This window comes from Drosophila bipectinata, unplaced genomic scaffold, assembly GCF_030179905.1.
Source record: "Drosophila bipectinata strain 14024-0381.07 unplaced genomic scaffold, DbipHiC1v2 scaffold_302, whole genome shotgun sequence".
Classification (NCBI taxonomy): Eukaryota; Metazoa; Arthropoda; class Insecta; order Diptera; family Drosophilidae; genus Drosophila; species Drosophila bipectinata.
Window position 1 is genome coordinate 467 of NW_027222956.1, and position 72,089 is coordinate 72,555.

Sequence of the window (72,089 nt, forward strand, 5' to 3'; positions counted from 1 at the left end):
AACATGGCTTGGGTGGGGCGGTGGCAGCTGCTTCTGCCTTTCAGAAAGGTGTTAAGTGGCAAAATCAGACGCTGGAGGGGCGCAAGGAGCTCACTGCCACAGCAGCTGAAATGATGATGAAGCGAATCTCACATATCAGCATAAATAAATTTAAGTGCCGAGCCAAAAAGAAGCACAAAGAAATCTGCGTAAATTTCTCTACCAGTCCAACCGATGTGGCATAAATATAAATTACCCGCAAGGACCGGCATTTTTTAATGATAAAAAATATAATAAACGTATACGCATGTATATCTGTAAGCCAGAAGAACAGACATCATATTTATGGAGAATATTCGGCGCGTGTCCGCTTCAACGCGCCAGCTTCTTCATTTTTAATGGCTAATTAAATTTGGCCGAAAGCCCGAAGTCAACACGGCGAAATGCACATGTCCAGGGAGTTTGCTGTTTTCCACTCCACGAAAGCAATTGAAAAACTTGCTGCCAGCGGGATTGGTCGGGTCAGCGGGATTGGAAATTCAATTGAAGCGCCAAAGCAACCAGAACAACAAGGGCGAACAAATAGTGAGGGCCGAGTGTAGAGTGCCGAGAGCCAAGAGCCTCACACAAAAACACACATACGCACCGTTGGCCAGGGGGAACACTTGGCCTCGCAAACATTTACCCAGAGTTGACTGCGGTTTAGATTTTCGCTGTGATATAGTTTAGAAAAGGTAGAGGACTACTAGCTACTACAAAATACTCTTTAAAGTAAAAAAAGATTTTATATTTAATATCAAATCATTGAAGATAGCTCCACTGTCGCACATCTATGGCTCATCATAACTCGTTCCACTACTGACCCATTTTCAGTTTTTGCCATTTTGGTTTTTGCGTAACATGGAACGCACCTTACTGCCTGGCTGTTTACCAGAGACCCACTTGGCCATCTCTAATAGGAAATGCATTTGGCGATGTTCAAGTAAATTACGTCAGCGGCTTGCCACAGAAGCAGAGGTGGCCGAAAAGAGACAGGGCTAGACAAAGTGGAATAAGTGCCTCCATGGGCTGCTTAAAAGTTGCACGAAACCTACACAGAAAACAAAAGGGTTTTAGAAAATCAAAATTGAGTTGAAATATCTCTTAAAAGGTTGGTCTAAAATTCCTATGAATCTTTAAGATAATAATAGGAATATTTATTACTAAAATAATAAGCTTATTTTCCCTCAGTGTAATATCTTCCTGTCTGTCTTCATGCGTTTGTGTGCTCCATATAAGGTAGCTATCGTTTGTGTTGCTGCTGCGATTCAATCAAAATCCGTTGAAAGAGTTGAGCTCCAACTTGGCTATGGGAACGCAAGCGTTTTACGAATTGGGTCAGATGGCACATTTTTGGGCCCAGCCATGGCTGGAGTGGAGACAGAGGCACTGCTAACGGTTAATGTTATTGCGACTTTGCCATTTATCGCAGACCATTGTTTGCACCCAGCTGAGATTTCCTCCAGCCAGAGCTTCCAGCCAGCAAAGTTTTATTTTCTTTCGGCCTCTTGCTGCGAGGCTTACAACGAAAGAAAGAATTTCCGGCCTCAGAAGTCAAGTGGCTGGCATTTGACTTGGCTTTTGACGGGGGAGAATTACATTTATGAACCAGACAGTGGGCAGAAGGCGACTCTGGGGAGATACTACTTGTACTATATATTGGCAAATGTAAATGCAAATGTAAGCAAATCGTTTCTAATTGCTCAACAGTTTGAAAAAGGCTTTGCTTTCAATTAACTGACAACTGGAGAAATACTCGAAAAAGAACATTTTATTTTGCCGACACAAGCATCAACAATAAACGATAAATAAAGTAAATTTGTTCAACTGGAAGATCAAATAAATCAGAGAGTACATTACAGCAATGATAGTTACCATGGAATACCACATCCATGATGATGTTGAATTGTAAGGCTAAGGATAACCGCATAATCAAGTTTTAATTATGCATAAATGGTTGGCACACACTTTTATCAGGCACTTGCATAATTATATAAAGTTTCCTTCGACAAATCCCACTTGATATTAAAAATCTACCCAAGACAAAGAAACATCGGAGCCAAACTCAAACTCAAGCTCAAAGTGAGTAAAAACTTGAACAGTTTTTCGAGAAAAGTTTAAGAAATGAAAATGACAAGGACAACTTCCTACTCCATGTCCTTTCCTATCCCCTGTCTTGGGTTGTCTTCTTCCAGACATTGTCTTGTTGAGAAATTGCGCATATTTCCGTTTCCGTTTTTCGGCACATGAGTATGTCTGGGTATTTTGTCTGAGTTTTTTGTCAACTTCTTAGCTGCGGAAGGCAACCTGAGATGCAGTTCTTGTCTGCCTTTCAGCGCATAAATTAAAGTTACATTTTATATGAAATTCTACTTATGGCAAATATTTTTCCCCCCCAACTCGTTCATAACTTTTTGCAATTTATTGGGTTTTTCAACATCATAAAGCTTATAATCTAATGAAAACGGAAACCAAATGCTTTCTTCATATTTTTTCAGAATTTGATATTGATGAAATTTAGCTTGCCATCGGTGAAAAAATGTTTGCTTTTGATGGCCACACACAGTTTAATAAACACAATTGACATTGGATGAAAAAAACATTTCAAACGCATCTTGCTGATGGCAAAGGATTTTCGCAAAATATACAAATACCCTGGCAGGGATACTGTTTAGTCGAAAATGGAATATTAAAATTATAGAAATATATTTTTTTGAAAAGAATATTCTGTCTAAAATGGCAGTCAAAATAGAAGAGTATCATAAATCAAAGTAGTTATTACTTGTTTTATGGAATATTTCAAAAGGTATTTAATAGTCCAAGTATCTTGTTATTCTATCCCTTTACAGGTCTCCTCTTTTTTGTGTGTCAACTTTACTATCAGTGCGAATTTTTACCAATATGTGGCATCCTGTTGACTGACTGGCTGCCGACTGATTGCGTTTACGCGATGTGACAGTTTGCTGAAAAATATGTTGCGTATACGCCCCATACGTCTATCGGAGGATTTTATTTTTTTATATTCGCCCTTTTCTGGGAATAGTTGAAACGTAACTGGAATGTGTCGGAACGCTGCATGTCTGACTGAATCAAACCGTATGTGATTTTTAATTCTACAATTTTTGACATTTGCGTTTGCATTTAAATTAGATTTTACGGGGCCACAAACATTGACTACCTCTCGATTGCTGAGTCGAGTCATGACAAATGGGATTTCCACTCCTAGCTTATCCTTCCTTTTTTTTATTTTTATTTTTTCTCCGCCTCACCCAGCTGAGGCTGTATTTACGTGCTCTGCGATAGGTGGCTTAAATTTTCACCCAGAAGCCAGAATCTCACGTTAGAGCCATAAATCTGGCTACCGGCAAAATTCAGGTTCTCCTTCGACCTTCTTACCACTAATTGAAACATTAATTCTAGTCGAAATGTCTCAATAGAATTGGAAGTTAAGTCTTGCTTCTGTGGGGCATGATTGCATCATCTTTCCAAGCATTTTGCATCTCAGAGCAGCTAACCACACACAGTGGCCACATAAAAATGAAACTTAACCGCTCTGATGATGTTCATTAAACGAACGCAATCATAATAACTGCCAGGGCAACAAATATTAAACACAAAATGGTGTAAAAATTAATTAAGCCCTAATAGCTGTGAAGCGCTTTCGCAGAAAAACAGAAACGGAGCTTTAGGAAAGCGCAACCCACACGTTGTCTGAGCATAATTATGTATAATCGAGTCGGCGGAACATAAACAAGATTGCGTTGCCCAATTTAAGCGACCATAACTAATAACATTATTTTTTATCGGTTGGTATTTAAGTAATTGTGGTTTAATTTTTTGTTAAGCTGGCAGTTTAATCTAGACATTAGTAATTCTAGTGTCAAACTTTTGGGAGACTCTCAAAACAAAAGGTCCCCTGAATTTTCCATCAAATTTTTCCAACAAATTTGTTCTACACCCTTGCATCATTCAGTTCAGTTAAACATTTTTATTTCTCATATTTTGGTATTTGTATCGCATTCGAAAGGAAAAATTTCTTGGCTCGCTTCTGAGAGAATTGCCACAAAATTCGAGCACTTCCCCAAAACAGCAATGACTTTCACATACAAAGAACTCATTGACGTGGCCATTGGCTCACCCGAGTCGGGCCATGTTAACTTTTATGCTTTGCATGTTCTACTAACGTGTTTTGCCCAGCGATTGGACGTCTTGGATGAAGTTGTCGAGCAGGAGGACTACATGGTGGCCAATGTACGGATGCAGAGCAGCTTCTGTGAGTATTGGGAGGTCTTATCTTTCATACCTATATTTAAATCCTACCCTCACAGTGACCTTGGGCAAACCCTCTAAGTTTCGTCTGTTTGCCGGTGCCGATGCCGAGGGGGAGGCCCCAGCCGAAGGTGAGGCAGCACCAGCTGAGGAGGCGCCCGCCGAGGAGGCAGCACCACCACCGCCGGCAGAGGAGGCACCAGCGGCACCGGAGGCTGCCGAGACAGCACCCACACCCGCACCCGAACCAGAACCAGAGCCACAGCCACCGGCAGAAACTCCCGCACCCGAACCAGAGCCAGAACCAGTAGAAACTGGCGCCCCCACTCCGGCGCCAGAACAGGAGGCTCAAGATGCTGATACCAAGGGAGGCGATGATAAGTCGCTGGAAGGGGTGCCCCTGGCTTCGCGGGTGTCCTCGCGCTCCTCGACCCGCGATAAGTCTCACACCCGGCTCGATGGATCAATCGGAAATGTTAGCCGGTTAGAGCGACGCGTGTCCAAGATGGAGTTGCAGAAGGAACAGGCCTCTATGGAGATGCAACAGTTCGTGACCAGTCTGACCGGGCAGCTCAAGCTGACCATGGAGCAGGTGAACAATGTGACCCACTTGCTGATCGATCGCAAGCCGAACCCGCAGAGGATCAAGGTTCTGCGCAACATTGCCAAGCAGTTGAGAGTTCTTATGATGACAGGAGATGAAGTGTCGGTAAGCTGGAGCAGTGGCGAGATTCACGGGGTCGAGGAGGAGGAGATGATGGAGGAGGAGGTACCGGAGAGCTCGACGCCCACGGAACTGGAAAAGCCCGAGGAGGAGCAGGAGCTGGGACTGGAGCCGACTCTGTGCTATTCCCCCGACAAAATGCTCAACGAGCTGCTGGACCTCAAGTCGCAGTTCTGTGCTCTGACCAACAAGGTCAACGAGCTGGCGGCGGCCCTTCTTAAGCAGGACTCCCAGCGTCTGATGGAGATGATGAGGGAGCTGCAAGACACTGTGCGGGATATCAAGCTCTATGTGGCCGGGAATAAGGAGTCCAGTTCCACCATGATGAGTCGCCTCAATGATGCCACCACGCAGATCGTAATCCTTAAGAAGTCCGTGGCCCACTTGGACGAAGTGAAGATCGACAAGAACGAGGTGGAATTGCTGCTGGCCGAGAAGGTGGACTTCCAGCAACTGGCCACAAAGGTGTCCCTGGAGCAGCTGGAGGAGTACAAGGCCAGGCTGGAGAAGATGTTCTGCGAGGTGCGGCACATCATCAGCCTCAACGAGAAAAACGTTCTGCAGATCATCGACAATCTGCGCATGACCCTGGGCATCGATGCTTTGGAGCTGAGTCTCAAGGACTTCCGCGAGATGATCGAGAAGCGAGTCCACATGATCGCCGAGGCCCTGCAGAAGTACATGGAGATGACCAACGACGACTGTGCCGCCGCCGCCGGCAGGGTAAAGGTCATGCAGGAGCTGGCCTGCTTGTCCTGCGCTACCACCTGTGGGATGCGCACCGTGGAGCTGTCCACGGTCACGTCCCTGCCCACGGCCAAGGCTCCACCGGCCTGGGACCGTTTGTCACCTGCGAACTGGGCAACATCCGGAAGTCGGGCATCATGGGCTACTACCGCAAGGACGAGTTTCCGCACGCCACCAGTGCCTGGACCAAGGGTGTGCCCATGGTGAAGTGCACTCCCCGACACGCCGGCGGCAGCCACACCACCCACACCCACGAGGACCACATGCAGAAGGTGGTGCTCTCCAAGAGGAACACTGGCTGGAAATAGGAAGCACAATTATTGATTTCATCTACCCCCCTCAAAAACACAGAATTGTAACAGATTTGTTTTATCAAAATACTCCAACAAAATTAAAAAGATGTGAAGTTGTACAAAAAACTAAAATTAAACAAAACATTGTGAAGAGGTATCATTAAGTGGAGGATCGAAAATTCAATTAACTTGAAGAGGTATTGTATTTTTTTATATTTAATATTCATATCATCTCGGCATAATCATCCATTTCCCAATCAAATATGTTGGCCGTAAACGATTTATGTTAATGGACTTTCTGGTCAAGAGCATTAATTTTTTAAGTTTTCATGGCTGTGCCCGACACTTTGAAATTATCATTAATTGCACTTTTTACTTAACGTTTTTAATTGATGTTGTTATCTACATACATATACATACATACGTATGTAATTAAAAAAATATATAAGGAAACATATGAATTTATTTCCACTTTGGTTTCCATTTAAATTTTTGAAAAACGCATTCGTGCAAACGATGCGTGCCTGTGGCTGGGATTGATAAACATTTTTTCTGATTCTGACCGACAAAGAGTTTATTTCTGTTCCTGATTCCCGGCATAAAACGAACGACCTCAATGGGCTGTCAGGACTCATTTTAATAGGCCAACGATTAAACGCATAAATTTCCCATAAATTTAAACAAATAAACAGGACCCTAGCATGACAGAAATAAATACGTATAAATTCCAGTTTATGTTTTTTCTACAAAGAACAGACCAGAAAATGACTACAAAGTTATGGCAAAAATGTCATTTAACCTTATTTAAATGTTAACTGAAAGGTTGAGGTTTTTTAAACCAAATACTTGACATAACTAAATAGGTAAAAATTGTTTCTGTAACAGAATCGCAGCCATTTATTAGTTAAGAACCGGTTTCAAGTTAGTGGTTCTTAAGATTATGGTAAAAGCAAGTGTATGCCAGTAAAGTCTTGTAAATGACCTTTAAATTAATTAGAGAGTGGAATAAAGACAAAAACAAAAGTGCAATGAAAACAGGTCAGTGCATAAATAGCAAGTAAATCGTTCGAAGCCGGAAGGCGAAAAAAAAGCCGAATAGTAAACAGAAATGGACCGAGTTGCCAAACAGCAGTAGCAATATAATAGCACAGAATCGACAGGCACAGAAAAATAAAGCTATTAAAATAATATTCGAATTATAAAGCTTTTAATAATGTAATTCCATTTTTTGTTATTTATTCAAGGCAAGGATATTTATAAGAAAGATTATTGAAAACCGTAAGAGGAATTAATACCTGCCTATAAAGAAGCTTTAAAAACAAACTCTAGTAAGTTCTATACCCTTTTTAATATATAACTTTAAGCTTCTCAAAATGCATTTTTTTATAAAAAAAAAATAGTAAATTTTCTCTGTGTAATTTTTTAAAAAACAAGCACCACCCATGAGAGGGGGGAGGCTAGGACAAAAGCGGCAATAACGTCAACTGCAACTTCATGAATTGTGCAATGGACACCACAGAAGGGAAAAAATAACAAAAACTAAAGAGAAAAGAAGCAAACAGAAAGGAAAACAAAGACATCGGGCAAATAAATTAAAATGCAAATTTAAACGAAAATGAGTGTAAACAGTAAACACTCGAGATGGGGATCGGTGGGGGGCCTGAGTGCAAGGCAAGGCCAAGGCGGAAGTCTCTCGAGATCGCGACATCGTGGAAAGCAAAAGCCAAAACCAAATCACGGAAATGACCCAAAACAAATATAAGGCAAGATGCTGGGGAAGAAGACAAGCCAGTGTTGTCGCTCTTTGAAGGTCACATTTGGAGTGGGCGGCCAAAAGGAGGCGTTGTTGGCTTCCAGGGGGAGTCGAGGGCAAAGAAAGTGTTGAGCTTGAGCCAAATTGTTGAGCCAATTTCCACGTCTCACTTACCCACATCGAGGCGGCAACTTCGATTGCGGCACTCAGATTTCAGACGAAGTCCAATTACCAATATTTTAACGCTTTAAAAAGTTTGCAGACATACCTGAAAAGAAAACCAGAGATAAAACTTGATTAATATTGATAGAGGGTAGAGAAGCTCTGTGAAAACTTTTTATTTTTCATACGAGAAAAAAAACAAATACCGTGAAACTTTAGTTGTGCATGAAAATTATTTATAGCATGTGGGTGTTTCGGCCACAGAACTATCTATGTACATATAGAGGGGAGCCTTTTCCGCCCGCATTTCCATTCTGCGGCTTTGTTGTCCAGCACGGAAAAGTTGGATGGCCGGAAATTCCACAATTCCTACAGAAAAGTTTTTTTTTTTGCTTCCTAATTGTTAAGCCACGGAAAGGACTAATCAAATATTTTAAATGTATTTAAAAAATACTGCTTATTTTGGTTAAAGCTAGAAAGATACACCAAAGCTAGAGTATAACATGTTTTAAACTTTAGCAAAAAATCAATTTGCAGAAGCCCCAATCTCAGATTATCCATAAATACTAAATAGATTTAATTTTTCTTTTCGAATTTCTTGTTAATACTTTTGTATCATCTCAGAACACAAAATATTTGCATTGCAAACAAAATTGAGCTGAAAATAAATAGAATTTTTTTGGTAAAAACTTTTAAATGGTTTTGCACATTAAGTGCAGCAAGCAAAAAAAAAACTTCCAAATAGGCAAATAACGATTGGTAAGAGAAATTGGCAAAAAATAAATCAAACCAAACTAATGAACACAAATTCAAAATTGTTGTTTGGCCAAAAGGAAAAAAAATAAATAAAATGCAATCAATATGGCTAGAACCCCTCTGTGGCGGAGAAATACAAACATACATGTATATGCGAGAAATCGTTTCAATTTGAAAATAGCCAAATGATGTTTAAACTTGAATTCAATTTGAAGGCGATAGGACGGGGAGGAGAAAGGTTTTCCGTCAGAAGGGAGGTCAAAATGAATTATTGCTTTTGGCCCGAACTCATTTTGGCTTTTATATGTTAAGGTTTAAGTCTGTGTATGTGTTAAATAAACATAAGAGGACGAAAAAGTAGCTCCAGCAGTCGTAGGAAAGGCATTTCTGGCATTATCTTGGCTGATGTTTTAAACTTTTTCTCTGTGACTTGGGGCCAAGTCCAAATAGCCTTGAACTGCAAAGTCTGACCCAGCTGGACAACAAAAAAATACAAAATTGTTTTGTCTACTTGCCAATATATACAGTTTTTTTTTCTTTTTGGCCAAAAATACGTATAGGTTACTTGATAGAAAGGCTGTAATATGATTTATTACTAGAATGCGGATGCTGGCTTTAATTAAATCTACAAAGCAAATTTAATTTGCCTCTGGCACTCAGGAATTAAATCCATTTCCACTAACAGCTCTCCATTGAGGTTTTAAAAAGTTTATTTTTACATCCTCCCAGCATGCAAAATATTTTGTTCGGCAATTGCAGTTAAGCTTCTTAGATTTCATTGTTGGACATAAGATTAAAGGGAGTACTCTCGAGTCATCCTGTGTTTTCATCATTTATAGCTTTTTGTTGTATGGGAGTATATGGCAATTTACTTTTTGCCGCCTGGCATTTACTCTCTTCTACTTGGTAAACATTAAATCTTTATTTATTTTTATATATTTTTAACACAACGATATACAGACCAGAGGCATCTTTTGTGGCTGTTGCTTTTGCTGTTACGACTTGTTTGGGTCTTGGTTTTCGACTTGGTCTGATCTGGTCTTGTCTGTGGGACATTTGCATAAACCGCAAAATCTGCTTGTTTTGAATTAGCATTTTTTTGTTGTTGATGCTCAAGTAAATTTTTTTTTTGTATTTTGTGTTCAGGTCCGGCCAATAATTTCCTTGCTGTCGGGTCTTACTTGGCCTTTGGGCGGTTTTTGAAAAAAATATATGTATATATTTTTCAACGAGCTAACTGGAATGTGTTTTTTCTTTATATATGAGCTGAGGCAAATGTGATATATTCGTGGGGGATTTGTTATTTTTTTACAGGCCCAAATCTGCTGCCGGGCAAGTGCAGAGATATTAGGATGAGACTACCAACTGGCATCTTGTATATTTATCTTTATTAAGCATTCACTCATGCGTGCCAGCTTTTGGCCTCCAAACTTTTGGCCAGCTTGCAGAAAAGAAAGAGAGATGGCAGAGCCACACCCACACCCACAATACACGCAGAAAGACAATGGACAACTTAATAAGTTATCAATCAAATTTCGTCAATCGTTTCGGGTCAAAGCAATCAATTTGCGTGATAAAGTCAAATGCCTGGACAGGATCCGGTGAGGGATATCTTTCGAATGACCCCCCCTTCACACACACACACATCCTTTTTGGCCCTCTCTCAATCCGATTTTGGCCATCAGTTTTTGGCATTGTTTGTCTGACAGTTGTAAAGTGATTTGCTACGTGAATTGGGCGATGCTTTTGGGATTGTGGGTTGTGAAGGATTCGAAAGGATGTCGAAGGATTCAAAGTATGCACTGAAACTGGAAAATATGATTTGTATACATTAAGAGTTTGGCTGTCAGTTGTTGGACAACCAAAGATGATTTATATTGATATACACCACCAACTGACACAGTACACACGATTTCTGGGTGTTTTCAGAAACAGAATAAATGAATAAATTCATGTCCCAATTAGGTCCCAAGGGTCTAACGCTAATGTGGCTAAAGTTTGCATAGAAACAATAGAATCAATAGAAAACAAGCGAGAGTTAGACTTCGATGTGACCTGATTCAAATATGACCCAAATTTTCATTTGTAGTCCATCAAAAAAGTAAAAGTTTAAATAAAATTTCCCTATGTTAGCCCGTAATCAAACAGCCCCGTAAACACTCACCAAAAGCCATAAAAAACAGACGAGAATAACGCACAAATTTTCATGGATATTAGCCCATAGATATCGAATGGACCATCTTAGTATTTTTATGGCCTTTAGACATTCAGGTCCAATGATTGCTGATGCCCAAGTTCCGTCATTTAACCAGTTTCGTGCCAAATCATGCATAATACAATCATAATCATCTGTCTATAAATAAATCGAGTATCAAGTCCACAGACCTCGCCAGAATATTACAATACAAATGTTGTCGCTACCAATCTCAGCCATTGATAAATAATCATAACATACTGGATTGTTGCTGTATTGCTATATTGTGTTTACCAGCAATCCAAACGGCATTTTGGCATTCGATTTCCTGTTTATGCAACACAACGGACTAAGTTTTTCTTCCCCCCAATCGGAAATCATAGAATTCTCATATAAAAGTCGATAGATATTGCGAAAAACTTGCCAGGCAATCGCACAAAACTTTTAATGCCCAAGAGTTGAGCCAGTCAGCCAGTCCGGTGGCAAGTAAACAAAAAAATATGCTAATGGAAAAACATTCACAATGAAGCGTAAAAAACGTATCCAAAATATGTGAGAGACTATCGAAAAAAAAAATACACACAATTAAGCCACAAAAAAACCGATTAAAAAGTTGACCAAATGCCAGAGGTCCAAAAACAGAAAATAAATAAAGGTATAAAATGGCAAGTGTTTCGGTCGGTGATGTTAATACGTTGGGAAGGTATTGATGATGCTGGTCAGATCCGATGACGAATCCAAATGATGTGGACAAAAAAAAAAACACCAAAAATTCATTAATTTACAGTGGGGCTTATGAGTGTAAGGTGTTAATATTTATTAGGGAAAGATTAAAAAATATTAATTTTTCGCAAAAAGAGGATTTGTTTTAATTTAATTCTCGAAATATTCTTAAAAGGCGTAAAGATATGATATATGTATATTGTTAAGCCCTTTATGAGTCTCATATCTTTGCCTCACACTGTACCCAAAAATATTTTTGAGGAAGTGCTGGCTTGGCTTGGAGTGGACTTCGGTCGTGAGCTCTAACATTTTTTATCGATTGGCTCAGCCCGACATCAAGGTCAACTATCCAGCATGAAGCATCAATGACAAATAATCAATATGAAGCATCGTAGAGGCATCAATAAGCAGACAAATAAATTATGCTGCTCCCTTTCTGACTTGCCATCTTAAAAGTGAAACTCAAGCATCGTCATGAGGAACTGGGATCAAGTTGGTCTACAAAATGGATAGACATAGAAGAGTGTGGCCAGCCAAGTGAGTTGTAAACAAATGGGAATACCTTGAGCTTGGGATAAGTAGCTCCGTTTGGATTGATGTTACCCAATGGGTTATGTTCCAATTCCAGCTTATTTTTTTGGCACCAATCTATCCTTTTTTTTTAACTCTTTCCCTCACTTTTGGTTGGAGGTTTGGTCGGTGCTGTGTCCCCAAGCAAATAAACTTAAGTGCATTGGCTCGTAAGCTTCAGCTCCACTTGAGTGCTTGTTAAATGTTAAGTATACGTAATACGTATACGCAATGTATGCTACTAGGTATCGTCATGAGTATTTTAGAGTTCGGAACGGAGTTTCTGCCTGGCAGTCTTCAAATTGATTCTGAAGAGTGCCCAAGAGTGTGTATCGATGTAAGTGTCATTGATGAAACATAAAATGGCAAGTTGGGAATTGCTACACAACGTAATTATGTGGAACAACAAAAAAATTATGGAAAACTTAATTTGGAGTGGAAAGAAAAAAAGAGAAAAGTGGTGCATCATTTGGTGCAAATATTTTGTATCATTAGTGCCAAGTATTTCTTTTATCTGGCGATCAAAGAAATTAACTAATTTGCTGGCATTTGTGCGGCACAGCAAAGTGAGATCGCCATTGCCATTGACATTGAAAGTCGTGCCAAATGTTAATTAAGTTCATCAGCAACATAAAAATAATAAGCACTAGGATAGGAGAAAAAAAAAACCAGATACACAATGAAGCCATCAAAAACATTACAGAAATGTAACAAGAAAATAAAATGAAGATGCGAAGGCAGTGAAATACTTGAAATAAAATAATAACAAAAAAGCAAAGCAGATAGACAGACTCGCACTTTACTTTTGCTTTGCTTTTAAGCGCATTTTTTTGTTACCAATTCTGCTTTTGTTTTTAGAGACGCCTCGCCGTGCTGCCACGCCGCCTTGCCTCAAAGATGAAAGCAAAATTTCACTGAATGGCAGTGAAATGAACCGGAGTTAACTGAGAGTGAACTGTAGTGATACCAACGATGAACTGTGGTGAACTATAAAAATGAACTGCACTCGGCAATTACTCTGAATAACTGTGTATTTTCATATTTATGATCACATTTTGCTTTATTTTCGTTGTTGTTGCTGTAATGACAGTGCAATTTATGATAATTTCTGGCCAAGGCCATCGTGCAATAAACATAAATTTCTGTTAAGAGCCAATATTTAAAAAAAAAAATAAAAAGCAAGCAAACGCACAGAAAACAATGGCAAGACACGAAGAGGTCAAAAGCGTTGATAAATGTCCATGGCTTTGGGGCGAGATACTTATGGTACTGGTAGGTAGGGTAGGTAAAAAAAACCAAAATGTAAATGTACAAATTTTCTTGTTGTCAAATTATATTGAAACTAATAAATTTGACAGGCCATAACGAGCATTAAGCTGGGTGGAGCTGGAAAGAGCGATGGAGAACCCAAAACCCATACAAAAATTGACTTGTCAATGGTTCAGTTTTGCTTTTATTCCACTTGTTTCATTTTTCTTGTTGTGGTTTCCAGTTTATTGTGCGAAACAAGTGAAAGTGTCAACGCCATGAAAAATGATAAATGACTGAAAGAATATGCTGCGAAATGGTGGCATCGGAGGGAGAGACGAGGAGATAGTGCCGCCAGGAGGGCAGAGAAAGATGAACAGGCTGTCCAATGCGGCGTATACGTTATTTATGTCCTGTGCCAGACTGCAGATGAAAATTGCGTTATGCAAGGCTTTTCATAAACGCACCAGAGCCGGGTGAAGCTTTCATTTTTAACAAAGCACTGTTCGTGTATCATATTTTTTTTTTTTAAGCGATGTCAGCGATTAATTAGTCAAGCTGCCTGATACTAAAACCGTCTCTTTAAAATACACCCTATGAGTTCTATAGAAACACTATCACCTCACTATTTCCATTTTTATAAAAGTCTTTAAGCTCGTGAAAGAATCCTATGGCATCCTTCTCGCTGGGGTCACACATTGTAATAAAGTAAATACGCGAAAAAGGACATGGCTGAAAGAGGGTCCTTATCTAGGACTAAAGCACGGAGCCCAGATAACCGAGCCACAAACTCATGGCGAAAGCGTGCCCGGCATAATGAATAGGATTTCGAGGGTATGTTTAGAGGGTTAAGCGGTTGGGGGTTGGGTAGGATTCCAGCATGAGGTGGGTTAACTGTTGGATAGTTGACACTCTCGAGAGGGTGTCTTGACTCCCACTGGCATATGAAAGTAACACACATAAATGCATAATAAAATTCTTTAACGCAAACATTTAACCTTGGCTTCGCTTACTTTACATGTCTAAACAAATTTATAATTATGGCACGCACTTTCCTCTCAAGTGGGGCGGTTTGGAATTCCGCAAGTTCTGCGTTTTTATTTGAGATTGTTGAGTGCTAATTATTGTTGGCCATTCACAGAGCCAAAGGCTTGTCTTTTCAGTTCGGCATCTTTGAGAAAGTTTCACAAAAATCCGTCAAAAGCAAATCGTTGTGAAGGTGCTAAACATTCGCCTACGAATGTTTGCCCAGAAATGAAATCTATTCAGTGCTAATGAGCTCTACGCACTATAGGAGAGGGACAGATCTGAAAAGATCTTTGGTTGTCAACTGGAAGACTGGCATTTCTTCAAAGTGGTTTCACTAATTTGATTCGCAAATGAAGGCTATTGGTTCGAGGAAAGTGCTTGAAAATGCTAATAAATGGGTTTCAGGGAGTGGCCATAATAAAAACTTTTGTTTTTCAAATACTCACCCAAATAATTCGCGAAATTTAAACAAACATGGGAACCAACTGGTTGTGGTTAAAAGCTCCAGCATAGGGCTAAAGTTTAGGCCCTAAACTCGAGTCTTTGACCCAATCTATGGCGCCTCCAACTAACTATCCAACCCCCTCGGCGAGTCGGCAATCAAAAGCATCGTTTGTTTTGGACTCATAGACTCTTTAACTAAGCGCGATGGTACAATGAACTTTGCTAGACTGAGCCGAGTGGGTGGTGGTGGGTGGAGAGGAGGAGTTGAAGGGCCTATACGAGGGGTAAGGCTTGTCGACTTGTGTAATGCAAGGAAAGCAGAAACATCACAGAAAGAAAATGTTGGGCGGGAAAATGGTGAAAAACGCGGGTGGAGAAAGGAATTAGCATGATATTCATCCTTTGATATTTGTCTTAGGATCAATTAAAGAAAGAAAATATTAAAATAGTGATAATCTTTAAGCTATATTAATTTTTAAGGCATTGTTAAAGTATATTTTAAATTAATTTAAGGTACTTTTAAAAAAGACTAAAAAAGCTCTTAGCTTGAGAATATCTTGAGTTAAAATTGATTTTATAAAAAATATTTAATAAAATTTTGTATCTCCGTGTATAACTGCCTCTTCTTATTGCTGCGTCGACTGCGGCTGTTTGCATTTAAATTTTTCACATTCAATTCATTTGAGGCTCGGCTGTGCACACAAAAAAAAGAGTGTGTGTATAAAAAAAGGAGAAAAAAAAGCAGTAGCATCGGCAGCAGAAGAAAACAGCAAACAAAGTTACAAAGGCAAAAGGGTAACGAGCGAGCCAAAGGGGGCGCCCGGCTGAGTAAGACTGGGTAAGGCTAGGGGCGTGCCAAAGCCAAGTTAAATGCTGCAAAAATGAAGCTAATACTTATGTTGCAACTAGGGCTACTCCCAACCTCCTGCTTCAGTCCCGTCTTAACCCTCACCTCACCTGGCCGCACAATGACTTGCGGGCTTCATCATCAACATCATCCACATCATACTTTTTTCATCATACGGCTGCTACTACCTTTTGTTAACGCCCTCGGGTGTATTGTGTGGGCGTGGCAAACACATGAGAATTGAGCCCAGTTTGCGAATGTGTTGTTGGTGCGTGTTCCCATTTTATTCATTTCGCCAACTTGCTCTTTTGTGTGAGAAACCCTTGCGGTCTTTACAAGAAAAAAAAGGCTCCGAAAGGTTATGATTTGGGTTTCAGGCTTAATAGCTTAATAGTCAAAGATGAGTCAGGACAATTATTAAGGAGAGTTTTTAAGGAGTTTTCTAAATAAAATTAATACAAGTTTCATAAACTTCATAATACAAGTGTTCACCACCACAATTAATAAAATTATTAAAACGAATTCCCTTCCATAAATATTAAATGTTAACCATTTTTCATCAGTAGTTAAGCCATTACACTAAATCTCTGGGTTCTCACTGGAAATTGAAACATTTCTCCATCCCGGCAAGTTTTAGGTTGTCCCCTTTTTTTGTGGAAGATTTCTTTTCAGCACCTGAGCGAGAGCCAGGGTACCGTACTATGCTCCGCAACTAACGTGGCTAACAAGCCAACTATGTGTAGCCAACGTTCAAATGGGCACACAGTACAATAACAACAAGAACAACAACTGTGCAGCAACGTCAGCAGAATCAGGATGAAGAGGATGAAGCCAGACCCCCATTTTGACTTTTTGTTGTTTTTTTTTTGTACTAGAGCTGCAGAATGGCCATGTGTGTATAGGAGGCCACAACGGTAAATCATCATACTCAGACATACTCAAACATACACAAACACACACACACTCAAAGATACTCGCCAAAGCATACACAAAGATACAGATGCAGCTGCAGATACAGATACAGATGCAAGAAAGCCTCGCGGCTTGTTGACGTCTAAGCTAGGCTATCTACGCTTTGGCTCCAGTTTATCTCAAGTCCCAAAAAGGTGGGCTTAAATGGGTTAATACTCTATATTCTAAAGGTTTTTTTTAAGGTTAAGTTGCTAATATTTTAGGAGAATTTAGAGATCTCTTTCCTAGAATATATTTATGAAAATACCCTAAAAATGTTAAAAACTTAGTTGATAAAGCTATCTTGCCCTGGGCGCCCCTTGAAATCCTCCTTGGGCCCACTTGAACCCATAGAGCCAGAGCTCTCCATCAAAATCATAATACTCCGGCCACTCAAGGCCATCACAAGGAGGAGGTGGAAGGGGCGACATTGAGGGGGCCGTGGAGATGGTTGAGGGGAAGGTAGAAAAGAAAACAGTTCGATTGAATGTCTTTGGATATGTGGGTCAGCAATGCAGTTGACGTCGACCGAGGCAGCAGCAGCAGCACCAGCAGCAGAGCAAACAAGTGAACCCGCTTGGGTGGACAAGTGCCCTGGTCCCGGTTTCTTTGATCCCGGAAGGGGGGGCAACAACGGCAGTGGCATGAGAGTGAGGGGAAGGGGGATGTGCCGGGGCAACTGAGAGGAAACTCGTTTTTAATCGTTGTCAATGGCCAAAACGTTAAGTGTCCCGTTCGCTTGGTGGCGGCTGTGTTGGAGGTTCAGGAAGAAAAGGCACAGAGAGAAAAATGTTACAAGTTTCTTTAGCCTTCCAGAGTATCATCATTTAACTCCTAATATTTTTCTTTAGTGTATTTAAAAACGGGGCCAATCTGACGACTGAGGGGTATCCAGGAATTCTTTGGCCATCGGCGGGCCAATTTTCAGGCTACTACCAGTTGGGGGGGACTTGTTTTTCGCTCCGCGTCTCAAACAGGTTGCGCTGTTAGTTGCACTGATTTAGTTCCCTGGCAGATCGCTGCAAATCAAATAGTGTCCTCACTGCCTCACCCCTCTCCTATCACATGTCAAATGGAATAATTACACAAGTGGCACACATTTTTTTTTTTTACCCCATTTTGCGAGTGAAAGATACTGGTATCGATGGCTCTAATATAGCTGTAGTTAGTAACATGAATCACTAAATGAAACCGTTTAAGCTTAGTTATATGAACATTTATATATACAAATAGACATTAAATCGTGACAGCCAACAGTTGTGAGTGTGTTTTTTTTTTCGATTTTTGGTCTATATATGTATGCATTTTTCTCTTTTTTTTTTGATAGAGCCTGGCTGACTTTTGGATTTCCAAATGATTGCCTGCAATTTAGTTCGTGCGCGTCGATTTGCATTTTTTTTCCAACGTTTTTCACGGCATTTAATACGCATGACTTCAGCCTAAATTGTTGTATCGTTGGGATTGTTATTTATCTACAAATATGTTGTAATTTCCAACACATTGATGTTAGGAGTTTGATGGGCTTTTATCGTTTTATATTACATTTAGACATGTCTTTTATAAGTAATTTGTATGCTTAATTAAAATCTTTAAATACAATTATCTCTTGGGTTAAATTACCTTGGGACCTAGTGCCCCAAACTTTTAGTTCCCAACTTTCCCCACTCAACCCTCATCTTTCGCCTATAAACTATAATGTTTATATATGCGAATCGCATTTCCAAAAGCAAACTGTTCGTACTGGAAACCAATTGAAATTGGAATTCAATTCGGGCCTCGAAATCGGAATCAAGCCAAGTTGAAAAACGGCCTCAAATAGGCATATAAACATCGGCAAATTGCCAATGGAGCAAGCAGCGGCACGGAATCCACATCGGTATATCTCAGTTACCGCATCATCAAACATCATTATTATGTCTTGGGCCAAGAAGACAGTCCGAGTCCCAAATCCCAAGTCCGAGGAGAAATACCAAAAACAACAACAACAGAAAAAACGAGTCAATCGAGTTGGCTGAATAGCTTCGAGCAGTGACCAGTTAAGAAACAAGTTGGCTTGGAAATTCGTTGGCTTTGGGAAGCGTAACTAAATGCCCGAAAATCAAAAAGCGTGGCAACTGGCAAGCATTGGTAGAAGTGGCAGAAGAAACACATCGGTGGCATCCAGCTCTCGTGGCCATTAACGGTTAATCTGGGCTCTTCACCAATTTACGCGCCATACGCCGGCCCCGGTCGAAGCTGCCTATCCGTGTCACATACCAAACAATATTACTTATGTGCCAGCCTCTCTACACTTGGCCGAAAAAAGCGTTAACAGAATTGGTAGGAATAGTGGTAAACCTATGGCCTATTGGTGTCTTGAAAATCGAAAGCATTTGAAATCCATTCGTTTTGGGGCTGAAATTAGGGGTGTCAGTTCTGGCCATTTTTAGCTTATTTCACGACTTTCCAAAATTCGTTTCTTAAATTGGTAATAATATATAAGTTTTAGACACCAAATTAAAAATTGTTATCACATAAAGTAGACTTTTATAAGCCATTTCCACTGCTATAATTCTAGCTTTAATGGAGTTACAATGTCTGGAGATATCTTCCACAATGTTGGCACCTCTTTCTATAATTTCTCTCGAGTTTATGGCTCTATAATTTCCCTAATAATTTATTATGGACCATATAACCTTTCTTTATTTGTGATTTTTTGTGAGTGTAATGCCCACAGGAGGCGAATCGGTATCAGAATCCCCCAAGTGCCATTCCGCTGTGACATGACCTGACCTTCTGGCGGCATTCCTCTGGCAATTAGCCGTGTTTATGGCTCTGTTTTGTTGCCAGCTGCTGCTGTTGTTGCCACTGCTGCTGATTATGTTGTTGTTGCTTGTGTTATTTTTGTTGTTTTGCAGTTAAATGTTGCATGCCACATTTGGCACACATGACAAGCGACATGTGTTTCTGATATGCCAATAGCCAATGGACATTTACGATCGCCCCACCGCTCCACGGCCCGAGCCACGCCCGCCGCCTCCTCAATCATTTTGGCCTCCTGCAGAGGGCCAAAACCATTATGGCTAATTAATGAAATTCGCACTGGATTTTCCGGGGCCGAAATTTCGCCGGGGAGACGTCGTCGCCGTCTTAATTGGTTATTTATTTTGTTTTATGTGCAATTTTAGTGTTTCATTTGTGTCTTTCTCAAATATTTCTAATTTTAATTTGGTTTCTCTCTTGTTTTTATATTTCTCTGTTTGGTCTTAGCGGGGTCATTGGGCTGGAAGTTAATGGCCCGGCTTAATGGGTCATTTGAGAGAAGTCCGTAAAAGTGTCCAACACACACACACATGCAGAGACCAACACACACACTCTGGCATTCACGTAATTAGTTGAAATCTCAGCGGGGTTCGCAGTGGGTCAAAGTTTAGGTCAATGGGAGATTGTGTCTAAATTTTTGGTTCAAATTTAATGAAGGTGTTTAAAGGGTTTACCTGTTTCTGTATTTATTAAGAGTATTTCTACACACCTGCAATAGAAGAAGAGAAAATATTTAATAAATAAAACAAATATGAAATTTTAAATTAAAATGTAAGATAATATAGCTATGATATACAATGTATACCAATAAATAAAATAAAAACAATATTTAGTGACAACGAAAACGATACTAAACTGAAAGCATATGGTGGAAAATGGTAATAAATTTTTCCTGCAATATGCATATTAAATTCAATAAATTTTCTATACAAAAGCAGGAATGGGCGGGAAAACACAAGGACTCGGGGGAGTAGAAGGTAGCAAGCAGGGCAGACAAGCTGCCGACAGTGAGCTAAAGGATATGCACAAGGATAGCAGCTCAAATTGATAGACATCTATATATACACATATATAACAGAGAGTATATGTAAGAAAAGCGGGAAAACGATAGATTTTTTAAGTGAGTGAAGGTCCGGAATTTCCTTTACCAGCAGAGAAAAATAAACCAACTAAAATTTTGTCTTAAAACAAGGCATATAAGAATTATTAAAACAAGAGATTTGGTACAGCTACTTCTTATATATTTCATATATATAATTTTATTGATATATTTTGAAGAATTTTCTCTCACTGTAAGCTTGTCAAACACTTTTGCTCTTTTGCCAAAGCGACAAAGTTTATTTAGCCCTTGACTTGGGAATTTTTGCGAATTTTTTCTCGCCACCGACGATGACGCCTTAGCGTCCTTGATAGGATACCCAGGAAAAAATCCATTCCTTTCAAAAAGGTGAGAGATGATGGCAATGGCAGTCTCCTGGAACGAATTTTGACGAAGGCCACTAAAAATAGTTGCAGAGCAAATGCATGATTGCCATCGAACCAATAATCATTTAACAATTCCCAAATGGATGGGTCTGGCTAATAATAGAGCCTCCTACCATCAATAGCCATGCCACAACGCCTCCTTCCAGCGTTTTTGGCTCTTCACTAACATATCACGTTCTGTCTGGGGGATATTCGTACTCTTTCTCAAAAAAGAATCCGCGCAACATTTAATTAAATAGCAGACAGACTGAAATCTGGATGCTGGCATTTTCCTCCCGTCAGTATTCCAACCCATCCACTCTAACCATCGCTTTGTGCCTGTTTTCGATTGCTTTGGGTGCTGGATGCTACTGTTGCTACTGCTGCTATACAGAAATAGTTCCGATCCGAAAATTGCAAAATTCAAAATAACAAATTGCATCGCCTGCCAGTGTCCTTCCCCTGTTATTTTGTTTCCTTTATTGCCGTTCAATGGCAGAGCTGCGGTCGTCAACTTTTGGCCGATTGGCAGGCGGCAACCGCAATTGCTTCTGCCTCTGGAACTGCGACTGGACGATAGTCGCAGTCCCGGGTCTGAAACCGAAAAAACGAAACAAAACAACTCCCCCTAGTGTCAGGGGCGTCGTTAGCGAATATTTATAACGTAGAAAGGGCAAGGCAGCCAAAGGATTCGATGGAAAGGAAAATACCAATCAATGCTAAATGTTAAATGCACAGGAAATTGTGGGGATTTGATAAAAGCAAGTATTCAATTTTCTATGGGAAGTTTGTACAAAGGAATACTGATCAGTAGTAACCAATATTCTGATGAAATTCAATCCCAAATTTAAGCTATTAGTAATAGTTTCCTACCTAAAGTAACCCTTTTTCTAAACCTTTATAATTTTTTGACAAAATTCATTGCCTTTCCTCATCCGATTCTGTAGGGTTTCTACTATTCATAAGCCTGCCACTTCCACCGTCGGGGCCACTTCATTCGAAGCTTAACTAAATACAGTGGCATGGTGATGCCCTCGTGTGAGGATAGTAGTCTCCCTATCTTTCTATTGCGCAATCATAAATCAAAGCTCCCAGCACCGCCCACTTTTGATGTCCGTTGTAATCCGGGTCTTAACATTCTCCACATTGTGCTCGAAGTTGCAACAGACCATGCCATATACACGGGTGGGGGGCTTGTCACGCCCTCGAAGCTGAACTGAAGTGCCTAGGCCAGCCCCCCCAAAAACAGGACAACGGCTTAGTCTCCTCTGGCTCCTCTCGTCCTGCCCGGTTGTCGGTCTCCTTTGGTCTGAACCGCGAATGCAATTAAATAGAATATATCGTCGGCTGGCAGGCTCCAAGGTCGACGGCTCTCTGTCGCCCAGTAGTTCGTATCGCCCAGTGTGGCTGCACATCCTCACATCCTCCCTCTGATCCTGTCCTGAAAACTGAAAAGCCCAGCCGACTGGTAATAACTTAGGGAGTTGCCGTTGGCTGTGGTTTTCCACGATATGCTTTTTTTTTTTTTTATTTTAAGCTATATATTTTTCGGCCGCTTGTTAAGTAATTTTGTTAATAGCTGCACCAGCAGCAACGGCTTCAATAAATCTTTTTGTGCGGCTGCCACAATTCGTTGCACATTTCATGCTCTCTTTGCCGGGGCAGGCAGTGCTGGCAGTGCCTCTTGGGCTATAACTATTAAATGGAAACTAGTTCACTCCACTCTAGAAGGCTCAATCGAGTGCCAGCACACACCTCCCACAAGGCAGAAAGCACAAACCATCGACAACCTGCAAAAATTCGACTAAAAAATAAAAACAAAATCGTTGCACGCACACGAGTCGGCAGTTGGGCTGACTTTCACCGATATTTGCCAGCCAGCCATGATTGTTAAGAAAAATAATAATTCCACAAATTATAACTTTGTCTTGCCATCTCAGAATAAACATTAGAGTTATGAGAAATGTTACAAGTGGGTGTATATTTATTTAAGATTGCCAAATAGAATAAATATTTGTTTAAAGAAAATCAAATTGCTTTCTCTCCTTTCACTAATTGTATTTCATAACTCTGCTTCAGTTTTTAGTTTGCAATAGTTTTCCGAGTTTTCTGACCCTCGACTGACAGGTTGGCCAAAAGGCTTTGTGTGTGTGTGTGTGTTGTTGCCACTGCCGCTAACAAAATTTACTAATTTTCAGTAGCGGAAACGGATTTTTAGTTGTTGGCTTTGTGCTTTTGTTTTGGCATTTGTTGTTGTCCGAGTTGATTGCAGCGATTACAGCTGTCACCCCTCTGCTCTCCACATGCTCACCCTTATTTCTTTGAAATCTTTTTGTGCCCACCGCTGTCGTAATTTACACCTGTTGCACCTGCTGCAAATGAAATGCACACAAAGTTTACACAAATTTTATAGCGCTGTGGCAACCGAGCCATAGGCCAGCTCTCAAACACCACAGAGTCTTGGCTAAATGGAATTTAATTAAAAAATAATTACACGCTCATTTGTTGCTTTTGCTTTAATTGTTTGACGTTTGCTTAATTTTCCTCATTAGAAACTATGCTGCTGATGTTTATTTTTTATCAAAATTTTCGCATAAAGTTTCCTGTCTATTTTTTGGTCCAAATGGCGGACTTTGGCTAATGAATTTCCACCTGCAAATAGTTTGGTTTATTTGCTAACTTTTTGGTATTTGTAACAAATTGAAAAATGGGCCTTTTTTTTCTACATTTTTTTGTGGTCTTTTGTGAGCAAGGTGAGCCAGGAAATAAATTAAAGACCGAATAGCCACACTGAATTGCCGACTTAATTGTTACTCATACGCAGTGTTGCACAATGCACCGGCCCGGTGTTGCACTGCCACCAAAGCCGCTTTAGCCTTTGTTTGCCGGGCTTTAGTCGATTCGATTGGAATTGGTTTAGTGTGCAGGTTGAGCAGAGCTTTGTTCTGGAAAACGGCTTAAATGCCGTCGTGGTTCAGTTTATGAATAGTACATGCGGATTGCGGGTCTTGCCGGATTCCGACAAGTTGGCGATACAATTATTTACTTCTGTTGATTAGGTTACTCTGGCTTGATTGTAATTCTAAATATTTAGATTTCAGCTCTCTTTCTTCTTCCTCTAAATAAATTAGATCTACCCATCTCCGGTTAATTTATATTTATTTTCTGATTTCATTAATTTGAGCCAGATTATTGGCAGTGAAGCCATGACTTCACTCCCCTTTTTCGTTTATCTGCTAATTAACTAATTGGCACGGCCAAAATCTAATTGCAATCGGGAGGAGAAACGAAGGAGAAATTTTCGTGGCCGTCCGGCTGGATGGCCAACTAATTGTGGCTTCCAAGTGAATTTTGGAAGCGAAGTCGTAACGGGATTGGGCCCGTTTCAATACGCTGATTGATTGTGAATAATCAATGCCTCGGTTATGAATCACAGGCTACGTATATAGCATATAGTGAGTTGGAGCCATTGGATGCATAACTAAATTAGGCAATGCCACGGACGTGAGGGGCATGCCAGAAATCGGTGAGGAACTCCGAGTGAATCTAATCCGAGTTATGTAATAAAAGAACCAGTCAACAGTAACAGTAAGTAGAGTCGGTGGCCAGTTGCCCAAAGAGTGGAATCTCTGTGAAATATTAAGCAGTCAGCAGTCGACGTTTTAGTCTGGGTGCATCCAATCTGGCAAAGGAAAAATCGGACACAATGAAATGAAATATGAGAGGGGGGTGCAATTGAAAGGGGGCGGAGCATATCCTCCTACCATTTCTCACTAACTTGGCCAAGCGAATTGTCAGCGAAAAATGTTTTTGGAGATGAAATGGTGCGCGAAGAACGGAGACAAAACGGAAGGAAGCGGAAATGGCCACCTTAATGATAATATACACTGGACAGTTCTGGCCAAAAGTGTTCGCATGCCTTACAGACGGGGGAAGGTGTGAATTAACTTAGTTTAGTCAGTGTAAGCGAAGCAGATAAAGCGATGAACATAAGATAAGTGAGCATAACAAAAGCAGTTAGTTGCGTTGATGCGACAAGCTACATTTATTTTAATACACGACTTTAATTTATTAAATTTTACAGTTGTTTCAGGTAGTTTACTTTTAAATTTTTAAGATTTAAGAAGAATTTTAAGGATAATCTTGAAAAACTGAAAAACTATAATTGAAAAACTATCAAAAGTTTCGTACCTTTTATTTTAAAATTCTTTTTTGAACTACAACTTTATAGACTTTTTGTGTGGAAATGTGATTAAAATTACTGTTCTAAGTATGGTATTTACCAAGAGCTTTGCCAAATGCGCCTAATTGAAATTGCAATTAGTCAAAACGAATTTCGGGCCCTACGGAGTATTGGCTTTTCTACTTTTCCCTTTGGCAAGCGCCACCCACTCACTATTCTCTGTGCCGTACATGTGGCTCTCTAATTAACACGCTTTTTTAATTATTAATTGCTGCACTTAATTTATAGGCAGGACTAGACCCCAATGTACCATACATCCCACCACGACACCAGCAGGGAAACCATTTAACCCTCGCTATCTGTTGGCAAAGGCACAAATTGCAATTTGTTTCAAGTGTCCTGGCAGCAGGACAAACTTTCTTATGCCTTTGTGTCCTGAAGAGAGCAGGGACGGACCAGGGAAGGTGAGATTCGGGGGCTTGGGGGTAAAACTATCTGCTAACTGTGATTTTTGTGCCTCGAAAAGTTGCAATTTGTCTTTTACCTTTGCTCTATCGCAGCCTTTGTTTTTTTTTTGTATTTTATCTTGCTCTACTTTCAGTTTTTCTTGTTTTTATGTTGAAAAATAAATTGAATTGTAAGTTGAAAGTTCTGCCATATTGATTGCTCTGCCCCGTCGCAACTTTTGTGGGTTTTCCTCCTTTTTTCTATTTCATTTGGAAATTAATTAAGTGCAGGCAGTCAGCATAACGGCTGTTCTACGAAAACCGTAACAATTTTCACTTCAACATTTTCATTTTCATTCTGATTTATCGATACAGAACATCAATTTTAAGTTCTCTTCAAGTTTCTTTTCCATTTTCTTTTTGGGTAATGAAATAAATTAAAATAATGCAAATGAGCTGGTCTAGAAACCGGAAAAACCAGTAGGGTGATAGAACTCGAAGATACAAAGTTTTCCATTTTAGTTTTTACATATTTTTGTAGCCCTTTCTTCGCCCTGATGATGGCCAATGCCTTTCGGTGCAGTTGAATAAATGTATCTCAAAGATACAGTTGAAGATTATCATTTTAATGAGTGCAGAAGTTGCTTAAATTATGGGGAAAAGGGCTTAAAATAATTGGATAAATTTAGTGGAAAAAGAATTCTAAATTTTTGGTTTATCTTCTGACTTATGGCTTAAATATTTTAATTTCGTGAGAAACTGCAGAAGTACCTTTATGGTCGATATGTTCTAAGGAGTTCTAAGGCTCTAAGGATAGAATCTTTTTAGTTGTGGCTGCAAAAGCAAGAATATAACCTATTTAGTTTTATATTTCATCAGCCCAATTCATCCACAATAGCCACGTTTAAAATTTAAATTAAAATACGATATACGCTTTATAGTTGCTATAAAAATTGAAGTTTCAACAGCATCCAAAAAAAGCACAAAAATTAAACGAATATTGTCATTTATTTTGGGTTTATAGGTGCAGGAACATAAAAACGTAATTTTCTTCAGCTCAGTGCCCATATAAAAGATATAGTTGGAATTTCTGTTTATTTCTCTGCTAGATTAAACCAAAATGAAAATAAAATTTAAAGCCAACCAAAAACACGGATCGCTTAAAAAACAATGTCTAAAAAAAAAAACTCCGAGAACGAGAGAAGTAGATGCGAAAATGCCAACAGTTTTTAGCCCATGAATGCAGGAAAATTCCATGGAAACTGCAAATGCATTTTTCTGTCGCATTTCCTGACCCAGCGTGGAGCATAAAATAACAGCAAAGCAACATAAACACGTGCCAGCCGGTCTAATGTCGGCCATTTCCTGTTGGCCAAAAACCGTAGGCCAAAAAAAAATAATACAACAACAAAACGGAAGGAAAAACGGGCATGCATTAAAGCAGGCGTGTCACCAGCAGCTCGACAGTCAAAAGAAGCTTGGGGATAGTGAGAACTTTGGACATGGGGAGAGTGCCCTGGACCCCAAGTTGGTTTCTTTTCCAGACAGCTTCTATTTCCCTTGCTAGTTTTTTTTTTTGAGGTCGCTCGTGGGCGCACCAAAGGAAATGAGGACGCAAAATGGCCGCAAAAAAGGGCAACAAAATGCAACTGACAAGCGTAATCGTCAAGGGAATACTATACCCTTCAAAATGTATTTATATTTAATACAAATAGTAACCAAACAAATACCAAAGTTCATTGAAATCAATTAAATTATTTATGATGGCACAAAGACAAAAGCTTTTCAGTATTATTTGATTCTTAAGCGTTATTTAATCTAAACTAGATAGTGCCTCTCTAACAACTAACTAAATAACTAAAGTCGCAACCACACTTGGTGGTAACAAACAAAAATAAAAACCAGGTAGTCAGAAAGGGAAAGAAAAAATATGTTAATAAAGTGCCTAAGGTGGGGGGTGTTGGGGGTTCGGCATAGCTAAACGTGATAAACGCCGGAGGAATGACCTCTACGTCTAGTGTTGGGTCTATCTGCCTCGTTTCCACCACCCTCTCTTTCACACTGCCAACTGCATTTAAGTAAAAAAAAATATATAAAGCAGATGCATCTTCAAGTTGGACACTTGAAAAAATGGTTTTTAGTAGTTTTAAAAGTAATTTTTATTTTTAAAACACTAAAATTTGATAATCTTTTGATTGGCCTCTTTTATAATATAATTTGATATCCATAAATATAGTTTATATATTCGATATTTTCCAAACTTTATGTCAAGTGCATTTCTGGCTTTATTTTGCAGCTGCAAAGATGAAAACTTTGTGCCACTGGCCATCTCTCTAATAGGCCAACAAAAATCTTAGCCGGATAATAATGATGCCCCAACAACTGCAACTGCAGGCTGCGTTATCTGGCCATCTCTTTCGTCTTTGTTATAGCCATCTCTTGCTTTGGCAGCAGCACTTTAGATATGCATTCTGGTGCGGACGCTGGTTCTACCACTTCGTTGTTTGTCTGCATTTGTTTGCCAGCATTTCTTCTTTCGAGTTCATTGCCGCGGCTCTGTTTTATTTCTTTTCTCTTTCCAACGAATTTTAAATTCTCCTCCGAGTGGCAGCAACATCAACATCATTATCACATTGGGGCTCTTCTACCTCATAATGATGTGGCTTGTCGTCTTGACTCACTCGACTACCCTTCAGAGTGTGTTCATTAGCTTTGTAAGCTCCCCAGACCCGCTCTTGACACACTCCCTGATCATAATTGAATTACCAGAAAGGGGGGTATACCAGACAGTGCACTATGGGGTTTTTGACCACTTTATGTGGCATTTAATCATTTTTGGAAAGTTCTCTGATTTAAAAAAAATTAATCGGAATGTATTAAGAAAACATCAAACTATTATGCCTCATACTCAAAATATTGATTATTAGCACCATATGCTAGCATAACAGCTGCAAAGTCAGCTGTTGCATTCGAAAGCACGTGCGCTAAGTTTGCAATTTTCAAATAGTGATTTGAGAAATTAGATTATTTGTTTAAAACTCCATTTAAAAAGAAAAATAGTAATGGACACTGATTTCACAGGTTTGTACTACATGTTAAATGTATTAACTGTTTAAATTGTGCGTGTCTATACTAAAATTTTGTCATTTTATAGATGCACCTTAAGCTGAATTTTGGGAAACAAATTTCAATTTTGGGAAGAGTTTTGAAATAGAAGGAATAAAAAGTTTTCAATGCGTCCAAGTGTATGTTGTAGCGTTGTCAATACTGAGCAAAGGCTGTTAGTCTTATTGTGCACTTTTCTCCACTATTGGCGCAATTTGAATTTTTCTTAGATAACCTCACTTGCTCCAAAAGCCGACTTGGTCGCTGCTTGGAACAGGGAAAGGGGTCGGGCTGAGCATCAAATGGCTGTACAATGTTTTTTTTAACGCCATGCAAATAACAATGTGGATAATGCCGTTTTGAAAAAAAGCCACCAGTTTTTAATGGAAGTAATGGAAAATACGGTGCTTCCAGTCGGCTATTTTGGAGAAGAAGCGTCTGAGTCCTGAAACAAGCTGTATAAATCAGACAGGCGTCACCATTTAAGAAAACACTACCGATTACATTCCATCGCTGATGTGTTCAACAGAGCTATGGATACATAAGATCCAATTATTTCGTCCTTAATTTATCGAGATGCATAAAAAACTAAAGAGTCTTTTACTTCCAATTGAGGTATTTCGTATTGACGAATACGAAAATAATGTTTGTCTCGAAGATGACGAATTTAACGATTCCAGCTTTTTTTAGATAATATTGACATATTATAGAAAATGAAAAAAAAAGAATAATAAGATTAATACTACTGTATGAAGGAATTTTTCTTTTTCAACTTTTATATGCATTTGTATGGAAGAACACTGAAATCCGGTATTTTAAACTGACAGTTCCCAGGGAAAGCGTTGTCCGATTTGGTTTAAAATTACTATATCGTATTAAAATAGCAACAAATATCAGCTCCTTAAATTTCATTAATTTATCTTTACTTTTACCAAAACGTTCCTATGGGAGCTATAGGATATAGTTTCCTGATCCGAACGATTTTCATACTATATGTGCCTAGGATCAAATAATAACGATTGGTAAAGTTTCATGTCGATATCTCCAAAACTGACCGAGTTATTAATTAATGCCACAAAAACAGGTCAAAAACCCCATAGTGCAGTGGTAACAATCTTAGGAAGTGGTTGTGGCCAGTGGCGAGTTGGCCGAAAGGAAACAGTTGGCATTTAACAGAGGAAACACTTTGCCTTTCAATTTTATGGGCTTGGTTGGGCTATGATTTGGTTTCCAAAGATGATAAATGGTTAGGAATCTTAACTATTTTTTTTTTTTTAATCTTCTCTATCACTTTCAACCACCTTGAAAGGTAATAATAGTCTAAAAACACACCATTAATTGCTAAAATAACCACTGTATCTGCGGATTATGATCGAGCAGGTGGTAGGCACCCAGTTTCCTAGAAACCATAATTTGCACGCTTTCTTCTCAAAACCCAGACACGAGTCTCCCCTCTCCAAAGCCCCACCACTGATTCTTGGCCATGGCTTTAACACATTTTCTAAATATTTTCGAGTTCACGATCAAGATCAACGAAAGAGAATATATAGAGGCAGTGGATTCAACTCAATTGCCGCTAATGAAGCCGGCGAGAAGATGCTGTGAGAAGTAAGATGGTAAAAATTAGACGGGGGTTCCACAGAGAAGAGGGTCTTCCATTTTACCACCTTTTTTCCCCCTTCAAAAACACGCACAGACACACACACATTTTAACTTTCATTTCTTCATACAGTTAGACACTTTTATTGTGTTTTATTATGTTTCACATTACTTTGGTTTTTTCCTAGCCCCTTCCCTTGGACCATTTTGTTTGCCATACGTTGCTGTTTCTGTTTGTGTTTTTGTTTATACGGACTTTTCTTGAATTTCTATTTCCAGCATAGATAACAATTTCTATAAGCAAAGTGCGATATTTCACAAGAGTCTCGCCGGAATCGAGTCTTGACTACAACAATACGTAGCGCATTATTTGTGCCCTTTTGTGGCATTGTTTTTCTTTTTCGAAATTCGTTTTTCTTTCAACGTTTTTCGTTCTTGTTCTACCATTTTTGGCATTCCTTCCGACGGTTTTGCAACTTTTCCTGGTTAACTTGGCTTGCTATTTGCAGCAAGGCCATGGGCTTACTGAAAAGGGATACCGCCATTTTAAACGCCATCTTGAGCGGGAAATGAATTTAAAAATGGCGGCAGGTCAAAAAAATTGTAGACTACTTATTTAATTAAATAAAATTTAAATAGATTTTGAAACTACGCTCATGTCCGGAATAATAGTTCTGTGTGTGTTCTGAATGAATTTGGTTAGTACTCTGTAGCAACAAAAGCAAATATAAATTGCCAAAGATTAAAGTTGCAGTCGTGACTGGGGCGAAAAAAATGGCGAAACAAGCAAGGAAAATGGTAGTCACTGGCTGGCAAGAAGGGAATCGAATTTGGTCTCAAATTACTCAAAGGGAAATTTCAATTGAGATAATAGAACCTGATTTTCGTTGAAATTAATGATAATGCTCTACCATTTCCATGATTCATTTCCATTCGCAGAACACATTTTTTTTGTGTTCTAATTGGGAGAAAACGTTGCCATCAGTTTATTAAATTACACAAATAAGGACTCAATATCAATAGAATTTACAATTTTATTTTAAATTAAATTCAAGTGTTTCCTGTTTTTTTTTTCTTTTCATTAATTTGACTGATTTTTTCTGGTCTTTAATTTTGTTTGAGAAAAAAAAAACAAACCAAACTCAATTTTCATCAAGTTGAAAAACCTTTTTCAAACTAAATTAAGCTCTTAACACTGCGGGGTAAACCGAAACAATGTGCCACGCTGGGCATGGTTTTTCATTCTTTTCTTTTCAGTTTTTTTTTGTATTTTCCCACACAGCAAGTCAGTGGAAAACCCGCGCCCATTTCCACTCAAAGATTTTGGGAGGAACTCTCTCGGCAGACACTTGTGCATATTAATTGCTTATTGAGCAGGCTTCCCCTGTTTCTGTTTCGCAGTGGGGAAGTCGAATCGGATGGGATACCAAGTATAAAAAAAAAAAACCAGCCAACATCCAACAGCCAAAAAGAATTGTTTGGGAAAATCCTCGCGCAGAGGGAAAGCCTTTTTTTTATTATTCTTTATCAGTTTCAATCACTTCATCGCGCCCAGGGCAAGTGGTACAGTAGGCATTCCAATAGAGTCTTGGCAGGGGAAACACTAGAAATCGTGTTTTTTTTAGAAGATTCCCAACAGGTTCTAGATAACCACTGAGAGAGTCTATTTATTTATTTGATTTATTTATTTATTTATTTATTTATTTATTTTCAAACTATCATTTTATGGATTTCTTATACTATATAATCACTGTACTTTGCCACATTTCACTGTTCTGGGTCTCATTCATTCATTCCGACACAGACCCACACACACCCTCACCCTCCACCTCGCATTCATTCATGCAGGTCCCCCTTTCTCACCTGTTTGTTTTGTTGTTGGTGCTGTTGTTTCTTGTCACTAGCCTGGCCTGGCTGCTTCTTCTTCTTCTCACCCGTCACTTTCGCTCGCGTATCGAAACAAGCGTTTTCCGGCCAGGGAGATTTTCGTTTTTTTTCGGTTGTAGGGTCAGAGGTCGCTGGTTTGGTCGGTGGTTTGGGAGCAGCCTTTTGTTGCAGCCACTTGTGCACCACTCTTCCCTGTTTTTTTTATTATTTTTTTTTTGTTTCGTTTCTCGCTTGGCCCTTTACTGGTTGACAAAATGCCAAACGCTTAAAATTTTTTTATATCCGTTTTATTTTATTTATCCGGAGTCGATTTTTTTTTATTTCAGTTAGCGCGTGGTTTTTAAATTTTGGTTTATTTGGCTTTGTCTGATAAAAAGCAAAAAAATAAAAGAGGTAATGTTGTTAACAATTTTTGTTGCCTTTTTTTGTTGCTGTTGCTGTTCTCGTTAACCTTTTCCGTTGCCGTGCACGTGTTTGATTTGGCAACGTTGTTGTTTTTGTTGGTGGGGGGGTTTATGGCAACCTGTTTGCCACCGGAATGTTTTCATGTGGTTTTCCCAAAAGAACGGATACTGAATGAAAATTCAAATGGAATGCCAACAGTAATAATTATGAATGATTGCATTCAAAAAATATATGTATGAATGTATATTTTTTTTGTGGCATTTAGATTTGGAAATACATAATAAGATTATTTTTGCAAAGCGCTAATTCTATTTAAATTGAAAAGATAAATTTTAGAGATTTTGTGGTTAAATTATTATTATCATAGCAACTGTGAAAATATGATAAAAGCCAAAAAATTATCTGAATTTTATTCAAAAAAGTTTCTTGTTCCTTCCAACAAATTAAATGTATTTTCAGTTTCTGAACAGATCTCTATTGTCATCGATAATTGTATGCAAATAAATGACAAAACTTTTGCAGATTCTTTCTTGTTTTTTTTGGTACTTTTTTATTAACATTTCCGGCTGAAGTATTTATCCAATTTTCCGCAACAATTTAAACAACAAACAAACAAATCAATTAACGGTTATCAGCATTTATTTTCTGGTTATTTTTTTTAGGTTTCGCTACAAGAAGTCGGTCAATCTGTAGAGTCTGGCTTTAAGGCGCATTTTTCGAGCCAGAGTGTGCTTTAAATTTGATTAAGTCTTCTAAGCGGGTTCTCTCTTTACTGGCTTTCAACTGCCAAAGATGGAGAGACTGGTGGGGTCTGGTCTCCAGCCACCGCCAAAGTGGCTTTCTAAACACAGATGCACGCTCTGCTGGAGCTGCCCACTTGAGGTAAGCAACAACAACAAGAAGAACAGCTCGGAATCGAGACAACATTGGACCGCCGCCTAACGGTAAACCAAATAAAAAACTTCTATCAATAGACAAATTCACAGCACCGGCAATGGCAATGGCGACGTCACGGCGCGCGTTTTAAATTCTAACTAGAAACCGTTGCTTTTCGCATTCAATCCAAATCCAAATCAAATCAAATCAAATAAAATCAAAACCAAAAATCTAAAATGAAACAGGTTCTTAAACAGGATTGGTTTGAATTCTTTTGTTGTTTGTTGCAAGTGCAAATGATAAGCGGAAAGCATGCAAAAATTAACACCAAAATCACAGGCAAACACACACAAACACTCAAAACACACACACGTACAATGCGGCGAAAGAACTCTCTCTGCGAATTTCCCTCGCTTTTCCGGATTTTTTCCGGAGTATCCACCGACGACGTCCGTAGCGCTTGAACAGTCACAGGTGACTGAAACTGAAACCAGAAAACAGCAGGCTGAAAGCCAAGAACCGAAGCTGGCTTAAAGGCCGCTGTTAACTCAATAACAGAGCAGCACACGAAGCCAAGTCACTGTGGGCCAAACGAACCGATTTGTTGGCCAAAACTCAACATTGCAATGTTCCAATGCATTGGAAGGGGTTACTCGAGACTGTTAGTTCTTAGGCACAGGTGCTTCAATGCTTAGGCTTATGAGATATAAAATAAAGGTAATTTTTTTAATTATAAGAAGAACTATTTAAAAACAGTAATTGAGAAACAAAGACTTCTATTTAATAATAATCCCGCTTATTAATCCGACTTCCCACTTCTTGGCGCCCTCAAAAGTAGGCAATGAAAATTTATAAGCAAACAGGTTTTCCTCTAGAAATCATAGAAGAATACAGTTAATTAAGAATATCTAAGGAAGGAGTTAGGAGTTAGTCAAATATACGATTAAAATATGTGCGATCATTACGTAGAATTAGATAATAACTATTATTTTATTAGGAAATTTAAAATTTCAGTCGAACCAAGTTGGAACGACTTCTTCAAACATCATACAGGTTCGAGAGAGGCTGCTGTTAAACTAACAGTCTGTTAACCTGCATTTGTTGCATGTAGAAAATTAAATGTTTGTTAAGGTTCGTGTTTGCATTTGTTTGTGGGATTATTAACCCCAAAATTAAGAGACTTTTCGCCTAAACTAAGCTTACAGACAGACATGCAACATCTTGCCAATAGCTAACTAAATTATTTAAGTGTAAATATTGAATTCAAAGGAAGTTACATTACAAAATTAAAGCCAATTATATTATTATTAGAGGTAACAAACAATTAAAATAGTTATAGATACTATTAAAAATAACAAGCTATAACTAAAACGATATTTCACTATTGCCGCAACATTTCACTGTAAGCAGTTTTGGCCAACTGCAACCGTAACAGAGACCACGCACTTTATGGCCAAAAGGGAGTAAACGAAGCCTGAGCCGCCCTTCTGACCTACATGGCTAACATCCTCACAAGGAATACCCCACCCATTCCTCCACAAAAAAAAAAACAAAAATGGTAGCATAAACCAAACTTTAAGAGCAACTAATTATGTGGGGGAAATATACGAGCATGTTTGGAGCTTTAAATAGTTGAGTGTTAAGTCGAGACTCTGAAATACCTGAAATAATTCCACAGTTCCCATTCAGGTTCGAGGCGAGGCATCAAAGATTCTCCGAAAGTTGAGGGAATTTGCAAGTTATGTGAATGCGTTTTTCCATAAGCTTAAACTTGCCACCACCCACTCTCCTTTCACAGTTTGGAACGATAAAAGTTTTCAAATATGTTACCCGTAAATCGTAGTTTGTATGCGTGAAATTTTGCTACAGTAATTACAGAAAAGTTCTAACCTTAAAACTCACCCTGAAACAGTCCCACAACTACAGGCTAAAAACGCAACCTACTTGAATTAATTAATAAATAAAGCTTTATTTTTATTCAGGCTTTACTGTACTTCCTTCCGTATTTTGCCTGCTGTTATTGTTTCGGTTATCTTCGTTTGGGCCGAGTGAGTTGCGGCTGCTTGTGAGTCGAGTGGAAGGAAGGCCTTCAGGCTGCACTTGCCATCTTTTTATTGTTTTCGTTTTTTTGTTTTGCCTTCGATTTGCTTTACTCGCTTTTTGGCCTCATCTCTGCTTTCCGCTTTCGCAGGTGACGTGGCCTATTAGCAGCGATAAAAGTCAAAGACGCTCAACAACAAAAGGATATCCGGCTGACGGAGCACCGCCAGCAGGAAAATGCTACCAGCAGCACGTGGGGCATGCAACGTGTGTCGTATGTGTATGCTTCTCTTTTTTTTATCTCCTCCTGTCTTTTTCACGCTCTGGCAGATTACGAGCGCGGGAAAATATATTTTTGAAAAATTAGCACATTAAAAATGTATATGACTAAGGCGATATCTTAATATGGCATACGTGACGCCGGCTCTCTGCCACCCAATACGAAAATGTGTCTACAAAAATTTCCCTAATGTGTCGACATTAAGCTGATTTCTTATTTACATTTCATATTTAATTGCGTAAATTGTTTGCTCCGAAAATTTTGGAGAGACACAAACTCTGTCTGATTTGCATTATCTATTCAATTTTGCTATTGTCGGGTACATTTTCAATATGTTAATTAGGCAGTAGATTATTTATTTATCATCTAATCCCAGGCGTAGGTGAAATGTTTATTTAATTTAAGCGTAAAATCTATTTATTTAGTCTGCAATTTGTCGGTTTAAGTTTGCATAATATTGTTAATTGATAATCAGTTATTTGAGGGGCTTAAAAATTTAAGCATATATATTTAGAATTATCTTTAAATGAGAGGGAAACGGATTGGAAGTTTGGTCTGTGTTTGGTTGAGCCCATAAAAGTATGCTATGAAATATTGCATTTCCGTATTTGCTGAAAGTTTTATGATTTTTAAGTCCTTCTTACTTTTAGAAAACTCTTGTTTAGTTTTTTTTTCAAAGAAATTGTTACTCAGTACCTATCTATGTCTTTTTGACGTACAATTGTTTTTTTTTAGCTTGTGTTCCTTTTCTCTTCTTTTCAATTTTGACTTATTGTTGTCGGAACACAGACTCTGAGGCATTTTTCTATTTTTTGCTCTGCCATCCGTCTTTCTAATTGGCATTTAACAAGCCTCCTTTGTGTCGTCCTTTATCCCTTGGCCCATTCGCTTCACTTGTCCGGTCTTTAGCTCCTTCTTCTCACCTTCGGCTCATTGCATCTGACTTTGTTACACTTGATCTCTCGTCTCTGAGTCCGAATGCCACGCCCATTAACGTAAACTCATTAGACGCCGCTAACCATAATCCCCTGCCACCGATATCTCAGAGGACAACCGGCAGAACCCACAAATAAGAGAGGGAAAATAAAACCGGGTCTGAAAACCAAAACTCATTCCAAGTCTGTGGACACGTAGCATCGCATAATTACAACTTAATCGCTTGACAAACAAAGCAGACGCCCCCACATAAACAGCTATTACAACAAAAGTCACGGGGGTGGTGGTGTAGGAAGGAGGGGGGAGGAGAAAGTCAGAAGGGATAATGCTTGTCCTAAGTTTTAAATGGCGACCCAAAGTCACTTTAAAGACTCCTCGGCTATTTGGCTATGGACATGCTGTCTCTCCTTTATTGTCACGCCTTAAATAGTTAATAGGGAGAAATGCCAGTAAGAGGGGAGATTTAAAAGTTCTAAGGGTGTTGGTGACAATTCCATTAAGGTATTTATATTAATTGTGGCTTAGCAGGATTCTGAAAAAATTATAAAAAAGCTGTTCGTATCTGCCCTTATATATTCACTTACCTTTATTAAAGTTTTTTTATATACTATTTTATTTAACATTTAAATAAATGTATCAGATTGTTTTAATCTACCCATTTTCATGTAAGCAAGGGTTGACATTGCATTCAAAAACTATTTTCATGTTAGGACATCGTCCTGCAACTCCCCGCAAATGAATATTTCATGACAATTAAAATGTTAACTCTGTCAAGCAGCACGCAAAGGACCCATCCTGCATTACAGTCTTCCGCTTCACCCACCGCCATTCGCAGGGCCAACCTTTGACCCTGTTTGCCACACACTCACTCCTACTCACATACACTTACACTTACAATTACACCTGATGAAATCCCCTGGACTTGCCACTGGCAATGTTGCGGTCAATTTCATTTCCTTGCCACCCCGAAAGCATTTTTATTTGGGGTAGAACTAATAGGATATTATGGGTTTAAGTTAGGGTTAAGTTTGTGTATTTAAAATAATTGAATCGTAAATTAAATAAAAACAAACAAAGCCATTGTTGTTGCCAATAAAACCCTTAATAATTCGTGGACTTAATGTAATGTTATTAATATAACAAATATCTAGTTCCTTTAGATTTTTTCAAAGTGCATTGCTCATCGTACTTGGCTTATTGCCATGCCTATTGCCGTTGGACAAGAATTTCGCGGAGCTTTCATTATACGCTTCACAAAGGATACTCTTGTCCGCGTCCTTAGCTCCTGCTTTTGTTGCCTCCTGTTACCATTACCATTAGCCACGAAATTGGCAGTATGCCTCAGTTGCATCCTGTGTGCATACATCACTTCATTAGGCGTATCAATGTCAGTTGCCCTTCCGAACACTGAGTGGCATGCATCAATTTCTAAAGATCCAGAGTTGCTGAATCAGAGAGGATTCATTATGGGGCTTAAAGAGAAAGCCATTGGAAACAGTATCTTTCAACCTAAAACAGCAAAAGCCTATAATTTACTCCCCCTTTCTGTTTCAAAGTCAAAACCAGACAATTCTTTTAATTTTGTAAAGACCATAAACCATATTTAAACACATAATTTCTCTGTGACCAACATAGAGCAATTTCCGCAGTAAATCTGATTTATTTTGTTTCATGTTTGCCTTTCCCATTCAATATTTGACATTGGAGGTGGTGCCCGTGGGGAAATTTGTCGCTGAAATGCAAATATAATTAAACAAACCGCAAAAATATTCACACAGCAGTTGGCCATTAAAATTACACATTTTGCCAATTATATTTAGAAAGTCTGATGGCAGAAACAAAGTGCAGAAAAAAACAAAAATAGCAACAAATCCTGCCCAATTATTTATTTAAATATGTATTCATTTATAATTTATGTATGCACACACGTGCCTGTTGGTGTTTGTATTTAGCGAGCATGGCTGTGTATATCAATTATTTGGCCAATTGAAGTGATTTATTTATTAATTTTTCCAAGCGGACCGGGGCGTAAGTTATCATTTGATTTCAATTTGCTGTTCAGGTGTTCATTGCACAAAGTTAGTAGTCCTTAGGGACTCGAGTAGTTTTGATTTTATTTCATTAATTTTTAGTCAATATTCCCTACCTTGATTTATAGCGTTGCGTCTCATAACATAATTTAATTGATTTAAATGTTTAACACGATATTTAAGTGACTTCGCTTGGCCACTTGCCAATTGAAATGAAAGTGAAATGTCTGTCAGAGGTAATGTATTTTATTTGTACATAAATAATTGGATCGTTTCTTTTTGTTCTCCGTTTTTCCTCGTCACATTTAATGGCGAAATTATGAATAAGCTGCCAGCCAACATGGCGTATACATAATTGAGCAATTGAAATGCAATAGATATTAATTATTCACTGCAACTGTCCAGCTAAGTGGAGTGCTCATCAATTTGAATTTCCAACTAAATTATAATTTAATTAAGTAACATATTTAAATTGATGAAAAGTGGAAGTGGAGAGAGCTGTACACTGAATTAAGTCGTTGTGAACAAAACGGCGTGCAGAAACTGATTTCAGGTTTAATAAATTCAAAAGCCATTCAACTACTTTTACTAAAATCCACCTTTGGTAGAATCTAATGTACTTCTAGGTTTATCATCCAAAGCTTTAGTACCTGAAAGCCCGCTTTTAAACCTCACAATAACTCAAACTGGGTAATGGTCAGCCCGAATTTGCTAAACAGGAAATGCTCTCAATTTTTGGGTCATAAAGGGCGTGGGCTGCTCCTCATAAATTATCAGGTCAAGGGGCAGAAACCCTTTTAGTCGATGCTTGAAACAAAAGGTTCAACCAAAGGCAAGGAGAGATCCAAACAAAAGACTGGAAGGTAATATTAAGCTTTATCTATAGGTGCATGTGTGGTATGTCAGCTACAGGACACAGTAACTTTTATAAAAATAGATAAAAATTGTTTGAGTTAAAAATATTTACAAATTCTTCAATATTTAACTTTTTTTATCTCATCATAATTTTCATACTTTCCCACTTTGTTAAACGAACAATGGATTCCCCAAAAACTTTGTAAACCGTCGATTTTGTGGCTGGCATTGTTCTTTTTATTGGCACGATAGCCAAAAACCCAGCTACACAAAATGGAATATGCTAAATTCTAATGCTGAATTCTACTATCTTTACAACTTCCCCAAAAACTGCAGGCCATCATTGCGAAAATCTATAATTGTCAACAAATGTTGCCCAATTCCAGCATTTGCATTTTTGGAACAGTCATTTTTGGTATGATGAGGAATAATGATGATTATTGTGGGATTATTATGTTCCGGCTGATGATTCCCATGTGTCATGGCAAGCTGTCAGCCTCGAATTAGAACGGCTTTTAGCTCAGCTCTTGCTAATCGATTATGCAAAAATAAAAATGAAATAGAATAAAATGCTTGCCAAAGCAGAAACCAAGCAGGGTAGAGCCAAAAAAAGAGAAAATGGGGAAAAAGTTTGAGCTACAAAATTGTGGAGAATCATCGATGGATACTCGGGGCAAAGAAATTGTTTTGCCACTCATCGTCCCACTTCTCGATAGCTGGGGACAAAACCCCAAAGTCAATTAAAGGATTTCCAAAACCACCCAACTTCGCCCTCTTTCTCTACTACCCTCCACTTCACTTTATTGTCACACATTGAAAAATGTCGGTGAGAGGGTTTTCTTTTTCTTTTTTGGTTTGAAGGGCCAAAAGCAATTGGGTGAAACAATGGCAGAGATAAGCCACAGAACTGTATTGTAACCTGAAAAATAGTAATCTCAGTAGCAGATTTCTGGAAACTATTCAGGAAGTGAACAGTTTATTTTCCATGAGGGTTTTGATATTAGGCTTCAAGTTTTAGAAAAGAGATTAGTTTAAGGTAGGAAAAAGATTATAAAGTTATCCATTAATTCATGTTTTGAAGGAATTGAAATCTTTAATTACTTAAAAACAAGGAAAGCTAACTTTGAGCGGAGCTGAAGTTGATATTCCCTTGCGGTTACGACTGGATATGCATCGCATCAAAATGCTGAGAAAATATATTTTTTCAATTTTTTGTTCATTTGTTCATTTTTCATGATGGGATCCCTTGAAAATGGGGTTTTCCTCTATATGGCTCACAGTGATGGCTATATCTTCCCCAATTTTCATCCGATTCTCAAGCGGAGTACCTTAAACGATTTCTGGATCGATTCTCCACCATTCTGCATCAAAATCCTGACACAAAATATTTTTTAGATTTTTTGTCCATTTTTCATGATGGGATCCCTTGAAAATGGGGTTTTCCCCTACATGGCCCACAGTGATGGCTATATCTTCCCCAATTTTCATCCGATTCTCAAGCGGAGTACCTTAAACGATTTCTGGATCGATTCTCCACCATTCTGCATCAAAATCCTGACACAAAATATTTTTTAGATTTTTTGTCCATTTTTCATGATGGGATCCCTTGAAAATGGGGTTTTCCTCTATATGGCCCACAGTGATGGCTATATATTCCCCAATTTTCATCCGATTCTCAAGCGGAGTACCTTAAACGATTTCTGGATCGATTCTCCACCATTCTGCATCAAAGTCCTGACACAAAATATTTTTTAGATTTTTTGTCCATTTTTCATGATGGGATCCCTTGAAAATGGGGTTTTCCCCTACATGGCCCACAGTGATGGCTATATCTTCCCCAATTTTCATCCGATTCTCAAGCGGAGTACCTTAAACGATTTCTGGATCGATTCTCCACCATTCTGCATCAAAATCCTGACACAAAATATTTTTTAGATTTTTTGTCCATTTTTCATGATGGGATCCCTTGAAAATGGGGTTTCCCCTACATGGCCCACAGTGATGGCTATATCTTCCCCAATTTTCATCCGATTCTCAAGCGGAGTACCTTAAACGATTTCTGGATCGATTCTCCACCATTCTGCATCAAAATCCTGAGACAAAATATTTTTTAGATTTTTTGTCCATTTTTCATGATGGGATCCCTTGAAAAGGGGGTTTTCCCCTACATGGCCCACAGTGATGGCTATATCTTCCCCAATTTTCATCCGATTCTCAAGCGGAGTACCTTAAACGATTTCTGGATCGATTCTCCACCATTCTGCATCAAAATCCTGAGACAAAATATTTTTTAGATTTTTTGTATATTTTTCATGATGGGATCTCTTGAAAATGGGGTTTTCCCCTATAGGGTCCACCGGGATGGCTATATCTTCTCCAATACTGATCCGATTCTCAAACGGAGTACCTTAAACGATTTCTGGATCGATTCTCCACCATTCTGCATCAAAATCCTGACACAAAATATTTTTTAGATTTTTTGTCCATTTTTCATGATGGGATCCCTTGAAAATGGGGTTTCCCCAATTTTCATCCGATTCTCAAGCGGAGTACCTTAAACGATTTCTGGATCGATTCTCCACCATTCTGCATCAAAATCCTGAGACAAAATATTTTTTAGATTTTTTGTATATTTTTCATGATCTCTTGAAAATGGGGTTTTCCCCTATAGGGTCCACCGGGATGGCTATATCTTCTCCAATACTGATCCGATTCTCAAGCGGAGTACCTTAAACGATTTCTGGATCGATTCTGCATCAAAATCCAGAGACAAAATATATTTAAGATTTTTTGTCCATTTTTTATGGCATTCCTTGAAAATGGGGTTTCCTTTACATGGCTCACAGTGATGGCTTTTCTAAATTATGTCCTTATTCCTTACTTTTCCCATTGAGAGTATTTGGCATATCAGAGTTATACAAGTTATATTGAATTTTAATCAAGCCATCTTCTTTTTACTTTCTACTCCACATCTTACATTAAAAAGCACAGCGGCAACCGAAATCTTTAAGCAGACAAATGAATCAGCAATGGCGAAAGGATACTCGTAGCAAGGATACTCAGAGGAAAGGATAGGAGATGGCGATTGGAGAATCACATTGATAGTAAAATGTTTTTTGTGTCTGTGGTCGGGGACGATGGCTTCCTATGAATGGCATACCAAGTGAATGAAGTACCGAATGAATGACTTACCGACTGACTGACTGCCTGGTAGACTGACAAAAAGGACTATTTAAAGTGTGCCATGTAGGGCTATTGTTGTGGAGTGAAATGTTTACCAGATTTCAAGTCGTAAATTGATTTGATTTTTGGTCATTTCTGCACTTGTTTGCTTGCCAAAAGTTTTCCTCACCGAAAGTGGCAAAAATTTCAATCGAAACGACCAATTTGTATGTGTATTTACAGTACCGTTACGTACGATTGTCCTTTATGTGGGCGTGTGATTGATTGAGGGCGTGGTCATCGGGGGGCCCATTTCAGTCGATAAGTTACGCTCAATTGAGTTCTGTTTGAACTGCTGATGTGTGCAATGCGTCTTGGATTTCCGTCCTTTTGTTTACTTCGATTTCTTGTGGTTCTTCTCTTGGCTTGACAATGTTTTGTTCTCACTCGTGTTGTTGTTTTGGATGTCCTTTTTCGGGGGGCAAGGGGAGGAGATGTGCGAGCGAAAGGACACTTTGACATTTGACATGTGAGTGGAAGTTTTAAGCACAAAAAACAAAATAGTTGTCAATTAAGCAAAAAATAGAACACTCGAATGCACCCACCCCGAATAATGAATGATGTGGTTGGTGTGGCCAAAGTTCAGGGCTTACATCCGATGATAGATGAGATATATAAATATATGCTAGAGGGCGAGAAAAGGTTGGATTTCATTTTCGAGGACTTTGAAATGTTGTTTGTGGCTGTTGGCCATCGAAAGACTGTGAATAAACTAATCACACTGAGTGGATTTCAGAAATTGTAGATTGTCTGGGGAATAAGTTTTTATTCGTTGATTTTTCTGGTAAATTTGAAGCAGATTTTTCTCCCTAGTTAGTTAAAGGTAAACCCCTTAAAACAAGAAAGCTCTTCGCCCACGGTTTACTTTCCTTTTAGTTTTATCTCAGCCAAACAGCTGCCTGTATTAGCCGTAAGTTGTATGTTAATAACCCCAATTATGCGCTGGTATATACCATTTTAGTTCTCACCTGGCCTTGGTTATGAATTTTAGAGCTCCTGCTTTTCTTGGCTACCATTTTTTGTGTTTGTTTTGGCCTGGCTTTCATCTCGTTCCCGTTATGGCCACTCTCGGTTGGTGCGTTGCATTATCACGTTCTAGTTTTATGTGCTATTAAGTCCAATATAAGCTTACGGGCCACTTTAAAGTGTGCTATAATCTTGGCCACCAACCCAGGACCAACTCCATCTCTTTTCTGCCCTCCACAGCCATCCCTTTCGCCCAAAAGTAATGGCCAACACTTTGTGGCTGCATTCTGCAGTGGATTTAGCGTCATAAACTGACTTCTGGTCTGGTCTGGACTGCAACTCTCACACACATGGCCAATAAAGCCGTTAATACTGAAATATAACCAAAATGGTTGTAAGAGACACTTACACACTTTAAGAGGGTTAAAATAAAAATGCCTTTGGACTAGATTTTAAATTCCAACTTTATTCAATCAATTAATTGCAATTTATACGATTTTAAACCATTTGATTTAAAAACAACAAGCAATGAACCATTACACGTTGTTATTTGTCTGTTGACTTTGAATTTTCAGACTTTTCATAAATTTGCACAACAAATTCGATTTGCATAATAAATGATGACACTGCCATTGTTCGGTATTTTCATAATAAATTCAATTAAATTATTTAATTTGATTTTTATTCGAATGCCAGGATTTATTAAGTAATTATCAGTTTACAATTTATTATTTGTTGCTTTTTGTTCTAATATATATTTATTGGATTTACGAGGTTAAAGGGCTTACATTTTATTTAAATTGTAGCACTTTTTTTTAGAGAAATCCCAGCTCTCTGGAATTAAATAAAATCAGGTAATTTAATACCCAAAAACTTGGCTTTAGTTTACTTTAAAACTTTGAAGAGTTATTCGATTAAGTTCTTTGGCAACTTGTCCGAGACTTGACTATTTTATGAACTCTTAATATCAGTTCCGTTTCATTTCCGGCAGGATGGGACTATGGCCCCTTGCTTGGATTACTGTATAAAGTATGGTGTACCGAGCCGAGTTTGCGGCACCTTTCAATTCATTAGCAACTTTATATGGCCAGAACACAACAGAACTTGGACCGGCCAACAAAATTTACGCATTCGAGCCAAACTAGAGACACTGCCAGCCAAGAAAAACAGACAAGACAAGAAAAATATGTGTTGCATCGAATAAAATAAACTAAAGTTAACTTAAGTTCGAGGATGTGAGGGTGGTGGGGGACGACATATGGCCAAATGGAGTCGAAACTAAAAAGCGGGCCAATGCATGCTACTGTTTTTCTTACTAATATAAAACTTGTAAGAAAAGTATGAAAAGTATGTATGTACATAGCCTGAACTTGAGAAGTCAAAAACTCCCAAAGAGGACTTATAGTATGAAACAGAGAGAGAAAAGTACTGAAAAGAAAGGGGAGAAAATTGCAGGAGGAAGCATGGCTTGTTTTTAGCGCAAACTTTGCCGCTGTATCTTCGTATCTTCAATGGTTGCCTCGATTTTCCCCTCTGGCCGATGATGTCCTGGCAAAGTTTAACTAGCGCCCAACACAAACACAATACACTCTCGCGCATAAAGTGGGAAGAAGCTACAGGAATGCAATAAGCTAAGGAATTAGTGATGGTTTGTTGGTTTTTTTTAGCAGGACATTTTTTCACTTTAATATAAAGTTTTTCATAAAATAGTTTTATATTTCATAAAATAGAAAAAAAGGTTAAGAATTTTAGAAGAAATATTATAAAAAGAAGTTATTTTAATAAATGTAGAATCTAGATCTATCACAAGCCTAAAAACAAAAGTTAGGTAAACAATTTTACTGAAATAAATAAGTTTTCTATGACTTACTTCCTTATATATACATTTATTTCCTCATACTTACCCATTTATGTACCTATACTTTGTACTAATAATTACTTTTAGTACCACTTTTATAAGCTCAAAAAAATGTTTAAATTGTGAAGGATTTTCTTTAGGATCAATAATAGTAGACAACATTTGTTATATTATTATCCCCATTTAAAAATATAAACATAAAATTCATGAGAAAAATGTATTGAAAAACTAATGTTTTAACTATAAAGTTAAATAATAAATCCTAAAGGTTATTTAAACCACTTGAAAATTGCGATTAACGTTGAATATTATTTAAATTCAATAAAAATTCATAAAGTATAGCTGAAAACCAAAAAAAGCTCCTAAGGACATGGCTTTTTTCGTGCCATCTCTAAAAATTTACTAGTGAGAAACGGGTGCATGGTAACGGTATGTGAAAAGTTTCTCCTTTGGCTGTTGTTTGTGTATTTACTTGGAAGCCGTTAAGTTTCATTTCCGTTTCATTTCATTTCGTTTTATTACTTTGGTCAGTTTGATGATTTTTTTTGGTTCGTGCTATTTGTTCTTCCTTTCTATACATATATTTTTTTTTTGTTCGTTTAGATTTAAGTTTGAATCGGTTGATTGTAGTGGCTCCTGGTCTTGCTTTTTCTACTGCACTCGAGTTAATTGAAAGCTTAACCTTTACATGCACTTACATTGCTGTGAAATGGCCAAAGGGCCACGCCCCCATGTAATACCCTGTGTCAGCGCAATCTGTGCCACGCCCACCACCAAATGATTCAACTCATTCCGCCTCCGTCATCGTAATCGTAATCGTCATCGTCATCGTCGTGTTCTTGTGTCGCCTGCGTCATCGTTTTCCTTTTCGTTTCGACGTCTTCTCTAATTGCCGTCGACTTCTTCATCTTCATGGCCCGGTCTTGAGCTTCTTTTTTGGGCCTCATTACTTAAGCACGCGCTGTAAGCGATTGCCACACCCACTACCGAGCCTCAAGTCCCCCGCCCCCGGAATAAGGTCAGTCAAGAAGCTCTCGAGGAGCAGCAGCCGATTTTGGACCCATTTTGGGTGTGTGCACCCATAACTATTGCACTGTGAAAAATATCTAGAGAATTAATTCAATTTCTTAACAATTTCTCACACTTTTCATGTTTAAAATTGACCAAAAGTCTTTCGCAAGACATTTTCTCAAAGTGTTTTGCAGCTTAAGCCATGGCTTCAACTACATCCCCATTGACGACTTAGTCTGGCTTTTTGTTTTCTTAGCCAGGGCGTCATCATTACCGTCAAGAGTCAGCCAGCAATCGTCTTGGCCCAGACCGCAATTTGCCTGTTAACTGGCATTTTAACTCAGAGACAGAATGTCTTTCTGCCCACCAGGGGAAAACCACAACCAAAAATAAAACATCAAATAAATTCAAGCTGGGAAATGAATATAAAAATGATTCGAACTGAAAAAATATTAATGGAAAAAATTACATAATTATAATTGCCTTAAAAAATATTCAATTTATATTAATTGTTTGTAAATATTTGCTAATAAAAACCATTTAAATAAAATGAAATATAGTTGCAACTAGTGCCATAGTTTTCACTTTTTTGGGTTAGCAGTTCGGTGATGAAAAATGCGTTTTTTAGTATCCGTTTTTATTTAAATAATTTCTTCTTTTGTATTTGGCCGATTGCCGAAAGCGAAAAACGCGACTGAAAGTTAGTATATCGTGTCAGAGATCAGAGCAATTAGTGAGAGCTATTAGCTGTCAAAGTCATTAAAGGCCAAATGGCCTCTGGGGCGACTTCAATTTTGACAAATCGCAGAGCAGGCCTACAGAATACCAACTTGAAGTGAATTTCTCACTTAAATTAAACCAAAACCCCGGCAAGTCTAATGAACACACCTTGTCTTTTGAGAAGAGGGAGGTGGCTATGGCTCTTTAGTATGCAAAATTTTCCAAGGTTGGAGCTTTAATTAATTCACATGCCGAAAGAGGAGCAGCCGTCGTCGGCGTCTCGGCGCGGCAATTGTATAATTAGTTTTCGGCCATCTCTGTCTATAACTTTGTGTATCTCTCAGATACAGATACATCTCTTTCGCCCACAAAGTCTTTCTGTTTTTTTTTTTTCTGTTTCTGGATAGACACTCCTCCTTAGCCGGCAAAGGTGTTCAATTACACAAATGAATGCAGAGAAAACCGTCAAAAGCAAACGTAAATTTCAAGCCAAATATTTTCCACGCACAGCCTCAATAAATTAAAGTGTGCCATGGATAGGGGGCGTGGCCAGCCCACTAAATTATTTCATTGGTGAGTTGGTTTTTTGTTCGTAACTGGGTGGGCACTCGAGTTCTGGGTTGGGCATCTGCCTGAAGTTGGCAGCTATTACAAGGCACCGTCTACATAAATATTTCCTTAATGAATTCTATTTGAAATGCAAAACTTGAACCGGATAATATGTCAACAAAGCAAGCAGGAATTTCCTAAATTAAAGATGCTTTTTGCTAAAAGTTCTGAAGAATACCTTGCTGAAATACTGAAATTATTCAGTTTTCATCTCTTTTTTGGTAGTTCCTCATAATTAAGCTCACACAGTTTTTGTATTGCAACATCGGCAATTCCACTGAAGTTGCAACATAAACGAATGAAAAATGTAAATCTCTTCGTTTTGTATTTTTCGACAGACACCACCCTCAGAGAAGAGAGATGTTAGTGGATTGTTATTGCCGGTGGTATAACAACTTATCACACAGCTTGCCGCAGCTTCTTGCAACACTCGCCGAGCAATTTGCAACAGAGACAGAGATAAATAAACTGAAGCTTTGAACCCGTATATGGTTTTTTAATTTGTTATTATGATACCCTAAAAACAGGGCTTTATAAATCATTAAACAAGTAAGAAAATGTAAACCGAATACCTAATGAAATATTTATTAAAGTAAAACAAGACGGTTTAGCATTTATGGAACAAAATTACAACAAAATGTAAGAGCATAGAAATCTTCGTTTATTCGTTATTCAAATTTCAGAAATCCCCAAAGCCCGTCAGACGCCAGTCATAAAAATAATAATAATAATAGAGGTAAAAAGTAAATAAAAATGCCGCACAAATAAATTACGAGCACTTGCGCCTCTTGTACCCACCTCACCTTTGTACATTTTATGATTTAATATGGGAAAATGGTTGTAAAATGACCAAAAAAATAAAGGAATGATGAGGAAAAAGCTGGAAACAGATGCAGAGATACAATGTTGGAGGCATTTTTCCCGAAGAGGCCAAGAGGGACGAAGCTTGGCAACACGTGAACAATATAATCGCAAAAATTGTTTTCTTTTTTTTTCTCCACTTTGTTGGCTTTTTTTTTTTGGTGTTGACTTTGCCACTTACCTGTTGTATAGCTCGTGCCCCACGCGGTGTCTGTGTGCGGCGTGGTTGATGCGGCAACAAGTGCTGTAGCTTTTGTAGCAACTTGTTTATTGCAGATGTTTTTATTATGGGCCAGACATAATAGACTCTAGTTTATTAGTGCAAGCAAGTTACTACATAGATATTTTATTTAAAGAGTATTAAAGACTCTTTTCAAGTATTAAACCCTTTCTACAAGTAACCCCTGTGGCTTCCCTTCCAGTCAAAACCATTTAAAAGACATAAACCAAAAAAAGGGCCAACCAAAAAGTTCGTGTCACTTTCAGCCCTTAAACGCCGACCAGATACCAAGAGAAGCGAAAAAAAACTAATCAAACCCCGCGGCTTTTGGCCACAGCTTCGCCATTAAGCGAGCGCGAAATGTTGGCCAAAATCAAGGCCTAGATGGGTGGGTGGTGCGTGATGTTTTTTTTTCCTTTGGATGCTTTGGGCCCGGATCACGTGCTTTTGGCTGACGGCTTTACGAAATCTCATCAATCAAAATCTTAGTGTGATAATAACGAGCCAGAGAAATCACAAAACATTTCTTTCAACTAGACGAGAGCTCCACTAACCCACAATTTCGTGGAGTTTCCACAATAATAATGAGGATGACGTCTTAACTAAAGACGATGATGATGAGACTTTGCTGACGTAATGGCCCGACTGAGGGATTTGGCGGGAATTCTCCTTCTATCCTTTTGTCAGGAGGTGGAGAAAAGACGAAGAAAAACGTCGCAGAATTTCCCGAGGCCTCAGGCTAGCCGCAGACAACAAATCGAAACTTCCGCCTCATGTCAGCCTGGGCTAGGGCCTTAATTTGAAAGTTAAGCGTTATAAACACGTTCATTTAACGCCAGGCCCGGCTCATCGCCTCCCTCTCCGTCCAGGCCTTCGGGCCATGTATCTGGGTTCCAAAGCTAATGTTGCGCGATTTCCAAACACAAATTGCTGTCATTAAAATCATTTCAATGCGAATAAAAGTTGTGCAAAAAAAATAAGAGAAGTAACTAAATAAGAAAAGAAAATCAAATGGAAATGGAAATGAGTGGGCCGAGGCCACAGTAGAAATAAAATTAGATAGAGTGGGAGTGAGACTTTTGTCCACAAAATTGAAATGAAATTGTAATGAAATGGAAAGGAAAGCAGAGAAAAGCTGGGTCATACAATTAGACTTTTGCTTGAGAGGTCAGTGAATTTAAATAATAATAATGAGTTGGTCATAAATATGTCATGAAATGGAAATTTGCATTAAATACTTCAGAGAACATAATTATTCATGGGCGTAAGACAACGTTCCATTTAAAAGAAGGAAAATATGTCTTCAGTTGGTAAAAAGATTGCAATTATCGTGACTGGCGTTGTGGAATTTCTTACTTCAACGAACTTAAAATCCCAACCCAATTAAAAAACCCATAGAAAGATTATTGTGTTGACCAAAGTAATGCCTCAATTTAAATTGCATTTGTTGGCAACTTCAGTTGCAGCCGGCAGCGTGTCATAAATGTCGACAGACAAACGAAATGAACTGTGGCACGTCCTCTGGCCCTCAACCCTCAGCCCTCCGACCTCAGCCCTTAAGCCTGGCTTTGGCCCGAGCCCTAATCCCACCTAGCTTGTGGCCAGCGACTTTGGCTGGAAAATTGGAAAACGCCAGCCACACGCATACAATTTTCCAAGAGTCCACAGACACACTTGACATCGCTGCTCTTGACAAGAAAACTGATTTGTCATTGCCGTAATGAGCTTGGGGCCTTGGCTTCCAAGTTCCAAGTAAAACATACATATATCTTCCACCTCGATGAGAAGGCAAAAGTGAAACATTAAGTGCAATAAGCATTTGTCATTAAAGACAAGAAATGAAAGAAAATAAATCGGACCTGGAGGTAATAAGGAAGCAGTCTTTGGAAGACTAGGTCTCAAGGTTGAATTATGATTTTTGATAGTTTGTTTATTTAATAAATGAAAGCACGAAAATGCCAATACCCTGTGGGTATTTTGGGGATAGCTTTCTGAACCCTGTGACAGCATTCGTGGGGGAGTTCTTTGGCTTGTAACTTCCAAGTCTGTTGCAGTTTTCTCATTAGCTGCCAAATCCCTGCGTAAACTTCTAAGCGTAAGTTGCCAACAAATATGAGCATCTGAAACTTTAAGATACAACTTGCATCCAAAGAAAAGAGAAAACCCAGAGAGTGCATTCTATAATTTGAAATTATGTAAAGCAATTAAAATTGTGCAATCTCCGATATTCTTACAGTAAAACAATGCCCATTAAATGCCATAACAACACTTGTAATTGTTTCAATTTCAATGGAAATATGCCAACAACTTGTAATGGAATTTAATAACATAGAAAATCAGTCATCTAATTTATTACGCTTACATAAATTGATTGAATGGTTTGATGGCCAGAATTGGATTTTTGCCATTAATATCATATCACTGCCCGACAACATGAAATGGAATTGTTATTGAATTCCCCCTTTTGGAATTCCTAGCTGACCTCAGGTGATGTTGTGATTACTTGTTAGAGTAAGTAACTTTAACTTTCGACCCGCACCAACCCACTCAAGATGATGGCAAATAGAATCGAGCTGCCAGCTGCCCCACATGCCGCATTCGTTTGGAGGCAAGGTCAACAGGGTCGCAGTGCATTTAGTGTTTGTGTGCACTTGCGGCAGCTAACTAACTAACTAAAAGTGTACGAGAGGTTACCTCTAATAAATTCAGCTCATGAATGGCAACCCACATGGTAAAAGCACAACCACCCACGCATGCCGCACACACCGTTGCAATTAGCAAGTGGCAACTGGTAACTGGTAACTAGCAACTGGCAACCGGCAAGTGGCAAGTACTTCCCTCAACCACTCGACAACTTTGCCCTGCATTAGAATTAAAAACTAAATCAACTTAATACGCTCCCCGGCTAGAAATGTGTCAATGTTCTTGTTTAAATTAAGTTGCTCTCGTTTACGAAACTTCTGCATCGAATGCCAGACACGATCTATAATGAATATACGCTGTGGATACTGCAATGTGGTTGGGTGACAATAATTTTAACCGCGGCATCCGGTTCTGATCGGTTTGGATACCGTTCCTCTTCGCACACCACTCACCAGCCAGTCGCACAGGTCCCCATGATGATGACCCGGTCTAGAGTACGGGCTACGGATTCTGGTTCTTGATTCTGGTCTGGATTCTGGTCTCGATTCTGGTCTGGCCCATTCGCTGTTGTCTGGCCATGTCGGCAATTAGATTACACCGTTTGTGTTTGCGACTGTCTGGGCGTGCTCATGTCCGATTGTGCGTGATTTGTGAGGACCAGGGATGGTCACTAAAGTGGATAGGTATTCTATCAAAAGTTTGCAAACATTTTTATTTTAAATTAAAGTAGGGAGTAAATAGGCAATCGGCTGATTTCTTGCGTCATATCCGTGTATGCATGTATATGTTGGTGGTAACGTAAATCCACAATCCAATATACACTCACATATATATATAATCCTAAATAAAAAATACATATTGACCTTTCATCCGACCCTGACATAAATATGTCTCCTGCAAGAAAGTGTCATCCGCCCCTGACATAAATAGAAAGTGATAAAAAGGGATCGCAGCAGGTCAATTGGTTCCTTTTTTTTCTTGACCCTTCAGGGTGGATTTTCACTTTTCTACGAAAAGGTTTTCTTGTGATATACTTACTCCTTGTAAAATTCTGTATTATAATTTATATTATAAAATTAAATTTTTTTATATAAGGCCGAGTTAATTTAAAATTAATTAAAAAAGAATTGGAGAAAAAAATCCTTTTAAATGATATGCAACACCATAATAAAATTTTGAATATTTTTTTAAAATAATTATTTGGTCTTCATCATTAATTTTAAATTAATTACAAAAGAATTGTCGTAAAATATACTTTTAAATGAACTGCAGCAACATGAATATAATTTTTGTAAATAAGCATTTTTTTTTTGTTCATCAATTTTATTTATTTTTTCACAATCCTGAATCTTATTTATTTTTTCACGATCCTTTTTTCACGATCCTTTTTTCATGTGGGCAGTTGAATTGGTAGGGAATTAGGCAAACGGCGTATAAGCGGCAGAAAAATTCTAGTAGTATGTAATTAGGCAAACGGCGTACGACGTAAATTTAGTGGCGCCATCTATGAGTCAAGTTTGTGTAAAATTGGGCAGCGCCATCTACCGTAATATTTTATACGCCCTCTATTGGCATAAAAGCAAACGATCATGCCAAAAATTATACTTGCCAGGATCATCGCCGTCTATGTTTTCTATATTTTCTGATATCTTGTCTATGTTTTCTATATTTTCTGATATCTTGCATTGGGTCCCATTAAGGGAAATATGCATGTAAAGAAAAGATCATGTAAAAATGAAACTTGCTAGGATCATCGTTTGCCTAATTACATACTACTAGAATTTTTCTGCCGCTTATACGCCGTTTGCCTAATTCCCTACCAATTCAACTGCCCACATGAAAAAAGGATCGTGAAAAAAGGATCGTGAAAAAATAAATAAGATTCAGGATTGTGAAAAAATAAATAAAATTGATGAACAAAAAAAAAATGCTTATTTACAAAAATTATATTCATGTTGCTGCAGTTCATTTAAAAGTATATTTTACGACAATTCTTTTGTAATTAATTTAAAATTAATGATGAAGACCAAATAATTATTTTAAAAAAATATTCAAAATTTTATTATGGTGTTGCATATCATTTAAAAGGATTTTTTTCTCCAATTCTTTTTTAATTAATTTTAAATTAACTCGGCCTTATATAAAAAAATTTAATTTTATAATATAAATTATAATACAGAATTTTACAAGGAGTAAGTATATCACAAGAAAACCTTTTCGTAGAAAAGTGAAAATCCACCCTGAAGGGTCAAGAAAAAAAAGGAACCAATTGACCTGCTGCGATCCCTTTTTATCACTTTCTATTTATGTCAGGGGCGGATGACACTTTCTTGCAGGAGACATATTTATGTCAGGGTCGGATGAAAGGTCAATATGTATTTTTTATTTAGGATTATATATATATGTGAGTGTATATTGGATTGTGGATTTACGTTACCACCAACATATACATGCATACACGGATATGACGCAAGAAATCAGCCGATTGCCTATTTACTCCCTACTGTAGGCTCTAGGCTCTAAGCGTTATCTTTTCTTTCGAGTCTTCTGATTGGTTTTCCCGATTCATTAACCGGAAAAATGTGGGGAAAATGGGGGTGGTTTTCATGCGTTAACTCATGTACATGTATTGATGATACCAATACATTCAAACACAAGTACCTGTTTTCCGTTTTCGAGGATCAATAGGTTTTGAGGTTTATGCTAAGAATCAAATTTTTAGTATAAATCTTGCCTTGCCGGTTAAAGCAATTTTTACGCTTTTTCTTTTTACAAAAAAATAAAAACAAAAACCTAATTCATAAAAATGGAGTCGAAAGTTGCGTGTGACTTGTGCTCTAAAGTTATTAGTGTGAATGAGTTTATAACTCATTATGATCGATGTGAAGGACCTCGAAATGCCTTCTCGGAGATGAAGAAGAAATCTCAGGCCAACGGTTTGGCGAAAGCTTTGTATCGTTCGCGAACAACGGTGACCAAAAAGCAGGAGGAAAATCAACAACCAAAAATTCAAGGAATCAGGAACCAAGGAACTACATCAAAACATAGTATTTTCAACGTATCATCAGCGGTCAAACGGAAGGCTGGTGTGTCCAAGGAAACTAGCCCTCAAGAGGGGCAACCCATGGATATTGAAGAACAGCCATCAACATCAAAAAGGGCTAGACTAGACCGCATAATTGCTGAGAAGAATATTTGTCCCGATTGTAAGCAAAATTGTGCTTTCGTTGAGGAAAGAATTCATTTACATTCTCCAAATCATAGAGCAGCATTAAGGAAACTTGTGTGGCAAAATGCTAACATTTTTCCTATAACCCAAAGTGATACTTTTTACACAAAAAAGTATAAAGTATTCGGAGTGCGCGATCTAGATTTAAAAGAATTTTACATTGGATGTAAAAATAATCTTATAAACATTATAAAATATGCACTTAGCGAATTAAGAGCTATAAAAGTGCGTCTATCAGTTCATGGAAAATATGTAAAACCGACTGAAGAAACTGATAAGATGCAAGAGGAAACAAAACATTTCTCGACAAACTATAAAGCAATTTACGTCAGCTCATATAATGACGTCGAATACATTTTAAATGACGATAACGAAATGTTAATTGCAAAAGCCGATGAATTCCAGGAGAGGGATTCTGGATGGGCTATTAAGCATTTTACATTTTATGAAATACAAATATTAAAGCTAGAGCACCTTCCTGGATCAGGATATGTTGAAGCACCTAAGAGCATAAGAAAAAGAAATGCTCTCATAAATGTTAAAAATAATGACATTTATTGTTTTAAGTGGTGTATTTTGGCTCACATAGCATATATGAAACACATTCAAATAAATTTTGGTACATCAGCGCAAAAAAAATCAGCTCGCGAAAAACTGCCCAGAACTTCATTTTATGGGATTTTTGATATTAGCCAACCAATTATAACATATGAACAACAAATATTAAACTTTTCGGGAATAGAGTTTCCCATTACAAAGAATGGAATAAAGCTGTTCGAGAAAAATAACTCAAATTACAGCATAAATGTATATGAAATTTATGATGGTCGCATAGAAGGTCCTACAATTAGAACTAAAGAAGTAAAAATCCATCATATCGATATATTGGGAATAGAAAATCCTAAAAAAAATTGTTTGCATTATGCGTACATTACAAGCATAAAAACATTGTGTAAATCACAAGTGAACAACTCAAATTCGGAGAGATATTTTTGTAGAAATTGCCTACAATTTTATTGCAGCACTAACAAGACCCACAATCTAAAGGAGTGCGGTCAAGTGGCTTCACTATACCCACAACCAAACACTAAAACCAAATTTGAAAATTTTTCAAAAAAACTGGCACCACCCGTGGTAATTTATGCGGACATTGAGGCAGTTTTGGAACATTACCAAACAGCCTCAAATAATCCAAACGAATCCTATACCAAGCCTGTGCAGAAACATACAGCATGTGCTGTTTCGTTTTATGTTGCCCATAAATACAACCCTCAGCTGAATAAATTATGGACCTATGAAGGTAAATAAATTATTTTAAAATAAATAAAAAGTTTTAAAGTTAATAAGTTTTTCCTTTTTACAAATTACAGGACATGACTGTATGAAGGTTTTTGTTAAAACTTTGGAAGAGGAGACAATGGCCTTATATAGCAAATACTGGAAGGGATCAAAAAAACCTATATATAACTTTGACATCTGCGATGAGGACTACCAGGAGCATGGGAACTGCTATGCGTGTGAAGAGGTCATCAGTACGGATGAACGCGTACAATATTTTAACCAGTTCACGGGTAAATACCAAGGTCCTATCCATAGAAGTTGTAAAGATAGTTTTAAGTTAAAAGCTTATTTCCCTGTAGTTTTTCATAATTTATCAAGATACGATATCCACCTCTTTATTAATGCCCTAGGGGGTAAATTGAAACCAATACCCTCTACTAAAGAGTTATATATTGCTCTAAATCAGACAATTTTTGAAAAGGGAAAGACTAATTATACTATAAAGTACATAGATTCCAATAGGTTTTTAAATTCTAGTTTAGAAAAATTAGCTTACAACATGGAAGATAAAGATTTTAAAATATTAAAATCAAAATTTAGTGGAGAGAAGTTTAGGCAAATGAGAAGAAAGGGAGTATTTCCCTATGATTATTTGGATAGTTTTGAAAAATTCAATGAAACCGAACTTCCTCCTAGGGAATATTTTTATAATTCGTTGAAAGACGAAGAGTGTAGTATTAGCGAATACAATTTCGCTAAAGAAATTTGGAGTTCGTTTCAGTGCAGAACTCTAAAAGACTATATGAAATTGTATTTGGAGAGTGACGTACTAATTTTAGCAGACGTTTTTGAAAACTTCCGTAATATATGCTCAAAAATTTATAAATTAGACCCTGTTAATTATGTTTCAGCCCCATCTATTTCATGGGATGCTATGCTGAAGTATACTAAAGTAGAATTAGATTTAATAAGTGACCCCAACATTTACAATTTTGTTAAAAGAGGTATACGGGGCGGTCTGACTCAATGTACTCAAAGAATTTCAAAAGCAAATAATGAGTACATGAGAAATTATGATAAAACAAAACCAAAAAATTATTTGTCGTATATTGACGCAAATAATTTATATGGTTGGGCTATGAGCCAAAAACTCCCATTTTCAAATTTTCAATTTTTAAGCGAAAATGAAACCAATTTATTTGATGTAGAAAATGCTGATTCCTCAGGAGACACAGGATATATTTTAGAAGTAGATTTAGAATATCCTGATGAAATTCATGACAAACATAACAGTCTACCATTTTGTCCTGAAAACAAGGTTCCCCCAGGAGGAAAACAACCAAAATTAATAGCTGATTTAAATTCTAAAGAGTTTTATATTATTCATTTAAAACAGCTTCAATTGTGTCTTAAACAGGGATTAAAATTAAAGAAAATTCATAGAATTTTATCTTTTAATCAGTCATACTGGTTAAAGCCCTATATAGATTTAAATACCCAACATAGAAAAATAGCAAAAAATGAATTTGAAAAAAATTTTTATAAATTAATGAATAATGCCGTATACGGCAAAACCATGGAAAACGTAGAAAAGCGTCGAGAAATAACACTAGTAACTCGTTATGAATCGGCGCAAAACTCTCCAGGGTTTAGACAACTAGTTGCAAGGAATAATTTTCATAGTTTAGAAATTTTTGGAGAAAATTTAGCTGCAATTGAGACTACAAAGACTTCAATTTTGTATGATAAGCCTATTTATATTGGATTTACTGTTCTCGATTTGTCCAAATGGCTAATGTATGATTACTATTATAACTTTTTATTAGTAGAGTGTCCCTCAGCAAAAATAATATATATGGATACAGACTCTTTTATAGTTTCCTGTGAAGAGGATATATACAAAATAATAAAAAAAAATTCTAGCCGTTTTGACACATCAAATTATGAGACAGGAAACCGATTCAACATTATTCAAGCTAACAACAAAGAATTGGGCTTATTCAAAGATGAAAATGCTGGAAAAATTATGACCTCTTTCGCGGGTCTAAAAGCTAAAGCATATTCATTTTTAGTAGAAAACAATGACGAATATATAGATACAAAGAAAGTTAAGGGTGTTAAGCAATCAGTAATCAAAAAACTGTGTCATTTAGATTATATTGAATGTATTAGACATATGAAAACGTACTATGGAGAACAAAGATGTATAAGAAGTAGGGGCCATCAGTTATATACTGATGTAGTTAATAAAGTAAGTCTTAGCCCTAGAGATGATAAAAGATGGGTATTAGCTTGTAATATTAATACTTTAGCATATGGTCATTATAAATTAAGATCTTTATTAAATACAAATGGATAATGTCAATAATATTGTACGTATTTTTAAAAATATTAAATAAGCGACAAAAAAAAAAAAATAAATAAATAAAAATAAAAAAAAAAAAACAAAAAAATAAAATAAAAATAAATAATAATAATAAAAATTAAAAATGTATATAAATAATAATAATAATTAAAAATGTATATATGTATGTATAATTTGTATAAATAAATTCCAAATTGTAAAATTTTATTTTAATAAATCTGTTTTATTTATCCATGAGTTATGTGTTTCATCAAAACCTAGCCATTTTACAAAAATTTGGTCTTTTTTTCTTTTTATTACTTTTTCAACTAGGAATGCACTTTTGTCTTTAACTTTTTGAATTTCAGCTTCATAAAATGTACCTTTTATAGGGTCACCCTTATAATCAATGAGCTCGTAAGTAACTGGGAATGTAGTCCTTATTTTTGAAATTGTAAATATTTCAGTGGTCCAGTTAGGTTCATATCCTTTAACAAATACACCCTTGTATTTGCTTATTCTAACATGGTCTCCTACTACATATTTATGCCTTGGAAATACCTTAACAATGTTATAACATTTTTTCAAAATAAACTCTTCATTCTGTTTACAAACATCGATTGGCCTCATTTTTATAGTTCTGTGGTAAGAATGGTTGTAGTCTTCTACAAGCGAATTCAAATGGGTAATCCATCGATAATTTCCATTAAAACTAAACATTTTCCACATCCTATTTTTTAAAGTTCTGTTAAATCGTTCACAAATCGAAGCCTTAAGGTGTGTAAATGTATGATAATGATTTATATTATTTTTCTTCATAAGTTCTTTAAAGAGTTGATTAAAAAATTCTTTGCCTTGATCGGAATGTATATTTTTTGGCTTGTATTTGGAATCTTTCAATATAGATTTCATAACAGTTGCAACATCCATTGCCGATTTTGATTTTACAGGCTTAGCAAAAGCATATTTTGAAAATGTATCAATAACCGTTAGTAAATATTTATATCCATTATTCTGATTGGAATAGGGGATCATTTCAACCAAATCAATTTGCCAAGTATCATGAAACCCTTTTTGAACGAACTTTCGACGTAAAAAATTTTTTCTACAAGTTTTATGTATTTCATCAACAACTTGTTGCTTACTCATTTTTATTTAAAAAAAAAAACTTATTTTTTATTGTTAATGTCTGAGGTCTTAGAGATTAATGATTTCTTATAATGAATTACATCTTCTTTTATTTCTTTTGTCATTTTTTTAGATATTTCGAAACATAAACGTGTTAAATCTATTTGAACATTTTTATCATAGTTACCATCTAAATCAGATAATTGAATATCGAATTTTTGTAAAGAGACACACTTCGGAATGATATGATTATAGTACAGATAGGATATTTGCTGTTTTAATATAGTGTTCCAACATAAAAATGTAGTTAAAAATATAGCTAGGCGAATTAATGATCTCCAAGTTTCACTATCTATTTCAATTTTATTACCGAATTGATTTAGTATCAGAACATATTGTTTATCTGATTTTCTAAATCTAAAATTACATTTAATAGTTGATAAAATAGGGTGATCCAAAACTGTATCAGACATTAGGAAGTCATATTGATCAATCTTTAATTGTATAAATTCCTTGTATGTAAGCAGTTGCATCCATTCTTCTTTATCAAATCCAATATAATTGTTTTTGTGCTGCTGCATCCAAATCATTGGAGTAAATTTTCTAGATGTCGAAAATCCACATTTTATTTTCAAATTTTGAGCCACAAAATATTCAAAACCAAATATAACTTCATGGTTCTGTTTTTTTCTTATGGCTCTTTCTCTTTTAGCTTGGAGTGTATCCATTGAATCTGAATGTTATTAACAAACTGAAATTAGTTACTAAAATGTGTGGTTTATAAAGGGCTTAGTATGACGTATATACATATATATATATATATTATACATTATGTATTACATAATGAAATGAAATATATATCCATATATACAAACTCCTAAGATGTGAGAGCAACTTTTATATTATATATTACATAATGCATGTATTATATAATAAAATGAATGGTATATAAAGACCTAAAATGTAGACACCAAAGTCAGTTTACATTTAAAACTCATTCTAAAATGACTAAATTTGATAGATCAAATTCCGTTATAGTAGATTTTCAATATGTTGTTGGAAATAACAACCAAATTTTTGTTAAGGAATTGGCCTTCATGCCTGGAGGAACTGTAATACCAAACTTCTTTCACTTCAAACCTCCATACAACATTAAGGAGTTGAATTATGATACATTACAACAACATAATATTCATCGAAAAAACATAAACGGATTGGACTGGATGGAAGGAGAAATACCCTATAACTGCTTAAGCGATGTACTTTCTCCACTAAATAAGTTTTCCAATATAATTGTACGTGGCGAAGTAAAAAAGGAATTTTTATCAAAGTTTCTATCGAATAATATTATCGATATAGATATAGGAAAGAGCCTGACATGTTATCCTAATTTTTTTACCAACTGTAAAATTCACAAAAAACTTAAGCTTAGATGTGCTCTAAATAATTTATTTAAGCTTTTTGTAATTTTAGAAAACTGTAATTACGATATATACTATAACGGAGAATCATATGTATAAATTACTTTAATAAACAGTATGATTTTAGTACTTTAATTGAGAAGTTGTTTTAGCAAAATGGATCGCATCTTTGGAAAAGATCCTCGTAAAAAAGGATACAGTCAACTTATATACTGCAACTATTGTGGTTCTGATACTCATTTTGAAAAGGACTGCGCTAAAAAACGGGACCAGGAAAAAAATCATTAGAAACATTTTTTTTTTTGATAATTAGCATTGAATAAACAAAAAACTTTTATCAAAATGTTTACACAATTTGTTCATCCTTTTACGATGCTTATTTGTGGTCCCTCAGGATCGGGTAAAACAACATTTTTGAAAAATTTAATAAATGGAAGGAAGGACTTAATAAGTACTTCAATAGATAGAATAATATGGTGTTACGGTGAAGAGCAAGCGAAACCAAATTTTACCAATATTGAATATTACCATGGGGTACCTGACTCCATTGAAAATGAAAATAATGAACCTATACTTTTGGTATTAGATGATTTGATGATGGGAGCATTTAATAAAAATGTATGTGAACTTTTTACCAAAGGATCTCATCATCGAAATTTATCTGTAATTGTTGTAACACAAAATATATTTCATAAATCTACTCACACCCGAGACATATCACTAAATACAAAATACATTGTGGCATTTAAAAATCCTAGAGACAAATTACAATTTCAATGTTTAGCTAGACAGATATATCCTGAAAACCCTAAAGAACTTTTTAGAATATATAAAGAAGTCACGAATGAACCTCATGGTTATTTACTTATTGATCTTACGCAAGGAATAAATGATCTTTTAAGATTTAGAACAGAGATTTTTAATCCATTATATTCAATTTGCTATTCAGATGAAAATGGTTTGCAAAAAGAGCATAAGGCGATTGAAAGCGAACAAACATTTATTGTATGTGCTCAAAAAAGCAAATAATAAACTTCGAAAAGCGATTATTTGCAATAGTGATAGCGAGTTAGTAAAAACATTGTCGGAGATAGTGATAAATACTTTAAAAGGAAACCATAAAATATCAAAAAATATCTTAAATTCATTAAAAAAGTATAAAAATGTATTACGACATATTTCCAGCTCAAAACAATCTTTAAATTCTAAGAGAAGAGTTCTTATTCAAAAAGGCGGATTTTTACCAATTTTAATAAGTTCATTGCTTTCTGGGATTTTTGGAAAAATTTTGAATCATGATTAAAAGTAAGCATGAGCTAAATAAAGTAATCTTAATGCATCCAAATGCATACCATAAACTTTTAGTAAATGATCGAGGAAATGATCTTATAAATTTAAAATTTTTACCAATTTTAAACAATAAAAAAATTAGTGATTATGATAAATGGATTAAAATTCAACAAGAATTATGTGCATACCAAAATAAAAAGAGAAACAAAGCTGTTTTGCATCAATCGGTATCGAAACCCCCGTTTTCATTAAATCAAAATGTAGAAACCCAAACATATATAGATGATTGGAAAGATTCTATTGCCAGTACTTCTAAAGAATACAAGAACGAGTCATCATTTAAAAGAGAGGATTTACCCGATTTAGCCATTTTACCCAGCGATGAAGAAGAACAATCATCTGAGAAATCTGTTTCAATTCCAATTAATAATAAACGAACACTCGCAGATACTTCTTTCACTGATGATAAGATTTTAAAAAAATCATTAGTTGAGAAAACAAGAATTATAAAAGGAAATTCTACTGAAAAGAAACTGAAACTGAGAAATAAGGTTAAAAAGAATAGAGATTCCCCCTATCCACTAAGAAATCTTAAGTATATAAGTGATTTAGAAAAATTGCAAAGGGCAAACCGCAAAGAAAACAATATCCAAATTGGTAAAAATAAATTAAATTGGATCTCATATTCTTAACTGCAGAGCTTAAAATGTTTTTTCAAAACGAGTTTTATATTACATTGCTCAGCAATGACTCCTTAAATGTGTTTCCTGATAATGTAAAATGCGCTTTTACAAATATTGTAAACCTTCCTGAAACAATGTCTGAGGAATGGGAAGTCGGTATAACTGATATATATTTAAATAATTCTTTTCGAAAAAATCCTAAAAAAAGGAGAGAAACAAAAGAAAATGAATCAGAAGAATCAAGCTCTAATTCAACAGAATTTATAAGTTTAGTAAATTCTGAAACATTTCGATACAAATCGACATCAATGAAAACGGATGAGATGGAATGCGGTGCAATATTTATTTACACGGACATTATAAAGCCTCGTTGTGTAGGAAGCAAAAGACCACGTTGCTTAAGAGTTTTATTTACAAATGGAAAAGAAAAATTTATGCAGTTTAGAAATGTTGAATATTATCCTATTGAAAATTTTTCACCAAACGAAATTTCAATATTAATTACTGATTCAAGTGGATATAAAATCCCCTTTGAAACTTCATCAGTTCCAATTTTTCTAACTCTGCATTTTAGAAAAAGAAGAAAAAGTCTATAAATAATAATGTAAAGGGAAACTAACATTTAGAATTGATTTACCAACCATGGCGAAATGTTATCATCAATATTATTTAAATCAGTGCGGTGGAAGCTTAAGTAACATAGGTAGTCTCTATGTTTCCCCAAGAATTGTTCAGCATGGTCGTGGTATTGGAAATTTCTTTAGTGGGCTTTTTAATTACATTAAGCCGCTTTTTCTGTCAGGGATAAATGCACTTAAAAATCAAGCTGCTGAAACCGGAAAGGCTGTTATAAATGATTTGGGTCGAAAACCTCTACGAAATATCATTCAAGAACAAAGTAAAATCGCATTACATAATCTATCTGACAAAGCAATTCATAAAATTACTAAATTACAAAGTGGTAAAGGAAAAAGGCATAAAAAGAGGAGACCAAGAAAAAATCGCAATCATTTAACAACTAAACAACGTCGTAAACATACGCGTTCAAAAAAGTCAAGAAAAAAAGCATCTAAAAAATTTAAAATTAGTGACATATTTTCCAAATCAAAATGAGTAATCACATTGAATGCATGAAAAGCGAATTGGATCTTTTTGAGCCTCATCCAACGCAAAGCTGTATTTTGAAAACCGAAGAAGTTTCATACAACCCTATTGCTTCTTTGGATAGTGCTTCATCAATTGAATTCGTTTGTTTAGGAAATGGAGAAACCTACAGAGATCTTTCAAGTGTTTACTTAAAACTTGTGGTTCAACTTAAAAAAATTGATAATAGTAGTATTGAAGGAAATGCTGTTGGTGTAGCAAATAATATATTGCATTCTATATTTAGAAGCTCATCTGTATATTTAAATAATACTTTGGTTTCCCAAAGCGACAATAATTATCATTATAGATCATATTTGCAAACAATTTTAAACTATGGTTGTGATGCAAGTGAAAGTCATTTAGCAACACAAGGATATTTCCCAAATTATGGTACCCAAACACCATTTAAAAGTGATGGCAGTCAAATTCTTAAAAACATGTTTCAAAATAGTAATAAAGTAGAATTATTTGGAAAAGTGCATGGAGATATTTTCAACCAACCAAAACTGCTTGTAAATAATGTTGATTTGCGCATTACTTTTAATATTGAAAAAACAGCATTTTATTTATTGGAAACCGAAACTGAATCGAATCTAAAGATCTTGGAAGCCCAGCTGTTCATGAATCATGTAGTAGTCAACCCCAGCATTTTATTAGCTCATCATCACGTTTTACAATCAAAAAATGCAATATACCCATACAATAAAGTTGAAGTAAAATCATTCACAATATACCCAGGAAATAATACATTATCCATCGATAACGCAGTTATTGGTCAAATTCCAAATTTTTTGGCCTTTTGTATGGTAAAAAACAGAGCATACTCAGGAAATCGAGGATTAGATCCTTTTAATTTTGAAAACTTTAAAATACAACGATTCAATCTGCTAGTTAATGGAGTACAGGTACCTTCTCAGGCACTTGAATTTGATTTCTCAAATCCTACCAATACCCAAAGTTCAAGAGCATATAATTTACTATTTAAAGCTTGCGGAATTAAGCATTATGATCGTGGTCTCCAAATTTCCAAGGATATGTTTGACAAAAATAATTTTATATTAGCGTTTGATTTAACTGCTGATCACTCCAATTCTAGTGTTTGCGCTAACCTGATTTCTCAAGGAACGATCAGAATAGAAGGAAGATTCTCTGAGCCTCTGGCTGAGGCTGTTACTTGCATTGTTTATTGTGAATACGACTCTATGATTGATATTGATAAGCATCGAAATATTCGAGTACTTTTGTAAAAATGAATACAATACAAATCATGGACTTGCTCTCCAAGCATCCTCAAACTAAAAAAATATTTAAAGGGGTTTTTTCGGCCGATAAACTACCAAAAGAAATTCGTGAATATCCAGCATTGATTGTAGCTAACACTGATTATTCATACCAACCAGGAATGCATTGGGTTGCATTTTACTTCTATAACAAAAAGTCAGCAGAATTTTTCGATTCCTATGGACAATATCCTCAGAAAAAAGAATTTATTGCATTTTTAAAAAGAAATGCATCAAAATATACTTATAACAAGCAACAATTGCAAGGATACTTTTCAAATACCTGTGGACATTACTGCATGCTTTTTGGTCTTTACAAAAGCAATCGAAAAACTTTAAAGAGTTTTACACAGAATTTTAAGATAAAAGATTTCACCTATAATGATAAGTTAATTTCAAAAATGTTTAGTAAATGTTTTAAATGATTTAAAAAATTATTTTTTTTTTTTTTTTAACCCAATATGAAAAATAAACAATATTATTTATAATATCTATAAAAAAACTTTTTTATTTTCATGGATTTGGATACATTCTTTTAGTTATTTTATAGTATCTTATCATAATATCCGTAGCTTCCTTTATATATAGAGGAAGTTTGTTGCAGTTACAAGTGTCTGGACCTTCGGTTGCTTCATCATCACTCCAGGGACATATTTTGTAGTGGAATCCATATTTCGAGTACAGCATTTCCTTTTCTTCCAAATCCTCTAAAGTTGTTTTTAAAAATTGAAGTTTTTTAAGGTGCTCCTCGAAAAGCATATCTTCAAATTGAAGTAAAAATAATTTTATTTGATGCGCGTACATCGAGAGGCTTGAGAGAGGAGTTGTTTTTGATTTAAGGGAAAAAATGAAACTGATAAAACATTATAAGGAATCGACTCTTTTATACAGTTACTCCTTTGAGATAAATTGTAAACAGGCTGAGCTATATCTAGTCATCTCTTTTCCTTTATATACAAGATGCGTTATTCCATTTTCCTTCAATTTCTTAAATGGTGTTTTAGTTGAAAATTTATTCACGTAGCTCTTTGGTAAAAATATCCAGAGTGGTTCGTCGTCCTTATCAGTCAAATAAAGGGCTATTTTCGTCCCATATGTGGTTTTCTTTATCTTACATCCAATGATCTTGTATTCGAAATTAATACATAGGTCTTCAGTCTTTGTGTAGCCAATAACAGGCTTTTGATCATTCAAAGTATCTAAGAAAGACTATGATATACATAAACATAAGGATATTTTTTGATTGGCTGTGAGAATTTGTAAACATACCATCATTTATAACTCACGTACTCCTGGATTCGCTTCAAAAAGGTTACTGTTAGGTACTAATCAATTTATTTAATGATCCCGCTCTTTTATACCTTTCAATAATAAATTCACTCTTCTTTGTGGTTACATATATACATATACATACATATTTATTTATATATATATATAAGTATATTAATACGAATAATATACTTTTATTTAAATGAAAGGGATGACATCATACCACTTTTATAAATGTATTTGTGTATATAAAGAATTTATAGCTAGGGATATGGTAATTATTATTAGGAATGAAAGAGATGACTGCATGGTCATTTAATTTTAAAATATATAGGTCAATTATATACCATAGCACAGATTCAATCTTAAAAATATAATATAAAAACAAGTTCTAGTGTTGCTTTTTATCAGTTTATTTTCAAATCTTCGAAATGAAAACGTTCGTTTGTGATCTCTGTATAGAAAGTCCTTCCTTTAAATATCGCTATGGATTAAAACGTCACATTCTAAAAAAACACAACTTCAGCAATACAAAAGCCAGATCCTCATACTATAACTGCTACTTCTGTCCTGAAGTGAAAAAGTACTGGCTCCGAAGTGAATTATACACCCATTTCTTGATGGATCATCCAACGATATTAATTGAAATAATTAACTTAACACAAACTTCAAAATATTTCTTTTAAATTTTAAATCTTGGTGTTAATTTAATTTCAATCAACTATTTTAAATATTAATGTATTTTAATTTTTAAGTTCATTTTAACTAAACTTTGATAAAAAGAAAGATTTCAAAAATAATTTTGTTTGAATAATTATTTATTTTTCATGAATTAAAAATAATTACACAATAATAAAATAACATAGTTTTTAATTTATTCATTATTTATAAGCCAATCGATTAAAATTTTGTCGAATTCCTCATCCATTAAACTTTCATAATTATCTTTTCCCTCATTAACTTCCAAAAATATGTGGTCATCATCCGGGAAAGTAAACTCTGGTTTTGATGATATTTCCACTAGTTCTGGGGTCTCCGGAATAAAGCACGGAGAAGCAGGTATGTCGTCGTCGAAATCCTCAAATATATTTTCTTGAGTGTCCGGGACATACATTTTATCCTCGATGATAGTTAATTCGTAATCCCATGTTGGAGTTAGCAAATCGTACATGGATGTCAGAGAATCATCCTGTAGATTATTAAATAGCTCTTCTTGTGTATTTTTCCCAATACCAATTAATGATAAAAGTGCACCGTTTGATACACAAATATCACTAAGTGCTGGTTGGGTATCCTCGAATATAATTTCCAGCTCGCTCATTTTTTTTTTCTTTATATTTTAACTTCAAACTCTTTCTTTAGGATTTGGATTTATACTAAAAATTTGATTCTTAGCATAAACCTCAAAACCTATTGATCCTCGAAAACGGAAAACAGGTACTTGTGTTTGAATGTATTGGTATCATCAATACATGTACATGAGTTAACGCATGAAAACCACCCCCATTTTCCCCACATTTTTCCGGTTAATGAATCGGGAAAACCAATCAGAAGACTCGAAAGAAAAGATAACGCTTAGAGCCTAGAGCCTACAGTAGGGAGTAAATAGGCAATCGGCTGATTTCTTGCGTCATATCCGTGTATGCATGTATATGTTGGTGGTAACGTAAATCCACAATCCAATATACACTCACATATATATATAATCCTAAATAAAAAATACATATTGACCTTTCATCCGACCCTGACATAAATATGTCTCCTGCAAGAAAGTGTCATCCGCCCCTGACATAAATAGAAAGTGATAAAAAGGGATCGCAGCAGGTCAATTGGTTCCTTTTTTTTCTTGACCCTTCAGGGTGGATTTTCACTTTTCTACGAAAAGGTTTTCTTGTGATATACTTACTCCTTGTAAAATTCTGTATTATAATTTATATTATAAAATTAAATTTTTTTATATAAGGCCGAGTTAATTTAAAATTAATTAAAAAAGAATTGGAGAAAAAAATCCTTTTAAATGATATGCAACACCATAATAAAATTTTGAATATTTTTTTAAAATAATTATTTGGTCTTCATCATTAATTTTAAATTAATTACAAAAGAATTGTCGTAAAATATACTTTTAAATGAACTGCAGCAACATGAATATAATTTTTGTAAATAAGCATTTTTTTTTTGTTCATCAATTTTATTTATTTTTTCACAATCCTGAATCTTATTTATTTTTTCACGATCCTTTTTTCACGATCCTTTTTTCATGTGGGCAGTTGAATTGGTAGGGAATTAGGCAAACGGCGTATAAGCGGCAGAAAAATTCTAGTAGTATGTAATTAGGCAAACGATGATCCTAGCAAGTTTCATTTTTACATGATCTTTTCTTTACATGCATATTTCCCTTAATGGGACCCAATGCAAGATATCAGAAAATATAGAAAACATAGACAAGATATCAGAAAATATAGAAAACATAGACGGCGATGATCCTGGCAAGTATAATTTTTGGCATGATCGTTTGCTTTTATGCCAATAGAGGGCGTATAAAATATTACGGTAGATGGCGCTGCCCAATTTTACACAAACTTGACTCATAGATGGCGCCACTAAATTTACGTCGTACGCCGTTTGCCTAATTACATACTACTAGAATTTTTCTGCCGCTTATACGCCGTTTGCCTAATTCCCTACCAATTCAACTGCCCACATGAAAAAAGGATCGTGAAAAAAGGATCGTGAAAAAATAAATAAGATTCAGGATTGTGAAAAAATAAATAAAATTGATGAACAAAAAAAAAATGCTTATTTACAAAAATTATATTCATGTTGCTGCAGTTCATTTAAAAGTATATTTTACGACAATTCTTTTGTAATTAATTTAAAATTAATGATGAAGACCAAATAATTATTTTAAAAAAATATTCAAAATTTTATTATGGTGTTGCATATCATTTAAAAGGATTTTTTTCTCCAATTCTTTTTTAATTAATTTTAAATTAACTCGGCCTTATATAAAAAAATTTAATTTTATAATATAAATTATAATACAGAATTTTACAAGGAGTAAGTATATCACAAGAAAACCTTTTCGTAGAAAAGTGAAAATCCACCCTGAAGGGTCAAGAAAAAAAAGGAACCAATTGACCTGCTGCGATCCCTTTTTATCACTTTCTATTTATGTCAGGGGCGGATGACACTTTCTTGCAGGAGACATATTTATGTCAGGGTCGGATGAAAGGTCAATATGTATTTTTTATTTAGGATTATATATATATGTGAGTGTATATTGGATTGTGGATTTACGTTACCACCAACATATACATGCATACACGGATATGACGCAAGAAATCAGCCGATTGCCTATTTACTCCCTACTAATTAAGTTTAATTTTCTATAAAATATTATATTTTATTACTAGGTCTATGAGCTTTTTGTTAAAAATTCCTTCACTGCATCCCTGTCCAATTCTGTCAACATACAAATACCATTTGCTCGTTGACCAGGTCTTGTTTAGTAAACTGCATTGAAGTTGGCTCTCTTTTTTTTTTGTATTTCGGCCGGCACAAGTTGCAACCGTCGCATTTGTAACTGCATTTGCCTGGCATGTGTCGCCGCCATACGTTACACATACGCCATGGTGTACACGTCGCTCATCTGCCGCACGACAACGCCTACTAGACTACACTGCACTACCCCATCCTCCACTTGCCACCTTCGCCCTGTTAGGACTCTGCCTCAAACTCCCACTGCCACCTACTGCTGTTTACGCACACGGCAACGTGTTGAATGCAAATGAATTCCATTTGCCACACTCGTTCTTCAGCTGCGGCTGTCATTGTTGTTAGTTGCTATCGTTCCCCCATCTCCCCCGTCTCTTTCTCATTGCCATATTCTCTCTCTTTTTATTGACTGTGATTTATGGCAAGAGACATGGCCGATTGTCGCCGCATTCTGGTTACACATGATTTTAACGAACTTTATGAATTCAATTGAGAATCTGGGTGGGCACTGCGATCTTGTTTACCGGAAATTTATTTGTAAACAACCAACAATAGATGTGCAGAAAAAATAAATAATTAAATACAGGGAGGCAAAAAATGGTTTAAAAATTTAATGAAATAAGAGTATTATAACAGTAAATATAAACACATAACTTAATCCAATATACAATATCTATAAAGCAGTCTCGTCCTAAAATGTAGTCCTTTAGCAAAATGACAGATTGTGAGATAATCAGTGTTCACTAAAAATTGTGTGGTTGTTAAGTTTCGTGTTTGATATTGAACAGAAAATTTTAATTATAAAAAAAATTATATTTTTTAAATTTTGTTTGGTCTGTAGTTTGGTCTGTGGTCTGTACAATTCATAATATCTTTTAAAATTAAACAAAATAAGATTCCTTATACATTACCTTAATGCTCTTAAATTCTATCACACTTAAAAGCCAAATTTATGTCCCAAATTTAGAATAATTGCACTGTTAAGACCCCATCCAGTTGATATCTTTGGTTAATTTCTCCAATTAACACCCATTCCCAAGACAATGGGTTTTGCGAAATGCCTTTTTGGAAATGCAATTTAAATGGCATGTAATTAAGAATGGCATTTGCTTGCTTTCGGGCCAGTTTGAGGTTTTGTTTGTGTGCTAATATCCGGGCATTCATTGGCCATGCTGAGTGCAAGTCAAATATCATAAATATTTAACAAATTACTTCGCACACATCCTTCACTTTTTAAATTTAATTAAAAATTTAAATGCGCAAAACTGAGCAAACTCTCGACTGACTCCAAATAGCATACATGGACAAACAAACACTGCACCACTTTCTAGTGAGGAGTGAGGCCGAAAGGCCAAAGCGACGGGAGAATTTAAATAAAGCGTATAAAATACAAGGAGCGTGCACTTTATGACTCCCCCTAGGAGTCCTGCCACAGTCGCCTGGCCACCACTCCACCTCTGATCCTTGCGTATTCCCACCAACTTGTATACGGCCATCAAAATGCGCTCCGGAGCGCTCACAGCGCCAATTACACGGGGCCCAGTCATAAAAATAAAGCGCAAATAAATACACTTAAAGCGAGAGGGGAAGCATTACGTCCTTCTCACTCCCCCATCACGCCCACACTCACGCCCCTTTTTTCCCTGGCCCAGCGGACAAAGTTCGGTGGCAAAAGCCGAAAATGAGAGACGGTGACTAGGTCAGGACAGTTAAAAGGCACAGTGGTTGTAATAAGTTGGTAATAGCTTAATAATTGAGCTATAATAATATGAAC

General features: G+C 36.6%; 1 protein-coding gene and 1 long non-coding RNA gene across 2 annotated transcripts; one reads left to right on the forward strand and one right to left on the reverse strand.

The window, feature by feature from the left end:
• The first annotated feature begins 3,895 nt into the window (after nt 1–3,895).
• Nucleotides 3,896–6,195, forward strand: LOC108126790 (no individualized sperm). The gene is given in 3 exon segments (XM_017243485.3): nt 3,896–4,291; nt 4,347–5,828; nt 5,831–6,195. Coding segments are annotated over 3 exon segments (1,899 nt in total). The 5' UTR covers nt 3,896–4,110; the 3' UTR covers nt 6,067–6,195.
• Nucleotides 6,196–8,054: 1,859 nt separating this feature from the next.
• LOC122321710 (uncharacterized) lies at nt 8,055–33,974 on the reverse strand. Its single transcript, XR_011444010.1, has 3 exons — nt 33,872–33,974; nt 32,191–32,580; nt 8,055–8,072 (listed from the first exon to the last, which is right to left on the reverse strand). It is a non-coding gene; the product is annotated as an uncharacterized lncRNA (long non-coding RNA).
• Nucleotides 33,975–72,089: the final 38,115 nt, after the last annotated feature.